A 59,945-nucleotide genomic window follows, 5' to 3' on the forward strand; every position below is an offset into this window, starting at 1 on the left:
TAGTTCATTGTACTTATACTTTAATGACTATTATTTAATAGCATTTTCATAGATCACAGAACTATGAAGTTGGAAGGGACCTTGAGGGTCATCTAGTCCAGTGTTTCCCAACCTTGTGCCTCCAGCTATTTTCGGACTACAATTCCCATCATTCCCGACCACTGGTCTTGCTAGCTAGGGATGATGGGAGTTGTAGTCCAAAAACAGCTGGAGGCACAAGGTTGGGAAACACTGATCTAATTCAACCCCCTGCAATGCAGGAATCTTTGGCCCAACATGGGGCTCAAACTCACAACCCTGAGATCAAGAGTCTCATGTTCTGCCGACTGAGCTGAAATGCAAATTTATAAGCCTGTTCTGTGGAATAGTGTTCACTGCAGGTGTTCAAAGATTTGTAACTCGGGTGCTAAAACATTGCCCCAAAGTTGTGCTGAGCTAAATGGGCTACTGTGAAAAGCTACTCATTCTTTCAGGACAGAGAAACATGTCTGTACTAATGCAGCACTGGCCAACTGGATACCCTCCAATTCCCATCCGCCCCAGCCAACACAAGCTGTCTAAGCCTAATGGGAGTTGTTACCCATAACACCTGGAGGAAGCAGTGTTGGCTACCTAGGAGGGCCTTAGGAAAGCATACTGTGAAAAGTTGTAGGGAGGAAACAATGAGCTGTATCCAGGTGTCCACCTGCCAGTCCCAGCAGTACAGGACTGTATGTCGCGTGAGATTTGAACATCTTTGTGAAAGGAAAAGCAGTTGATAACTTCGCTGTGGCTGGGGGATGCATTGCATACTGCATTGGCCAAGGCCTGCAGGCACTAGCTCCCCTGAAATGTTACTCACGAACACAATTAAATTCAGTAGAATATTTCGCCAAATGTAGCTTTGGGGAAGTGTGTGTTCAGTCTTTGGTCACTGGTTTGATTTGGAAATTTATATACTGATTAACCTTTTGAAACTGATTAAAGCAAGCTGTTAATTTAATATTAAATTGCCTAGCTATTTATGCAACAGACTTACTAGACTCTGATTTACAGTGGAAGGATTAGCTCAGAGAATCATCGGTTTTTAGCAGCAAGCGGTGGGATGTCCAAGTGACAACAGATCAATAGAGAGTTCCTTATATAATTGGGGTGATGGCTCCCAAAGTTTCTTTCGAGAACGTGTTGGCTTTACATGTTTAACAGGTGAATCCCCTCTGCAAGCAATCAGTTCAGAATGATCTGGTCTCCCTCACCCGTCCCCAAAGCCTGCTGGGTAAGGAGGGAGGGAAAAGAAAGAAGGGGGGGAGAAGAAGAAGGAGGAGGAGGAGGAGGAGGAGGAGGAGGAGGAGGAGGAGGAGACAGAAACAAGGCAGCAGTCCCACCCACTTAATTCTCTGCATGTGTCACCTCATGGATTACCCTTGAGTGACCAAAAAAGTTTCCTCATGGTTTGCGTTAAGGGAACTTGAAGAGGGCTAGTAGCCATTTGTAAGGTCAACCATTATTGGAATGTCTCTCCTGCATGTGGGTGATCATGTAATAGAATTCTTACTTTTGGCCAACAGAACAGACAAGGTCCAATACACACCAACCGTGAACAATGCAAAACCATTTGCCACCCCACGTGGGAAGTTATATATATGAAACCGCTTCAGTACAGATGTGCAGATTCCAGCCATGCCATAATATAGGTTATTTGAAGTGACCACAACTGCACAGAGAGAACTGCCTCACACAAACAGGTTGCACCCACATAACTGCATCATAAACAAGCAAATGTGGCTAGCTATGCCTATAAAGAGAGCCACTGCAATGCTTTATAATTGTTATGCTATTAAGCAGGAGATGTGGCTGAAACACAGAGAAATGCCTTCCACTTGCAAACTTCTGCTTAGTATATGCATTTCGGCAAGCAGTTTTCTTCTGACATAATGCATCTTTGTTGGGCAGGGGCTGGATTTTACTAATATATGCATTCCACGTGCACTTTTCAATCACATGTACACATTCTCGGTTGGAGAAATACAAGGCAAAAGATGCAAATTTGTAAGGAGCGCTGTGTTTTGACTCACGTATTGTTCAGGAAGTGTAAACTGGGTCTGTTCACTATCAAGCTCATCAGAATCCAGAAGCTCATCAGAATCCAGAGAATGGAAAAGGTAAAGGACCCCTGGACGGTTAAGTCCAGTCAAAGGCAACTATGGGGTGCAGTGCTCATCTCGCTTTCAGGCTGAGGGAGCTGGCGTTTGTCCATAGACAGCTTTCTGCGTCATGTGGCCAGCATGACTAAACCGCTTCTGGCGCAATGGAACACCGTGATGGAAGCCAGAGCGCATGGAAACACTGTTTAATTTCCTGCTACAGCGGTACCTATTTATCTACTTGCACTGGCATGCTTTTGAACTGCTAGGTTGACAGGAGCTGGGACAGAGCAACAGGAGCTCACTCAGTCACAGGGATTCGAACCGCCAACCTTCTGATCAGCAAGCCGAAGAGGCTCAGTGGTTTAGACAGCACCACCTGCATTATTAACACTGGATGCATTCACTGAAGGAATGGAGAAAGAATTCATCTGCATCAACTTCAAATGCAAACTGAACTCATTTCTCCCCCATCTCTTGCATGCACCCATCAACAATGAGTGTTCTCTGGGTTTTAATAAGTGTGCAACTGAGCAGAACAAGCACACAAAGAATATCAAAGCTAAAATTAACTGCCTTTTAGGAAATCAAAAAGGCTTTAAAATATAGGTGACTATCAGGAACAAACCTTAGTTAAATTTAATGTAGGCCCCTTTCAAGGCGTTCATTGTATTATACTTCCCAAACAAGAGGGTGAAGCTTACCATAGACAACTGCACTTAAGTGGCTACATCACAAGCAAGAACCCACATGGTTGGTTGGATGCATCACTCAAGATATTCCAGTGTGTTTACTTTACAGATCAATACTGCAAAAGCTCAGTATTGCTCAGTAGAAAGCTGCCTTCGTGCCAGCAATGTCGCAACAACCCCTTGTGATGCTAGAGCCAGCTTCGCTATGAGTTTTTTCAAATGGAAATTCGTTCCTTCCATTCGTTCCCTCAAATTGTTTTCAGATGTTTTAAAGAAGAAACCTGTGAGAATCGCCAGCCTTCCAAAAGCCACATCCCAGTTGTTTATCAAATCTAGGCACATCACAAAGCAGATTTTGTGACCTTTTGAAATGATGTTAACCACAGTATAAAACAGCAGGTCTACAGCCAAGTTCTTTAGGCATCTGTTGATTTTTCAGAGTTAACCAAAGAACACATTTAACCTTTTTTCACCCCTGCTTATTCCAGGCAAGACCCGCCACGTGCAAAATTAAAAGGCTTTTTACTGTGTCAACATTGTTTTACACACAATTTTATCATCTATTTGAATGTCTAGTTTGCCTTCTTTGTGCATACAGGGGCACCCTCACCTCCCTAGCACTGCGTTAGAAACTATCGTAACTACATCCTCAGAGAATAACTTCCTCCTTCTCTGCTACCCTCATTGGGGCCCAGGCTTTTTACCTGCTGAAAGGACAGAAAACAAAACTCCCATGCAATGGAGCACTCCTTCTCTCCTTTCTTCCAGTGGGGAGGAACATCTTCAAATAGTGTAGCAAGACTTAACAAAAATCTATCTTAGCAAAAGGTTCTTGGGTACGCTAAGGAGATGGGGAGGGCCCTTTCAAGCACGTTGTCATCTTTTGCTATAGCTGTTTGCCTCACTGGCCAGCAGCTCCACACCTCTGTGATCTAATTCTCTAGTTACAGAATAGGCAATGGCTCCATTTGTCCAGCTTGGTTGCTTGGCCCCAGGCCTCAAGGGAGTCCGTTTCGCCTTCTTGGCTAATCTTGCGCAACACAGTAGCATCGAGCTGAATATCATGGAAAACCCACACAGCAGAAACGAGGCCATGTAGTTGCCAGTTGTGTCCACAAGCCAACCTGTGGGGAAAGACACAACATTGCTTATTATTATTATTTCAATTTATGTACCTTGCATCTCAAACGCCTTGGCTCCCAAACAAATTGGCTTCCGAATGCAGCAAACCCAGAAGTGAGTGTTCCAGTTTGCAAACGTTCTTTGGAACCCGAATCCATTCTTTGGTATCCGAACGTTTTGGAAGTTGAACGGACTTCTGAAACAGATTCCATTAGACTTCCAAGGTACGACCGCACCACCCTTTATCAAAAGATTCCAGGGGAGTGTACATTCTTAAGAATGCATTACGGAGCACCAAACCCTTATGGCTGCAAAGGTCATCCTTCAAAATGTGTTGATGACGCCTGGTGAAATCTCGAAAGCCAGAGGACATGCTGAGCAATATGACAGGCAGGGCTTCCACTCTCAACATTGCTAGGTGCAATGCAACTAGAAGAAGCAGAAGGTATTATCATCCTTATCAGCCTCTGTATCCCATGGTCGTCTGCATGGATGTGGGTTACCCTGCTTTGTCCTCACAACTATCCCATGAGGGGTCAGGCCGAGAGCAACTGAGTCCCAGTCCCCCAATGCACTTCGCAGCTGAGTAAGAGTTTAAACCCAGACCTGCCAGACTGTTTGATCTGCATAGCTCACATAAGGCGAATGGTTCCAATTTCTTTGGCAGATAATTTGAGTTGCCTGATGCAGACATTTGGTGGCAGTGGCAAATGCTACTTCTAAATAGCAGCACAAGAGTATCCATAGGTGGCCTTTGCATTACACACACAAAAATCACACAAACAAAACAAACAAACAAAACAAAAAAATCACACAAACAAGGTGTGATTTTGCACTGAAAGTTCACAGCGAGAGAATGAAGAAAAATACTCAGAAGACAATGAAGAATTCTGTTCAGATCTGTCACATACCGTGTTTCTCCGAAAATAAGACACTGTCTTATATTTATTTTTCCTTTTTTTAAAAAAACCACTATGGCTTATTTTCAGGGGATGTCTTATTTTTTTTATTAAGTATGGTACAGCAATCTACATGGTTGGTGCTGGGGGAGAAAGACCCACAGTGCTGAGTAAAATGTGCATGCAATTACAGCTTGCATCAACCATGCTTAAATACTACTTTTGCACCAAGAAAAGTACCCTGGTGGTGAAAGCAATTGCATGCAATTGCAGCCGAGGTGTGAACAGTGTCTGCCGAAGTGGGTTGGAGAGTTGAAAGACAGAAGCTGGGAAATCGAAACCAAGATTTGCAACTTGGAGAACAATAGGAGACACAAGAAACTTCAAGCAGCTTACTGTAGAAAGTGGGCAAGGAAAGAACAGAGAGCTACTGTTTTGCAAATGGACTTCACAGCAGCTTAGAAAGGGGAAAGGCAAGAAAAGAGAGGTAGTGTTTTGCAAATGGGCTTCACAGGTAATCATGAAGATTAAAAGCTAAACTGTTAATATGGTAATGCATTTGATTTATTACTTGCTGCTGCTGGGTCCCGCTGGCTCAAGGCTCCCTGCAGCTCAGGTTTGTGCACGGCGGCAGCAGCAGCAGCCAGTTCCTGGCAAGGCTCCTCTTCCTTGGCACCCTCCAGAACTGTGCCTATCAGTATGGCTTATTTTGGGGGTGTGGCTTATATTTCTCAAATGCTTGAAAATCCTGCTACGTCTTATTTTATGGCTACGTCTTAAAACAGGAGAAATACAGTATTACTGGCTTTATAGCAACAATGCAGTATGGTGTCTGCTGTTTTGTTCGTTTCCTCTTAACTGGATCTCTCCTAGAGTCCTCTTTCTTGCATTTGCCTTGCATACAGAAGGAATGTATTGCCCTCTAGTGTTCAGTTTAGTGCAAGAGGAATCCAAGCAGCGATTGGAAAGAAAAGGAAGGAGCCGGTAAAGCCATGTACTTGAGATTCATACATAACCAGGGAAGCCGATTCACATACAAAACTGACCTGCAACAGGTGGGCTGATCAGGTAGGGTATGGCGTGAAGGAAGTACACCACCCCGAGGGCGGATGACAAGGAAGCCGTGCCCACCACGTCCGCGGTCACCACTGGGAGAAGCGTGATGTAGGCTCCGTCGAAATACCCGAAGGTGAAGGAGAAAGGCACAAGGAGCGGAAAGCTCTGGAGCACCGGAAGGAAAAGGCAGCACAGGCCATCCATCCCCACCGCAAAGAAGTAGCAAACGTAACGATACTTCTTCAAACACCTGCAAGGCAGTAGACAAGAGAGTCAGTTGCAATGAAGTCATATTTATTTCATCTGATATCCGTGATCTTCACTGTAGCTGAGGTCTATCTATCTATCTATCTATCTATCTATCTATCTATCTATCTATCTATCTATCATCTATCTATCTACGTATCATCTATCTATCTTCAACTCCATGGGCTGATCCTCATGTTTTCTGCCTGGATGTGCTCTGTTGCATTTGTTGGATTTTTGTCTCCTTTGGTTGTGGACACTAGCCTGTAATAAAAAGGTAAAGGACAGTTAAGTCAGGCGACTATGGGGTTGCAGCGCTCGTCTCACTTTCAGGCCGAGGGAGCCGGCATTTGTCCACAGACAGTTTTCCAGATCATGTGGCCAGCATGACTAAACCGCTACTGGCACACAGAGGACCGTGACAAGTGCCAGAGTGCACGGAAACGCCGTTTATCTTCCTGCCGCAGCAGTACCTATTTATCTACTTCAGTGTTTCTCAACCAGTGTGCCTCCAGATGTTTTGGGACTACAACTCCCATCATCCCTAGCTAGCAAGACCAGTGGTCAGGAATGATGGGAGTTGTAGTCCCAAAACATCTGGAGGCACACTGGTTGAGAAACACTGATCTACTTGCACTGGCGTGCTTTCGAACTGTTAGGTTGGCAGGAGCTGGGACAGAGCCACGGGAGCTCACCTCGTCGTGGGGATTCGAACCGCCAACCTTCTGATCAGCAAGCCCAAGAGGCTCAGTGGTTTAGACCACAGTGCCACCCGCGTCCCAACTAGCCTGTAACACGCAGCCCGAGATGTACTGGATAAAATGGAAACCACAATAAAAAATTTTAATGCTGAAGGGGGGGAGGGAGGAAATATGCACTCTTCTCAACATGGAAAATAATCCGTGGGGCATGCAATGGGGCTTGTTATCCCACATCACCCAGCTTTTTATGTTATCGCTCTGGGCCATTACCGTCTATCTGTCAGCCATCCAAAAGTGATGTTGCCGATGATGTCAACAACCCCAAGGATGGACATGAGGAAGGCTGCCTGCTGATGACTCATCCCGACCCTTAAGGCATAAGGCACCAGGTAAACGAAGAGGGGGCTGCAGCCGTAAGCCATGAACAAGATGGACACCGCGAACACCACAAAGTCCGGCCTCAGCAGAAAGTGGTACTCCTGCCACGAGCATTGGCACAGGTATTTGTGGGACCAGACTTTGATCAGAGGGGAGCAGACCGACCACTGCGTCAAGTCCTGCTTCTGTGCTTCCGGCCCAAACTCCTGCTCTGGGAAGTCAGGCGCGCTCTTACGGTCCTCTTTGCCTGCAACCGGTCTCATCAAGGCACCGCAGACGCAGAGGTTTAAAACGAAACCTCCCAGGATGAGCAAGGCTCCCCGCCAGGAAAACTGTTCAATTAGGAGCTGGACCACCGGGGCGAGTATAAAGGTGCCAATTCCGCTGCCCGACATGGCCATCCCATAAGCCAGGGCTTTCCTCTTGTTGAAATAGTTGCCCACCATGGCTATGGCTGGTGAATAAGAAAGTGCAAATCCCAGGCCTGGAAGAAGAAAACCACAAACACAAGCAAAATATGATTTGTTAGCAATGCAGATCCCATCATTATTTCTTTTCTCTGTTAACCATGCAAGAGGCCAATGAGATCAGCATAAAGAAAATAGCCCTCCTTCATAGTTTGCTCTCAGATTTTTGCTATGTTCAAGAGGCACACTGTATCTCATATCTTGCGGCAGTGAGTTCCATAGATGGTTCTCATAGTCATTGTCATTCAGGCAGCTGCCAAGGCATAATGGAAATCTACTAGTTCAAAGTGCTGGCTATTTATGGGCAATAACTGAGCTGAAGGCCGATACTGAAGCACTCGCACAATATGTGCTGTAACAGGGACCTTTTCTTCTTAGCAAACAAGCTATTGGCAGCATTTGAGTACAGCATTTCTACAAAATTGTTATTAAACTGCAGGGGTCTGTGCACTAAGCTCCCATCATCGTGGCTATAATGCGAGTTTCAACAAGTCAGCAATTTCTGTGTAAACATTTCCGTTCCTCATTTTTGAAGAAAATGAACTAGCAGAACATTGCAGGTTATTACGCACGCGCGCACACACACACACACACACACACACACACACACACTGGCTGAATTCGCTGGGGATCCCAGGCAATGTAATCAGCCGAAGATGCTGGTTCCACATTTAAATTTAGTGAATTAACCATAGAAGGTTAACTAGTGTGCTTACTTCACACTGTCACAATGTGTGGCCTATAACTGGAGGATCATGTAATCACTTGTAATCACATGTAATCATGTGATGACCTTTCAGAATCCAGAGTTTGAGGGGCGGAATTTTCAGCTGCAGACTTGAGAATCTTAGTGAGAAGTAGTGGGAAATTTGACCAGAACTTCAAAAGATGTCATTGGTGAACCTCACATTGTAACACCAACATTTGAACAGTCATAGGCACACAATTATGGCATTCCACCAAAACAACAAATCTGAATTACTGAATTTCAAAATTAAGATGCCATTGTGATTTCCAACATTTGAATTTGCAATCTGAGAATCCAAGTCAGAATTATTATTTTTTTCAAAAATATCCTTGGCTTTGTTCTGATTGTTTCCTTCATATTCCTGATTTTGTTGACCAGGTTCCCTCCTTTTCCCCTCTCCACATCTCACCATAGTTATGGTTCTCACTGGATGGCTTTGTCCAAGTCACTGTCTCCTTACCTCAGTTCCCAATCTGTAAAATGGAATTATGGTGTCCTAATTCAAATACGTAGTTGGGAAACTGACAGCTGGTCATATGTAAAAGCATAAGATATTCTGATCCATTATCAGATACGTCCACTAACAGAGGAGGGGAGGGAGTTCCCACACACATCCCACACCCCATCTCTCCTCCTCTCTGCAGCCTTCAGTGTTCCTCAACAAATATGCTCTGAGGGGTCCCTCAACCCCCCAGGACAGATTTTTCAGGGACTACCAGGGGCTGCAGGTGGAGAGAGAATCAGCCAACATCACCTCCTCTTGTCCTCCCTTAGTGGGTGCCTCCGGTGAAGCAACAGCACTAGGACGACCAGCTGGATTTGGGGCAGCGGCTGCAGCTCCAAACACACACAACACACACACAAGCTAGTCAAGTTATAGGTAGGTAGCACCAATTCCTTCCAGTAGCACCTTAGAGACCAACTAAGTTTGTCATTGGTTAGTCAAGTTAGTCTCCTGAACAACACGCATGGAGCTCTGCTGCAAGGTTGCAGTCCTCTAGATGCCTATCTAGGGTTAAGTCTCAATGAATTCAGAAGCAGAGCTTATTTCCCAGAAAAATCCACAGAATTGGGCTCTCAGAGGAGGTTCCTGAAGCATGGAGAATAATAGTGTTGATGCTACAATAATAACAGCAATAACAGCAACAGCAACAACAATATGATACCTCTAACGACTAAAGAACAAGTATGATACCTGTAAGAATTCCTAAGGAAAGGTAAAGATGTTCTAGGCTTGTGGCAAAGGAGCTCAGGATAAGTCCAGCAGATGCAAGAAGTCCTCCCAGAATGATGCCCACTTGGCAGGAGAGGTGGTTGCTGATTAAACTCCCCAGCGGAGCTTAAAACAAAAATGAAGGCAGTCAAAGGGGTGCATCTCCATTTGAACACATGTACTTTCACATGGGCTGGCATGCACATTGGGGATAGATTTCTGTGTACTATAAAGGGATACACACATATCTGTGATGCTCCCGAATCACACAGAGAGAAAGGCTGCCCTGGGTTCTGCACCCTACCCTCCGTAAAGCTTTCAACCATGGCTGTTGCCCCTCAAAAAAAATATCAAGAACGGTGGGGAGGGGATAAAAGAAAATATTGGCATCCGCTCTAGAGCCCAGGTGATTTGTGCATTTAAATTAATAACACACTCCCTAAGTTATGTTGAAATGTTATCCTCCGACAAGGGAAAAAATAGGTTCTATGCCCCACAATGACTCTGTGCATCTCATAAATGAAATATGGGTAGAGATTATCTCATAAGGGAATTCTCAGTGAGTGGCGCTTTGTGGATGGGGAAGCAATTGGCATATGGGTCAAAGGAGCCCACATCATCCCCTTCCCAGGTGACACTTGACAATAGATGATGAGCAGATTGGTCTGTTTCTACTCTGCCTCAGTTTTACACGTACTCATTCATAAATCTGTTCTGTCTTTTTTCCATGCTGGTCTGTGAATTTTTTTAAACGTACAAAAGTTCACACTGGCTGGCGTTCAACTAAATTTTACTCAGAGTAGGCCCACTGAAATGAATGGGCTTAACACATTTCAGTAGGTCTGCTCTTAAGTCAAATACCACCATTTTTTAAAGGTCTTTCAGGGAAAGAAGTGCCAATTCCTTTCTGCTTGCACAAATATGGCTTCGGAGGCCAGGAAATGAATCATACCCTGCCCTGTGAGTTTTGCATTTCAGCTTGTGTAATTACAGTCATGCCTCGTTTTACGTTCGCTTCACGTTGCGGCTTTTCAGGTTATGAACGCGGCAAACCCGGAAGTGTGCTTTGCGCACGCGCAGTAGCGACGCTCTACTTACAGACTTTTTGGGATGCGAACGGCACCCTGAAACGGATCACGTTCATAAGTAGACGTACCACTGTAGTACCAAACAAAGTGAAGGGAGTGCATCCTAAAAGTTTCTCCAATAAGTACCTGCCTTAAACTTTGATTCCCTGATTACTAAAATGTGTATCATGTACAGTGGTGCCTCGCTTAACGAACGCCCTGTAAGAGGAAATTTTCGCTTAAAGAAAGGATTTTTCTTGCGGAGGTTGCCTCGCTAGACGAATTCATTTTATGAAAAATTCGTCTAGCGAACTGCGGTTTCCCATAGGAATGCATTGAAATTCAATTAATGCGTTCCTATGGGCAAAAAAAAAATCAATTTTTTTTAATGCATTCCTATGGGATTCGCTAGACGAATTTTTCGTTATAAGAATAGACCCGTGGAACGAATTAAATTCGTCTAGCGAGACAGGAGGCACCACTGTATTTTAAACCATAACAGGAAAGCAGATCCCTTTCTCTAACAAAGCTGTAGGGTGCACTATAAATTAAATGAAACAATTGGAAACCAGAGAGATTGTGTGGATTTGCTTGTTCTGGTCATCAGGCCGGTCTAAACCAGAGACACTGCTCATTTGGTTCTGTTTTTTTATGACTATGTATCACACCATTACTAAAAGGAGACATGCAACACAATCCTATGCATATTTGCCTAGAAGGAAGTCCTACTGAATTGAATGAGACTTTTAGGGATATGACTGCAGCCTAAAAGTACTTCACTCATACACACAATTGATCCAAATACTCACCACAAAACATTGTAGCACAGTCTACTATGGAATGGATCCAAGCTGTCCGGGCATAATCTTGAGCAAAGTAAGTCTGGAACTCCACAAAAAAAATTGAGATGCACCTGGAAAAAATTAATTCAACATGTTAAGCTACTGCAGTTAAAGAATAAAGGGAAACTAACTTAGGATGGATGGTGGATTCCAAGTGAAAGGCAGAGGGTTACATTCAACGTGGTTCCTTGTGCTTTTTGAGCTAGGGATGTCAAAGCAAGGGAAAGGGGCATGGAAACTGCCATAATTCACATGTTCACCCGAGGGCAGGAATGGAAATAATAGAAACGAATATGAGCACTATTAGCTATCTATCGTGAAGCTGAGGCTCCAATACTTTGGGCACCTCATGAGAAGAGAAGACTCCCTGGAAAAGACCCTGATGTTGGGAAAGATTGAGGGCACTAGGAGAAGGGGACAACAGAGGATGAGATGGTTGGACAGTGTTCTTGAAGCTACGAACATGAGTTTGACCAAACTGCGGGAGGCAGTAGAAGACAGGAGTGCCTGGTGTGTTCTGGTCCATGGGGTCATGAAGAGTCGGACACGACTAAACGACTAAACAACAACAACAGCTATCTATCTAATATATCATCTATCTATCTGTCTATTTATTTATCTATCTATCTATCTATCTATCTATCTATCTATCATCTATCATCTATGTATCATCTATCTAGTGTTAAGTAACATTCATGGACCTTTAGCCAACAGAATACTCCCCACTGCTCAACCATAAAAACCCAAATTGTGGCACAGAGGTTTTTTTAAATATGTGTGTGTGTGTGTGTGTGTGTGTGTGTGTGTGTGTTATTAAATTTTCTGTTTTACAATTTCAGATCAACATTTTACATACTTAAGATATCAATGACTCCCTTCTTCTCTTTCCATGGTTCATTTTACATATCTTATATCCCTGCATATTTTACAAAAACTATACCAGTCGGTTTTCCATTATTACATCCACCAAAACTTATTTACACTGTTGAATTTATCTTAATGCTGCCAGCGTTTTCAGATGTACACAATTAGTTTCCATATATTCAATAAACCTTTTCCAATCTTCTTTAAACGTATGTTCTTCTTGTTCTCTTATTCTATATGTTAAGCCTGCAAGCTGTGCATACAACTTAAGTTGCCAATCTTCTTTGGTTGGGACCTCGCTCGTTTTCAATTTCTGGGCTAACAAAGCATGGGCCGCAGTTGTTGCATACATAAACCACCTTTTCTTACACCTGGGAATTTCAGTCTGAATTATCCCCAACAGAAAGGACTCTGGGTTTTTTTTGGGGGGGGGGAAGTAATTTTAAATATTTTTTCCAGTTCATTATAAATCATTTCCCAATACTCAGTCTTTTACCATTTTCCATGCCCAGGCACAGAGGGATTTTCAAGGGGGTAGGGGAGGTGAGAGTTGGGGGCCCTGTGTGCTGCCAACAACAGTTTCTCTGGTTTGGAAATATGCCCCCAGGTCCCAAAAGGTTGGAAACTCCTGATAATCAAGCAGCCCTACCATTAGCAAAGCAAGGAAACCTGAAAATTTTACAGATTTCTTTTTTTTTTCGGTGGAGGGGAGGGGAGAGAGATTAGTATTAAAGAATGGCAAATTGTCCATTTCTCCTCACCAGTGTGTGGACTCCATTTAGTTTTTACTTTGAGGGCACCAAGGGGCCTTGGAATGTCTTTGGGCTCAAGGCCCAGTTTGTTATTTCAGGGAGACTTATTTTTAACAGAGTAAGAAGAGCCCTGCTGGATCAGGTCCATGGCCCATCTAGCCCAGCATCCTGTTCTCACAGAGGCCAGCCAGGTGCCTCTGGGAAGCCCACCAGCAGACCTTGAACCCAACAACACTCTCCTCACTTGTGTTTCCCAGCAACTGGCACTCAGAGGCCTACTGTGTCAGAGTGTGGAGGCAGAATATGGTCCTCGTGGCTAATGGCCATTGACCATTTAGCCCTGGATTTTACCTTGTTGTGAGGGTTACTGGGCCCCTTCTTTCAAATAAGCCCTCTGATGGCAAAGAGAAATGAGAAAGGTTGCTTCTGTAAGAAACAGGAGGGTGACGGTCTTTTGTGTAGTCTCATACTAAAGTTCCTATCCCAGGGATGCGCAGAGCCTGTACAAGCAGGTGCATTGTTCCAAACAACACAGATCTACTGAGTGGTGTTCTTATGAAGGAATATAAAATAGAGATTGAAGCTTATCATGTTTATGTCCTGGTTACAGGTAGGTAGCCGTGTTGGTCTGGATCGAAGTAAAATAAAAAAAATTCCTTCAGTAGCACCTTAAAGACCAACTAAGTTTTTATTTTGGTATGAGCTTTCGTGTGCATGCACACTTGTATCTGAAGAAGTGTGCATGCACACGAAAGCTCATACCAAAATAAAAACTTAGTTGGTCTTTAAGGTGCTACTGAAGGAATTTTTTTTATGTTTATGTCCTGTTATTATGATCTGTACATCAGTTTTCACTGTTCTGTGCAAGACACACACACACACACAAGAGGCGTGGATTGAAAAGGCTTTTCTCCATTTTAGATAAGACATTCCCCTTGCTTCACACAGATAAACAAGCTTCCTCCTGGGAGAAGTGCAAACATGACAGAAAACTGCCCTTCCGAGGGGCCCGTGTGTGCACAACTGATGATTAATGGCAGTGTTTGTTTCAAGCTCATCATGGTACAGCATTAACTGAAACACGTTCACCTCTGAAAAACAACTCAGAGCTGTCTTTCCGTGCCAGCTGATTTGGCTGGAACACCGAGGCCCATTTTCATGTGCTCCCCCAGTCATGTCATCTGTCGCACTTGGTATAGCTGCAGGATATTCCTCCTGGTCCATGCTCTGAGGCTTCAGTCTCTTTCCTCTAGACAAGTTAGCAGACACAGCCTGCAATATCAAATATTTGGCTGGACATTTCTGCCCTCCTTGGGTTGATGGGAACAAAATTCCATGTACAATTCCATAAGTTTTATCATCAGGAAGAAAATGGAACTGAAGCCACATTTGCGAACTAACAGAGACAGGCTTGCCTAAATCTCCTTCACACCTTGGGGCCCAATGCATTTTAATTTGTGCAATGCACTCTTGAACAGTCCTTGCACGATTTGTGGAAAGCGGCTCTGAATCAATGTTGTAGTTTGCATGATATGCGTTATGTGAATGAAGAGCAACAAAGAGAGCAACAACACCTGGAGGAATAATTTTGTCTCCAAAACACATGTATATTATGTAAATGCTGAATGCTGGCCTATTTCTTCTTCTTCTATTTTCTATTTTGAAGGAAGGCAGTATCAGATATTTTCTGGATATCTAAGATGCTTGAAGAGTACGGTATATATAGAGAAGGGGCCTTCTTGGGTCACTCACCCGTCTCATTGAGGGTAGTCTTGGAAAGGGATTGCACAACCAATGTCTGAGACATGGGTCATGTCAGGCAAGTCCTCAAAAAACAGGGCAGAACCAGGAAACCTGCTGTCTCTCTCTGTCTCTCATGTTGTCCACCGAGACAAAACAGCACACAGCCCATCAGGTATGTGCTGCAGTCCCTTTGGATAGGGGTCTTTTTTATTAAACAAAGATAATTATTAAACAAACTTAATAATTACTTTTTGAACAAGTGTAAATCATACACAACCTTGATGGCAGAAAGTGAGGAGGAATTAAAGAACCTTTTAATAAGGGTGAAAGAGGAGAGCGCAAGATATGGTCTGAAGCTCAACATAAAAAAAAAACTAAGATCATGGCCACTGGAAATAGAAGGGGAAGAAATGAAGGCAGTGAGAGATTTTACTTTCTTGGGTTCCATGACCACTGCAGACAGTGACAGCAGTTACAAAATTAAAAGACGCCTGCTTCTTTGGAGAAAAGCATTGACAAACCTAGACAGCATCTTAAAAAGCAGAGACATCACCTTGCCTACAAAGGTCCGTATAGTTAAAGCTATGGTTTTCCCAGTAGTGATGTATGGAAGTGAGAGCTGGACCATAAAGAAGGCTGATCGCCGAAGAATTGATGCTTTTGAATTCTGGTGCTGGAGGAGACTCTTGAGAGTCCCATGGGCTGCAAGAAGATCAAACCTATCCATTCTGAAGGAAATCAGCCCTGAGTGCTCACTGGAAGGACGGATCCTGAAGCTGAGGCTCCAATACTTTGGCCACCTCATGAGAAGAGAAGACTCCCAGGAAAAGATCCTGATGCTGGGAAAGATTGAGGGCACAAGGAGAAGGGGACGGCAGAGGACGAGATGGTTGGACAGTGTTCTCGAAGCTACGAACATGAGTTTGACCAAACTGCGGGAGGCATTGGAAGACAGGAGTGTCTGGTGTGCTCTGGTCCATGGGGTCACGAAGAGTCGGACACGACCAAATGACTAAACAACAACAAATCATATACAAAGTGTCTTAGTCATGGGAAATACTTCCTAAACTGATGTGTCACCTTCTGCACAAGGTGGCTCACATCAAAATTCTAACTTTTAAAAAAGTCACCAACTGTCAGGTGTGGAGAGTCCTCCCCTCCCTTCGGAAACTTCACAGATAAGAATTAATGAGCAGTTGATAGATTTATAGTCCTTTTATTAAAGCATCATGTTGCTAGCACAAATACACAGCCCTCCGCAAGGCCTCAGTCCAGTATACCTGAAGAAGCGTCTCCACCCCCATCGTTCTGCCCGGACACTGAGGTCCAGCCCTAAGGGCCTTCTGGCGGTTCCCTCGTTGTGAGAAGCCAAGTTACAAGGAACCAGGCAGAGGGCCTTCTCGGTAGTGGCACCCGCCCTGTGGAATGCCCTCCCACACAAATGTCAAAGAGAAAAACAACTACCAGACTTTTAGAAGACATCTGAAGGCAGCCCTGTTTAGGGAAGCTTTTAATGTTTAATAGACTATTGTATTTTAATATTCTGTTGGAATATTAAATATTATTATTATTATTATTATTATTATTATTATTATTATTATTAGGGCAGTTGGCTAGTCTAATTCTCCTTCCAACTTCTGCAGCATTTTGGGTGTCAACAGAAAGTTCCTCCCTCCCTCTAACTCCTTTGCTCTCTGAAACGTTCCGACCTCCGAGTCCCCCCCCCCCCGAGTGGGGGGGTCCCCTACGCTCTCAAGAGACATCTTGACTAGCTGCCCCCTCCCTTCCAGTTCTGTCATCATAATCTCATAACTGGGTAACTCCCCCCCCCTAAGATGCTCAGCTTCTGCCTCTGAACATGCTGTGGAGAAGGGGGGCGACTCTTCCCCCTCCAGCTCTCCATCAGAGAGGAGCTGGTCTGCCATAGAATGCATTCTCCAGTCCTCTCGCCTTCAGACCACTCCCTGACGCCAACAATCAATCAACATTAACAACGGTTGGGGGAAACCATCTCAGAATACGGGTGCCAGTAATTTTGCATGCATTCAAGCGATGTGCAACCACCAGCACATGGGTCCTTTTGGACAGGGGCGGAACGGGCTCACGTGTGCTCCGCTGACAGGCACGGGGGCCAAGAACACCCTTGGGTGTCGCCTGTACCGGCCAGGATAACCTTTGAAAAGTCAAGGGGGAGCTGGTTTGTCAGGATTTCCTTGGGTAGAGATTCTGACAAGGAGGCAGTGCTATCAAGAGGTTGTCCTCACCTTGGTTCTTTCATTTGCCATCCTCTTGCATAATTTTCAGAAAGGTTTTGAACTTAGGCCAGTCCTATCACTAAGCAGAGAAAGCCTCAGACAGCAAGATTAGGATGTGATGAAAGAGCAGCGAGTTGTATAAGCAGCTTAATCTGTTATTGTATAGAAAAGAAACTTGTGGCCTCGGGTGCTAAGATTAATTTTAGTTATTTAAAGTACTGTTATGGCCACCCCAACCTCTGCTGAGCAGTGCAAGATACAAGGGGTCTTGGCACCCAACCATGGCTTATGTTTCCTTTGGGCACAGTGGAGGCTGTAGGGTCTTTATGAAATATGGTTTATTATTTACACCGAGAGGGACTTGCTTGCTAGACCGGCACAGCACTGGATTTAAAGGCAGCCAAAACACCATCCCTGAGTCTCCTCCACACAGCTTGTCCGTCCCTTGGCCCACATGGCCTCTGGCCCCACCCTTCTTCTTCCCAAAAACCCTTGCTAAAAATGCAAGCCAAGCCTCGTGTAAAAAAAGAGGACATTTTCTCCTGTGGTGACATCACGCCCACTGTTACCCTGGCAACCTCATTTGCTCAGCATCAAGAATCTGATTGGTCATCAGCACCTTTGTATTCCTCAATGAGTCCCCACCCCAGGCTATGCCCAGGTCTGGAAAAGGAGCTTATTCCGCAGTTTTACTAAATCCAATGCCGAAACAGTACTTTTAGGTTGCCTTGTAAAGGTCAAACACCAACACCACCACAAAGGCAGATTACAAAAGAAAATCAATGCAGTACAATTGCAATTAAAACCTCACATATTGTCAGGGGGTTGTTGCGGCTACTCTTGAGTAACGACGCTCCAGTCCGATCTGTCTTTTAAGGATTTTATTGTGCATAATATTTACAGTGCAGAGATAGCAGAAAACATGACCTCCTAGTCACTCGCAGAATCCGGCAATGGCGCTCTTCTGCTTTGGGGCCAGCATAATAGCTTGGGGACCCCGAAACGCCACCCCCTAAACCTGTGTTTGGGCGCACGCCTCAATTCAGGCGCCGGAAGCGGCTGCGCTCCCTCTTCCACCTGTTGGCTAGTGTAGCGCAGGGGCTCTGATACATCGCTGACTGAGCCCTCCTTCCTCCACTAAATGGCTGGGGCTCGGATGCCTCACTGGGCCCTCCCTCCATTCCGCTCCATTCCTCATTCTCCCCGCCTGACCCGCTGCTACCGCTGTCGCTGGGCGAAGTGCTGGTCAGGATGACAAGGGGAGGCTCCCTGTAGGGAGTCCCCCTGACACATATATTAATAAAAGCAAGAAATGCACACATAAATTATCCAAACAAAACTGCTACAGGAAAATATAATCTCAGAAGGAAACAAAGGCTGGATGTGTGTGGTGATGGGGTTGGAGGAAGCCCAGAAGGAAATGTCTTCTAGAAATGTGAGGCCACTATAACCTCCCTCTTGTGCTCTCCACCCTCATTCCTCTCAGTCCATTGCAGATCTTAACATATAGGCAGGCTGCAAAGATGGTCCTCGAACTAAATCAGATCCAAAGTGTTTAAGGCCTTAAAGCTGTGGTGCCTAACCTCTGCTCCCAATGACTTGATCTGCTCCCCTCAGCAAATTCTTCTGTCCCGCTCAAAGCAGATTCCAAAGAGCCCACCAATTTTGAAGGTGGCAGGAAAATTTTAAAAAAAACTTGGCACAGTGTTGAGGTGGGCAGAGAAGCTTCTGCTCCCTTATTTTGAATTGGTCTTAGCAATGCACTGGCAATCAGCATAAGTGCCTTGTGAACCAATTGCCAGGCTCCTAACAGGACACAACCAGCTGCATTCTGTACCAATCTGGTTGTCATCTGGTTGGCCATACTGAGAAGAGAACTTTGAGCACTGGCCTGATCTAGCGGGGATCTTAACAGCCCACATTTCACTAACACTTGGATAACTGAGGCAAGGTCAGACTTCCCCAGACTGGTGCACAGTTGGAATACTAGTCTAAATTGGTAAAAAAAAAAAAACCCACTCCTGGCTGCTATCACTACTTGAGCTTGCCCAGTTGGCATGGAGAACTCCAGAATTCCACCCTTTGTCCTCCAGGGGAAGTACATGTCCAAACAGCACTGGTTGCAAGCCTCCATCCACTCACTTTATCCGGATGGAACCCATCTTGTCTGGATTCAGTATCCGCTTGATGGCCCTCATCCACTCTATGGGTTGACTAACTCAAAGCCACCAAGTTCAGTAGGTGTACTCAAGAGTATGACACAGCCAGCTACAACCCTACATGTCTTCGCGGCCCTGCAGTGGAAGGTACCATCATGCATCAGGTGAGACTGGTGAGGATGCAGAGGGATGTCACTTCCATAGTTCAATGCACTTCCCTTAGGTGATCCACCTGGGTCTTTCTCAATGTCTGTGACACACTTTTAATGCTGCCTTAGCAAAGCAATCCTGCTGTTATTAAACTTAGAAACAGCAGGATTGCTTTGCTAAGGCAGCATTAAAAGTGTGTCGCAGACATTGAGAAAGACCCAGGTGGATCACTGCTTTCAAGCAGGGGATAACAACAACAAAAGCTGGGTGAAGAATCACACCCAAGAACGCCCTTACCTTGTTACCGCTCTCGTGCAGATAGTAACAAGGAAGCAGCCGATCACAATCATCCACCCCCAGCCACCATCGGGAGGGGAGGCACTTAAACCTTTCCTTGGTGCAGCCATGGCTGGGATAGGGAGTCTTCCTTTCTGTCCAGAGTCACTCTGCAAGACCTGCCAGTTGACAGGCAAGGTATGCATGGAATGTTACCTGGCACATGGGTTATTTGACATCTGAAACAAGGAAACAAAAAAGAAACAATAGAGAACAGATCAAAGCAAACCACACATGGCTCTGTCAAAGGCCACTATCAAATAGTTCAATGGAGAGGCAAGCTTTATTGTTTAAAGTTAAGCTTTTTATTTTTAACTCCCAACAACCGCAGGAGTAAATTCTATGCATTGTTGGCAGCAGCTGACTATGGGCCATATTCGCCACTTTAATCCAGAGTCACTCCATTGATCTCACTTCATGTTCTGCCTCGCCCATAACAGATGGAATCTCTGTATCTGGCAGAAAATCTATCATCAGAATATTTTTTTTAAATCATAGCATGTTAAAATTCAAAATGCATTTGAATGGACTGAATCCTTAACTGCAATGCCCTGTTGTTTTGCTTCGATACCTGGGAGCTGGTGAGGCTTAGAGTCCAGTCCACAAACCAATATTTACTCAGATGTTCCATTAACATCACTAATTCCTAAGTAACCATGCACAGGATCACAGCCTTAGATGTATGATAGTACATTTGCATTCATGTAATAATGGCAAGAAGGAGAAGGAGGAGGAGGAGGAGGAGGAGGAGGAGGAGGAGGAGGAGGAGGAGGAGGAGGAGGAGGAAGAAATCCTCACAGGCTAATATTCCAGAAGTGCAGAATGGTGGCTCTTGAAAGGTTTGCATGCAGCTTTCATGGCTGAGACAACAGCATTTCCCACCAGTGGGGGGGGGGGCGGGGAGCAGTTAACGTCTTTCTAAAGTTGGGAAGGGTAGAATGTCAAAGGCATAACTAACAAAAGTGCCTTTGAAGATCATCTCCCTTATAACTTTGCTTGAATGAGGAATTGGATCAGCAGGCTGGAATTTAAAGCCCAAAGATGGGCACCACTAAATCCCAAAGACAGCCAGCCAGTTTCAAATGCAGTCTCTGCTTCCTTTTCCTAGATGCCTTCCCTATTTGTTAATTTAAAAAGCTTTTATACTACAGTACTTTTTAGGTTAAGTTGCTCCTCAGAGGAGTTTTACAACTATGTTCAAATATAAATCCATGAAATCCAAAGGAGAAGCCAGTAAAAGAAATAAGATACAGTCTTGGATCTCAAATGCCTTGACTCCTGAGCGATCAAAACCCAGAAGTGAGTGTTCTGGTTTTTGAACGATTTTTTGAAGCCGAACGCCCAGTGCGGCTTCCGATTGGCTGCAGGATGCTCCTGCAGCCAATCAGAAGCCACACCTTGATTTTCAAACGGTTCTGGGAGTCGAACAGACTCCTGGAATGCATTGTTCGAGAACTGAGGTACAACTGTATCCAGTTCAGTTCCAGTGATATGCCAGCCAGCATACCAACAGAATAACACAGGTATCTCTAAAGAATGCCATGTTGTTCATAGGTTTATTCAAATGGGTTTATCATGGGTCTATTGTTGTTGGGATTAATTGTGCTGTAAATCTCCAGTAGGTGAAAAGTGGTAGGCCAATTTACTAAGCAAAAGTAAATAAAACACCTTACACCTTCATCTGAAAACCCAACCAACTTCTTGTGTGGACCTGGTCAGTTGCCAAAGTGCTCTCAGGGCCCAATTTTAGAGTCTTATTGGACAGGGGTAGGAAGCTGTGTTGAAAGGGTTCCCAGTTCTCAGAATTCTCAGTTCCCAAAATTATCTGGGGAAAACCTTAACCCTCCTCATATTTATAAACCGTTATTAGTTCATAGTATGGATATGCCCCCTCGTTCATCTGAGAACAAGGAAAATGACTTCCAGGTCAGAGAGCCTAAATTATCTGGAGAAACCCTGGAGCTAAGACACTACCACACTTTCTACCAGCTTACTCAATCAAAAGCACTTCATTTGGACCATCAACATTAACATTCTGTTGCTCTGTTGAAAAGGATGTTTCTTCCCCTGCTGCATGAAGAATTCTTTTTTAAAAGTAATAATAATAAAACAAATAAGCAAAGCTGTCTGGTATGTGATTTAGTTTTCCTTGGAGGGAGACCTAAAATAGCCCAGCTGCAGCCTAATCCTTTAGTGGTTGAACATACAATATTCCTGCTGACAAGAATCACAGGCAGTCCCTTGAAACCTTATCCGATGCCATTTCTAGGAGGGAACTGAGTCCATTTCAAGATAAACAACGATAAGCAGCTTGGAAGAAGCTTTTAGTTCCATTTCAGCTTTATTAGCACTGATCTTGAGGCCAACTCTAATGTTATGGCCCCACATCATAACTACCAATGAAGTCCAGGAATTCGCATTTGTAATAGTTTGCACAATGGTCTCTACCTTGACAGAACTATGGTGTGGTGCCCGCCAGGCCAGGACTTTGGGGCAGAGGGCCAAGGTCCCATTCAGTGGAATGAGCTGTTCACAACAGGCAGCAGTTCTGCACATTTCCCTATACCTGTATATCTGTGCTGGGTAGAAGAGGATTCATGTCTTTCATCCAGTTGTCAAGGGTCTCCGTTCTTTATTCTTAAAACTGTGATCATGAGAGCTGCCTCATATCCTCTGCTGCGCATCAAGCGCCCTGCTTGAACATACACACCAAGCGGGATATGGCTTTCAGATCAATAGGAGATCTGGCAGGAACGTGCTTCCTAAGAATCTCAGCACTTTGCATATTAACTTTTATGCATGACTTATTTTAAACATTTACATTCCATTTCCCCCAAACGTTTCTATAAAAGCTGCTGCTTTATAGCTGTGTGCATGACTTCCATGCACCCACACCAAAAGTGGAAGAGAGGTTCGGAAGAAGGGTGGTGAGATGAAAAGGAAGGCAGGACTCCTGCACCTTTAACAGCTGTAGAAAAGCAGGATTGCAGCAGCTATAGCAGCCCTGCTCCCCCTTCCCCCTTCCCCCTGACCACTCTATTCAAACTTTAAGTGCCAAGCGAAAAATCAGTCTGCTTCCAGAAAGAGGTTTATTATGTATCAGTGCTCCACATGCATCTAAGTTTACCATATTTCCAGTGACCTTATGACATAAAGGTAAAGGTAAAGGTACCCCTGACCATTAGGTCCAGTCGTGACCGACTCTGGGGTTGCGCGCTCATCTCGCATTATTGGCCGAGGGAGCCGGCGTATAGGTTCCAGGTCAGGTGGCCAGCATGACAAAGCCGCTTCTGGCAAACCAGAGCAGCACATGGAAACGCCGTTTACCTTCCCGCTGCAGCGGTTCCTATTTATCTACTTGCATTTTGACGTGCTTTCGAACTGCTAGGTTGGCAGGAGCTGGGACCAAGCAACGGGAGCTCACCCCGTCACAGGGATTCGAACCGCCAACCTTCTGATCAGCAAGCCCTGGGCTCAGTGGTTTAACCCACAGCGCCACTTGGGTCCCTTTGACATAGTGAGCATTAAAATGTCGGTGTCTAGCTTTCCCCAATCTAATCTAGATTTACCCTACCTAAAGGAAATCCAATGAGGTTTGTTTTTTTTAAAGCACTTGTTGTCATAACAACCCATTGTCATGTTTCTGGAAGTACCCTAAAAGCCATCACAATCCCCCCCAGTGGTGTGTTGCCTTTAACTCACGCCTGAAAGAAATGCAACAGGTACACTTTCCCCCCATGCCACACTACTTGCTTGTCAGACAGAAAGATCCCCTCCTCCTCCCTTCCAAGTGCTGTTTTGGGGGTTCTCCCAGCTCTCCAATGAGGATTTGGGAGAGATGCAGGGGAGGGAGCCCCATTGCACGAGTGGAAGCCATTGCACTGCTTTCTGCTAGTGTGCCAGCTAAATTTAAACCAGTCCTAAGGGTTGTCTTCAACAAAGTCTTACTCAAAGTAGACCCACTGAAGTTTATTGACTTACTTCGGTTCATCAATTTTAGTGGGTCTACGCCAGGCATAGGCAAACTCGGCAAGCTCGATGACTAAGCTTTTTAGTGACGAAACATCGGATTACCGGAACAACGTCTGAGCACTGAACCACTGGTATATCACAAGCGGACTCTCTATTACTGCATTTGCAATTGTTCAAGATAAAATTGTTCAAGATAAAATCTGTTTTGGAAAGAGAAGAAATAAGCACTGAACCACTGATATATTACTAGTGAACTCTTTATTTGTTTGCTATTGTTTAGGATAAAACCGATTTGGGAAAGAAACTGCCTTAGCCCTTTTTATGGGCGTTTATTGTTTGTTTGCAGATAGTTGCCTTGGTGATATTATCGTGCGTCAATTGCAGTATGCAGTAGTCATTGTTCATTGTTTTATTGTTATTTGTTATTTATTGTTATTCTCCTGCAGTGGGCAGCTGAATGAATGAAGAAGCCATGTGTACTAGGCTGCAGTCCGTGCATGCAGGGAGACAGTGAGGTCGCTTTAAGAGCTGCATGGAAAAGGACATCTCAGTGGGTGTGAAGTGTCATGCAAGGTGAGAAGCTATACCTGCTGAAATGCACTCTTCTGCACAGCTTTCAGTAGGGCATCCGTAGTTCCCAGAATCCTTTGGGGGGGTCATATGCTTTAAGTGTTTGGTATAGATGCGGCTTTCTACTGCTGGACCTTTTCAGACCAGGAAGCAGAGGCAGCTGTGAAGCCTGCAGTCAGAGCAGTGAAGGAATGTTCAACGGGAATTAAGAAAACACACCGGCCATGGCCGCTGTGCTATGTTAAGTTAGGCTCAATCCTGCACCCCGCGAAATGATAAAGAAATTCTAAACCCTGGGAATGAGGCGGAAAATTGAAGACTTTTTTTTTTGGCAGGGGAAGAAAACATTTTGGAAAGTGGAGGACAGGTTTTGGCACAGAACTAATAGAAATATCCTGTTGAGGCTTTGTTTTTTTAGGGCCATTTGGAGATACCATTGTATTCATCTTAGCACAATGAAACACACCTTCCTAATCTGTAGATCAAATGTTGGGGAAACTAATCTCTGCATTACCTCAAGGCAAAAACATCACCAGCATCACCATTACCTGAGCATGAGACTTTGAAGAGGAAGCATAGCAGCAAGTGAATAAAATACAAGGTGTTTTTCCTAGCTGGTATCTCTGTGTTTCTGTTGTTTCCTGGGGGCGGGGGGAGATTTCCCAGAAGTGAATGAGTGATAGGGAAACTTGATGAAAATTGGACAGCTGTTATTGTTGGGCAAAATACGCACCAACTGAGTGGCAACAGCGGCAGGGTCGACGAAATAACAAAGTCGTCTTCAGTATCTTTGCTTGCTTTTATTTACAATTATATACACCACACTCCTCTACTCCTTTCCTCTCATTTCACAATACATCACCACAACCACACCCATGAACCATTTGCTTAAATACAGAATTCAAAATAGTCAATTACCCAATCACATTACAGTAAGCAAACTCTACCTTCAATTATTCAAATTAGCAAAAGCTCACAGGTGTGCCATCATTCAGAACAAGGTTACAAACACACATCTCTGTGTAGCACCATTGACCACATCAGTCTTAAAGGAAAAACCTAACAACCCCCTGCTGGTCAATGATGCGTAGCAGTAACATTCAGCATTTTCTGTGTATGTTTAAGATGCGTAGCTGTTGGTAAAGCTTTTGTGAAAATATCTGCTATTTGCTCTAGTCCAGCTACGTATTCAAAAGTAATAATTTTTTCATTAATCATTTGTTTTTCAAACTCCAAACGTAACCGTAACGTTCTGGTACGTTGGGTATTGCCTTCTGATGTCAAAATGGCTATTCCACTTTGGGAATCTATGTGCACGGGTATTGGTAATTTCACTTTTATTTTTAGGTCTGCAAACAACTGCAAAAACCATTCAATGTCTCTAATGGCTTCAGAACATGCACAAAGTTCACTTTCTGTGGTTGACAAACAAATTATGCGCTGCCTGCGTGTTCTCCATTCAAATGGACATTCATTGTATCTGTAAACAAAACCGGACACACCTTTATATTTGAAATGTTCAGATGCATGAGATGCGTCACAAAAAATATCGAACCCTGTATCACTATGCGCCTTAAAATGTAATCTGTAATGCAGTGTGTGTTTAAGATAAAGCACCACTCTTTTTAACGCTTGAAAACACTGCTTGGTTGGATTCTCCACAAATGTGGAAAGAAAATTAAAACTGAAAGATATGTCTGGTCTGGACACACGCTGAATAAAGTTCAGCTTCCCTAATATTGACCGGTAAAGTGTTTTGTCATGAAAAGGTGTATCCTCTTTAGTAAAAGTAAATCCACATGTTAATGGGGTTTCTTTTCCTTTTGCGTTCTCCAAATTTAGTACTTCTATTAAATCTTTAATTTTTGCAGTTTGGTGTACAGCAAAAGAACCATCTGCTTCCCTGTCTATTTGCATGGACAGGTAATTCTTAACTTTCCCCAAATCTTTTACATCAAAACGTTTACCAAGTTGAGAAAGAAACAACTGGTATTCCTTTAAATGTTTACATGAAAATAATAAATCATCAACATAAACGGCCAATTTGACAACAGAATTATCACATTGTTTGGTAAAAATGCAATTATCAGCTTTCCCCTGCACAAATCCAAATTCAATCAAGGTTTGTTTTAAAGTTTCATGCCAATTCCTGCCACTTTGATGTAGGCCATACAGAGATTTGTTTAATTTACAAACTACTCCAGGTGCAGCATCTACACCATCCGGAACTTTCATGTATATGTTTTCATGCAAATCAGCATTAAGATAAGCTGTGGAAATATCACAATGGTACAATTCACACCCATTTTTAACAGCGTCTAGCATCATCAACTTTATACTTTCAAACTTCACACTCGGAGAAAACACATTCTCGTAATCAATGTCTTCCAATTGTTGATAACCCCTTGCTACTAACCTAGCTTTATATCTCATTACTTCATTTTTATCATTAAGTTTTACTTTGAACACCCATCTTGAGTCTATGACTCGCATATCAGGTGTTTGCTTCACAAAAGTCCAGGTGTTATTTTGATTTAGAGATGCAAGCTCAGCGTCTATTGCTTTTTTTCATTGTTGAGCTTGTGACTTTGGCATGGTTTGTATCTCTTTAAAACTTTTTGGTTCAAAATTAACTTGGTTACAGTATACATTGTTTGCAACTTCTTCTATTTCCTCATCAGTAGCAATATTTCTACGTTTAAACACCTGCTCCTGTCGTTTTTGCCTTTGTAGCTGTTGTTCATTGATGTAACGCTGCGGCTGTCTAGTTATCCTACTGGAGCGTCTAAGCTCTGGTAAACTTTCACTGTCAGCTTTTAAATTTCCTTCCAAAACTTCAGAAATACGGCTAGTAGAGGGTTTTGGACTTAAAGTATGGTCTGAGTTGTCCATTGCCTCTTGTTCCCCTTTAAACTCACATTCTCCAATCTCTGACTGATTACTGTCAGGATCGGTATCAACTGGCTGCTCGTTAGCATCAGCTGTACTCTTTGGGGATATTTCTTTAAGACCATCACTATCTTGAAACTCAGCTACACCATCCCAGTGTACTGATGGTATAATGCTACGGGTAAGGTGAAACTTTTTTGTGTCTGGTAAATAAATGCGATAATTCCCTTGTTGATATCCCATAAATTTACCTGGGACACCTCTTTCCTGCAGCTTCCCTTTAGCTGGGTAATGCATCATAACATCACTGCCCCAAACACACAAATACTTTAGATTGGGACGCTTTCCAAAAAGCATTTCATAAGGTGTTACTGTTAATGCAGAATGATAGGATCGATTCTTTGTATGCGTGTAACAGCTCAAACATTCAGCCCAGAAGCTATCAGGAAGTTGAGCGTCATGGAGCATTGTTTTTATCCCAGATTGTAGGTTTTTGTTAACAACCTCAGCAATCCCATTCTGCCAGGGACTCCTGGGTGAGGACACTTGGTGTACTGTCCCCTGCGCATTTAGGAACTCTTCAAAATCCTGCGACATAAATTCACCTCCAAGATCAGAGTACAGATTTTGTATATTTTTACCAAAATGAGTCTTAACCCAGTTGCAAAACTTTTTATACATTTCTAGTGCTTGAGACTTCTTAGAGATTGCATATGTCCAAACATATCTGGTTTTCTGGTCCACAAGTGTTAGCCAGAATCGGGACCCTCCAAGTGATTCTGGCAATGGTCCTACTAGATCACAGTGAACCCTTTCAAAAGGCTCTGCTACTTCTCTCATAGTGCTTTTGCCCTTTCGTGCCACCTTAATTTTATGTTTACAGCATGACAGGCAGTTCATGTAAAATTTACACGGTTTAATCTCTAGACCATGCACTATATCCCGTGTTTTCAAAACATCTGCAAAGTTTTTATGGCAAAGCTTGCGGTGAGCTTCATGTAAGCAGTTTTTATGTGGCTGGCAATTTGCCAACCCCTGCCTGCTCCTATTGGCTACACCACAACAGCTATTGCTTCCTCCTAAAGAGGAGTGAAACTTGAGCCTGTAAAGCCCATGAGTCTGTTTTGCATAGAGAACCTGCTTATTGGCCCGATAAAACCGGCACATTTTTTCAGTAAATTTAGCTCTAACACCTTGACGTGCAAACTGATAAACCGATAATAAATTCCCACACAGTTCAGGGCAATAAACAACATCTGATATAGTAATATTCAAACTATGCAGTTTTATAGTACCCTTTCCAAGTGAGGGCAAAACTATTCCATTCGCTAAATGCACATTTCCAGTCTCTGGTGTGTAAGTTATGAAGAGACTGCGATTGCTGCACAAGTGCTGTGATGCGCCACTATCGATGATGAAAAAGTCCCAGTTACCTCTTTTAACCTCACAAGCCTGTGGTTCTGCAAAGAATGCTTGTGGCTCGGGTCGACTACCTCGCTGCAGTCGCTGCGAAGGCTTCCACGCCTGAGTGGCTGTGCGTCCCTTTTGCGACCTAGAGGAAGTCTTTTTACTCTTTGCTCTGCATTCCGAAGCAAAATGTCCCAAAAGGCCACAGGCAAAGCATTTCTTGTTGGCTCTTAAAGCTACAACATCCCAATTGTCATTTGAATGCACATTCTGCTCTTTGGGAACCTGCATGATTGAGGCATCTCGCCTGTCCAGCTCTGCCATCAGTTTTGCAGTCACGCCTTCAATACTCAGCTGGTCAGGAGGGACCAAAGCGAGCTGGCTTGCGACTGCATCATACTCTTTGTTTAATGAGCAGAGGATTATAAAACAAAATTGATTAACAGGAACCACAATGTCTCTTCTCAAAAGCTCCAACCTGATTTCTTGTAAATGTCTCAGGTGAGCTGCCAAGTCACCGCCAGGTTGCAGCTTTGCCTGATAAAGCTGGCGGTAAAACGCCAAGGCTGACGCGGACTCTTTTCTCAAATGGACCGCAGCCAAACTCTCCCACATTTCTTTAGCCGACGTTTTATCTCTGATATACACAACTTGCTGGTCGGACACTGCCATGTTTATAAAAGCTTTGGCTTTGTTATCCCCCCGTATCCATTCAGGGGTAAGTGGCTGAGGAGGGGTGTCTGTGGCGTAGTTAAACAGGTCCTTACATTCGAGTAATCCTCTCATTCTAAAGGACCAAAGACTATAATTACCATCAGTTAGTTGAGGAAAGGTAAGCACCATCTTTTCGCCGTCATCCATCCTGGATATACTTCCAGCTCCTTTTCGACTGGCAGATAGCTCAGCTTCACAGCCCTCTTAGCAAGCAGTTCAAACACCCATGCACAGTTTCTGGGCCCATAACCGGATGTTGGGCAAAATACGCACCAACTGAGTGGCAACAGCGGCAGGGTCGACGAAATAACAAAGTCGTCTTCAGTATCTTTGCTTGCTTTTATTTACAATTATATACACCACACTCCTCTACTCCTTTCCTCTCATTTCACAATACATCACCACAACCACACCCATGAACCATTTGCTTAAATACAGAATTCAAAATAGTCAATTACCCAATCACATTACAGTAAGCAAACTCTACCTTCAATTATTCAAATTAGCAAAAGCTCACAGGTGTGCCATCATTCAGAACAAGGTTACAAACACACATCTCTGTGTAGCACCATTGACCACATCAGTCTTAAAGGAAAAACCTAACAGTTATATGCTCAGCAGCTCCATGAAGGACAGGAATGGTGAAGCTAAATGGAAATGCGATACATCAGAGTGAGGATACTTAATCTGCCTCAACTCTAGAGCTCATGAGTGGTCGCCATCTAAAAACACCTATTATGAGAAGCTGTACATGTAACAGAAGCTAAAAGCGGAATAAGTACAGGCTCTCGTTCACGTCAACATGAAGTCAGAAACAGCATCTACTTGGGTGGATAACTGCAAAACAGTGTGGGATTAAGCATTAAGGGCTAGACATGATACAATGACAGCACTTCAGCCACACTGGGAGCTGAAGGGGCACAGGATGCAGACCGAACAATTAGAAGGAAAGGAAGCAACCAAGAAAACCAATGGAATTTCTGACATTTTCTTTTAGGCAGTAGACCCCACACAACATCACACGGTTGTGCGTTGGTGTTGTTTTTAAATCATCCCTCAGTTTCAAACATGGAACTTGGAAGGCTGATGATCAAGAAACACAAACCCAATGGGCACACCCCATGCTTTGGACTCGGGCTACATTTCCCATCAAGATTTCTTTCCCAGACCATTACGCCTGTTCCCTTGTTAAACACAGGGTTGCCAGGTGAAACCGCCCTGCCTCTTTGAAATCTGCAAATCGTGATGTAGCTGTAATCTTTCTCACTTTGTTTTCCCGCAATCCTACCACCCACCTTTTCCCCAACCACACCTTGTTCCTCCAGTTATTTAATTAATTCCTCTGTAATATGTATACAACCCAGAAATCCTGGACTGCACACAAACCCTCACAGAAAGTGTAAACTGGGTACAGGATCTTGAGGAAAAACACTTACTGAAACCAACCAACCAACAATTTCCATTAGTCGGCATCAGAATTAAGTTCCAACCCTTTGTGGATTCCAGGGGAAGAATTTCTAGGCCAGAGAGACGGGCCTGGAGACAGGCTGGAGTTTCAGCTCTCCTAATTTTAAAAAGAAACTTGAGCCGTGACCTATTTAATGAGCACTTCCGGTTCCTCAACTATATCTCTTGGCATTTTCCATCCCTAATTAGTTATCTCTCATTTTCACATGGATATAAGTGAGGTGCTCCTTGCTATCAGGGTGGAAATCAAACAAGGTTAGGATCAATTGTTTCCTAGTCTCTTGAGCATGAAAACATACCCAACCAGACCCAATGGCTTTTTTTTTCAATCGAGCATGTATTCTGATAATGGACAAAACCCATTACTAGTACTATAATATTAATCTTTCTCAATAGCCATTACTTCTACTTATTGCTTGGTGCGCTATGCTTCTGAAAATTATAATGCCTATCAGTGTATATCATCAAGCCTCACTGTATTGATTCCACCCTCTCTCAACTACCACCACTGTTGACCATCAGGGGATTTATGGAAGTAATAAAAGAATATATCCCAAAGTAGGGGATGTTCATAGCTCGACCACAAGAATCAAGTGAGATTTCTTTAGACGCATGGGCTTTTTAAAAGGGGGGCTTTAACGTGGCAGTTATTGATGAACATGTTGCAACAATGAGGCTCGATACTGCAGTGCAGCCAGCAATGCAAAAACAAATCACAAATCTGACAGAATCCCCATTAACCAAGTTATTAGAAACTCCTTGCTTTCAGAGCTCATTGAGTTTGCCCTGTGTTTGTGGGAAATGGGTGCATTTCAGGATACCTTGGAGTTTCCACAAAATTTCACCTAAAGTAAAATCAGAGGAAAGGCCTTGATCAACTAAACTGATCTGTAGGGACTATGAGAGAAGTTGTTGCTGTTGCTAATGTTTTATAAGCGGCAAATAAGAAAATGAGGGTGGGGTGTGGATACACTCACACAAGAGAGCACACTTGTCTCATTTATTTTCACTTCCAAAAATCAAGATCTGTTGTATGCCACCATAGCCCTAATATGGCACTGTATCGGCAGCACCAAATACTCTCCAATTCCCCAAATGGACTTGAAAATTTATTCAATGCTCCTGAATAAACCAAGTTGCCTAGAAGTCATAGGTCGATTGAGCAACTCTGAAGCAGCAATCCCCACCCCACCCCCGTGTGAAATCTGAGGTGGTACAGTCCTAACAAGGGACACAGTAGCTCAAGGGTGAGAGCAGATTCCTGAGAGACGTTTGTTGACCTCATGTAAAGGTTTGAATACATTTGTGTCACCCTGGCTGAACCGCCTCCAAATCTCCTTTGCCAGGCTCGCTTCGACCCTCGACCTGAAGTTGAGGCAGTCACAGAGGATAAAGAGCATATTGCTTCTGTTTCAGTGCTGTGGCTGCTACAACTGCTCCTGCTGCTATCACTGCCAATGTTATTTCATATCTATCAGCAGCCAACTGTGTATCAAGAAAACACACGGCCTGTGAGTTTATCCTCTAAACCAGGTGGGACAAGGATTTTAAAAGAGACCAAAAGCTTTATTAGCCAGCAGAGAGGTTCAGAAATGAATGAATGCATGGAATTGTATTGCGACCCAAATACAGAAATGTATAAACAGTAGAGACTGAAAAATATGGGGTGTGAACTGATGGGAAGCGACCCATTGTGACCACCCCAAACCTTTTGCACATAGAGAAACATTATAGCATCGTGAGCACAAATAATCATGAATGCTCAACAGAAAGAATATCTAGCTGGGCCCATAGCTAATTTAAGCTGCAACACAATATTTTTTTAGATTTCTAAATAATGTAAACAGATTGGAATGGCAACATTAGTTTTTTAAGGAATAAAGACAATATGTGGGGCTGCCTCTGAAAACGGTTCAGAAACTTCAACTGGTGCAGAATTTGGTAGCCGGGTTTCTCATCGGGGAAAGATGGTTTGAATATATTACATTGACGTCGGCCCAACTGCACAGGCTGCAAATTACTTTCCGGGCCCAATTCAAAGTGCTGGTTTTGACCTATAAAGCCTTAAATGGCCCAGGACCACAAGGTCTACCTCCCTCCATATGAGCCAACCTGAATGCTGTGATCATCATCTGAGGCCCTTCTTTGTGTGCCCCTTCTACAAGAGGTCTGGAGGCTGGCAACACAAGAAGGGCCTTTTTTGTGGAGGCTGCCCATTTGTGGAATGTTCTCCCCAGGGAGGCTGACCTGGCACCTTCATTATATACCATATATTTAGGCACCCGGCAGAAACGTTTTCTCTTCAACCAGGCCTTGGGCTGATTAACATTCCAAGGCCTTTTAAATGTGTTAGTGGAGTAAATGATTTTGCTTCCGTTTTTGTTTTCTTATGTATTTTGCGTTCTTATTTTGTATTTTTGAGTTGTGAACCACCCTGCGATTTACTATAATAAATAACAGTAATAACACCCCGTGTGTATTTGAATCTGTAATGCTTTGCTTACCTTGTGGATTTGGGAGCTGCCGGGATATGTAGTTGTCAGCAGATCAGAGCAAAGAGATGGAAGGACATATCTGTAAGTAAATAAACATAAGGTGGTTCTTTTAAAAAAGAGGGATTTATATAAGGATCATTGTACGTCGCAACATGAGAAGCTGGGCATGTCCACACTTTTACATCCGTATCTTACACCAAGGAGTTCAAGAGGAATGGCGGAGGAGTTGAAGCTAAGATAGGAGATAATCCTGTCCCTGACGACATGTGACATCAGGGGACTGGCAGGTGGGTGGCCCCACACTCTTATCAAAAATGGTCCATGGAGGGTAGGATAATTCTGGATCTGGCTCGCAAGGTGAAACATTTTCCCCCTATCCCTATTTTATAGTATGGTTACTCCAAGACACATCTCACCCCCAATTTTTGTTAATTGGTAGCCTATTGTGTTACGGCAAAGTCTAGATTTGACAAGTATTCTAAAGATAAAGGCATATTCGAGACTAGTGCTACCAGGAGGTAGCATGAGGTAGTTCAACTCAGGTGGAAGATCTTGGAATTGTCCTAGAGACATGACTTCTGCTCTCATCTTGAGTCTAGAATAGAATCGTTGGGCTAAAAGCAACACCACAAGAAAAGTATCAACTGGATAAAACGAAATGAAATGAAACAATGAAAGAGAAGAAAAAGAAGTGGAGGTCAAAGGAAAGCACTTTTCCTTACCTATATGGACGTTAGGTAACTTTGAACTGCTCACACAACTAATGCTCTGGTCTTTCAAAGAGAGAGGATCACATTCCATAAGTTTAAAGGTAACTGGTGTGGCCAGGCAAGTCAGCAAATTCTCTGTGCTCAATGAGCAATTTGGAGTTGCTGAATAACTCGCATTCCCAAATGTCTATTTTTCTGTATTACACACTTTTCTCAAAAGCTATATTTTGAACTCCCACAGTAGAACAAAAGAAGAAGAAACCATGTTGTTATCTGAGTAACCAGCCAGCAGTAACTTCATGAACAGGGAACGAATGGGGTTTTTTTGGGGGGGGGGGTCCCTACAGATTTGCACAGTTGCGTTCCTGACTGCAATTGATATGGACAAAGGTTTTTCAGGAGCTGCCATTTTCTTCCATTTGGTTGTTGACTCTTTCCCCTGCCCTTCTACCCAAGAGTGTTACATTTAGAAAAAGAACCCCACTCCATTTTGCCATGTGTTTTTAAAATAATGTATTTTTAAAATAATCAAAACAAAAACAACCCAATAACACACACACACACACACACACACACACACACACACCCGATAGCGTTGGCTGTCAATCATCCAAAGGCCTGGTTAAAGAGGAACATTTTTGCCCTCTTAGGAGAAGTAGTGATTTTTAAAGAACAACAACTGCTTACCCCTTCTGAATAGAAATTCTGCATTTAATTAATGAAATGACTGGTTATACTATACCACAAGATCCTAAGGTCGTTCTGTTATGCTATCTTCAGGATTTGATCAATGGTATTTTCCAGAAGTACTTGTAAATCCACCCCCACCAAGCCTGAGAGTATATGTTTGTGTGTACACAATTGGTGTATTATTATTATTGTAATTTGGATTGATTTGATTTGATTTGTCGTTAATTGGAAGATTGTTATTGAAAATGAATAAATTCTTTAACAACAACAAAAAGAGAGTATGTGTGTGTTAATTAAAGCAGAGCTGATTTGGGATTCTAGCAAGAATCTGAGGCAAACTAGTCATGGAAGAGAAACCTGAGTGAGAAGCCTACAGAGTGGACATTTCCCATTGTCATCCCATCCCTACAGGATCCCCAGGGACATGCTCTATGGGGAGCTGGCTTCAGGCCCTAGGCCTGTTGGCAGACCACCTCTGCGTTACAAAGACATCTGCTGGCAACATGAACCCCGTTGTATGTTTGTGCCTGGAGACAAACAGCCAGGTTGTGCATCCACAGCAGTGACCAGAGGAGGAATGATAGCTGTGAGGAGGAGTGCAGAAAGAGGGAACGCCATGGTGCACTTGTAGCAGCAAAACTGGATGCCTTCATCTGCCCCAGCTGCAATCCAACATGTCTCCTCCGCATCAGTCTCTACAGTCAGAGCAGGCACTGTCCAACAGCTTGACCTCATCCTCAATGGCACACTCCTCCACTGTCTCCTAAGACAGACAGATGCAAACAAAAACTTCATGTGCCTGATGAAGTGAGCTGTAGTCCATGGAAGCTTATGCTTTAAGAAATGTGTTAGTCCTTATGGTAACTGTCAGGGGTCTCTTTACCTTTAAGTCCAGTCGCGAACAACTCTGGGGTTGCGGCACTCATCTCGCTTTACAGGCTGAGGGAGCCAGCGTTTGTCTGCTCCCACAAACAGTTTTTCCAGGTCATGTGGCCAGCATGACCAAGCCGCTTCTGGCGAAACCAGAACAGCGCACGAAAATGCCGTGTACCTTCCCACCGGAGCGGTACCTATTTATCTACTTGCACTGTGTGCTTTCAAACTGCTAGGTAGGCAGGAGCTGGGATCGAAACGCAGGAGCTCACCCCATTGCGGGGATTCGAACTGCCGACCTTCCAAGCGGCAAGTCCAAGCGGCACAGGTGTCGCAAAACTCCTTTTTTTTGCAGCAAGAGACTAGCACAGCTACGAAAGGTGCAGTTGTCCCAATGATAGCCAAATGGCATGGGAAAAATGGAATATCAAAGTCTTACTAAATTAACATGCTATAGAAGTGGAAGACTGACAAATTAACATAAGAAAGATAGGCTTATCCAAAGATGATATTTGCAATGGTTTGCATATACTGTTTTAGAATAATCAACTATCTACTTAGTTTCCCCCTCTTATAAACATGTCTCTCTCCTGCTCCATCATTTCAAAGGTCCTTATGTATACCAGATCGTTAGGTATTATTATTTGTATGAAGATCTGCATGGGTATGTTTCATATAGGTGTCATCATTTTAATTTTTTGTAGCAATATATGAATGTAATATTGGACTCTTAAGTATAATACACGTGTTTTTTAAAATAAATAAAGGAGGTAGTGAAGTTGTCGCTACTCTTGAGTAATTCAAACAGGGGTAGGGAACTGAGTCTGGCCAGTGGGCCAAATCCCAATGTCCACATACACCCAGGGGGCAAGTTTGACAGGTGGGCGAGACCTCCCACCTGTCAATCACCCGACATCATCATGACACTGGGAGGCAACATCGTCTTTGAAGTTAATTTCCAAGTGGTTTGCGTGGAAAATGGAAACGGAAAGGCTTCTGCTCTCCTTCCAACAGCTGTGCCAGAGGAGAGGAGAGGAGAGGAGAGGAGAGGAGAGGAGAGGAGAGGAGAGGAGAGGAGAGGAGAGGAGAGCATGAGCTAGATGCTTGCTGCTGATTGGAACATTCTGTTCTACATTCTTAATGTATGCAGTGCCTGCCTGAGTAGACAATTTAGGGTGATGACTTTTTTACAACCTCATTTCCCTGTATCATAATTTGATGAGCTTTCATTAAAGATTAGATAAAATCTTACTTTCAAAGAGATTTGATTTTAAAAAAAACCTCACGCACAAAATGATTTTAAAAAATTTATTTATCAGTTTTTTTGACCATTTTTGAAGTCACTGTAAGCAGATATAAAATGGAACCCAAGCTTTAGAGTCACATATATTCAACATTATATAGGGTCATCAAACACACAAGGAAGCTTTTTTGAGCTGCAGTAACAGTATAGACGCCGCTAGAGGACGATGTTTTGCTACCTCTCCTGTAGGTTCTTTTCCCAGCATGCCCGGCAGGGTCTGCTGGCTGAGTTTTGAGGTCCCAAAAGGGGGCTTTTACCTTGTGCAGGTGTGACATTTGTATACCCTATGTTGCTAAGAACACTCCCCATTGTGGAATGTGGTGTTGTGTCCAAATTTGATACGAAATATATATAGAATTGTTAATACAATTTTATGAAATGGTAAAACGGCATACAAAAAATTAAAAACGGTTTGTGCGTAACCTTTTTAAATATTTCAATGGAATATACTTCATTTTAGTCATTAATAGGCACAAGTTCATCCATTTGTGCTACAGGAAACAATTTTTGAGGGGGAAAAATGAAAAAGTCATCACCCTAGTAAACATGGATGTAAGAATGCTCTTGTCCCCATGAAAGGTTATATGGGGCCAGGGACAGGAGAAGAGGCCACGTAAGACCAAGGCTTACCCTTGCATCTCTGCCATGTGTGTAACCAACACACCCTTGTGCAAACCACCCAAAGAAAATGGAACACATCTGTGCCAGCTTTTCATTAATACTTGCTTTGTTTTTTGCTTCATTTGGAAAGGATTAATCAATGATGGGATCACTGCCCCTGCAATGACAGATCGGTTGTTTAAAGCAAAGAAAAAGTGTAAGATAATAAAAGGGATCGGGGACTATGTGAATAAAAGAAAGATCAGGCGGGCTACCTCTAGTTAAGCTCTTCTCAGGGTCCTCCCTTGGAAACAATGCATTTAAGAGACCCAACGGCTGCAGATAGGTGACAACAGATAGGATTAACTGGAACTGTTGCTGTACCCATTTCATGTCTGAGCTGCATTTTCTTGTGTGGCGGTTTGGTTCAGACATGAAGGTGCCATTGCTTATGGAGCCAAAGCAGCCCCACCCACACCCAAGACAAAAGTAGCAGCAGGCTTGGGGAGGCCACAATGTTTGCAGAAGTTCAGGTTTGTTCTGGGGCAGCGGCAAGCATTATAGGATGACAAGCATTAATCAGTTCCATTCCAATTTGGTTCAGACCTGGCCACGAGAATGAGATGTCATTGATAACCCTTTGTAGAAGGGACGGGGGAGTGTGACCTCGCTCTTGCTTCATGATCTCTCATTGGCTTTCGATATCATTGGCTATGATATCATCCTGGACAGGCTCCAGGAAATGGGAATTGGGGGCATAGTTTTACAGCAACCATGTGCTTCATGTAACCATTTAATCTGTCTTAGTCATGCAGGCGTGCAATGGGCTGTTTTTACACAGGCTCCTCAAGTAGTGTGTGCTGAGGTTGCAAGTTTGTTGTTGTTTTTTGAGATTGTTACACTGCTACACTTGTGCAACTACTATAATTACTCTATATGTATATTAATGTTTTCTGTTTAACAAATTGTGGGGTCAGTTAGATCACACATACCATTTGTGGACATTGATGTATGTTACATAGTGGGATATTGTTGACCACCATGACTTATCCATCACTACATTGTTTTACTGCAAAATGAACGTTATCAATAAAAGCATGGGTTTTTGTTTGTAAATGAGGTCATCCTCAGTACCCTCCACTAAGTATTTTATCTTTATAGCTTTCTTGGGTACCCAAAACCAAACCAATAAGCGTCAATGTTTCTATCAACAAAGGGTTAAATACAAGATCACTTTGTTCACATTAATCCTTGTATGTTTTATTTATTTTTAAGTATGATGAGAAAAATAAACAATAATCTAATGGTTTCCCGAGCAATTATTGTTACTGAAAAGTTAAGCCAGTGAACCAGAGGATAAAAATAATAACCAAGTGATCTACTTGATTTTCCATAGCAATAATGTATCAGTCAGCTTGAAAGTCATTATCCTAAAGGTCTGTCCCCTTTCAACTAAACCACCAAAGAGATAACTTTCTCGTGGGAAACACTTTTCCTTGGATATATATTATTTCCTTTCTTTCCTTTTGGCAGAAAATATGAGGTTAAAGTTTAATTTTTAAAAATGGAAACAAGAAAAAGATCGGGGTGGTGGTGGTGTCTGTATCATAACTTCCTTTTAAAATCAAATCCATTCATTATGGGGTTCCCCCCCCCCGAATACATCACAAACAAAAGAAATGCTATTTCCTTAAAGATTACTGCCCACATCATTAACTTCTCACAAAAATGCTAAATAATCAAGCTTAGTGAGAATGATTACAATCTTCTACTGTAACATGAACTAAGATACAAAATATGAAAGCTAAGAAACGATTTGAGTCCAATTCACTCCCAGCAGAAACCAGGCAGGCACTCGGTGAAGACCTTCCCCCCCCCCACACACACATAATTTTTAAGTAAGCTTAAGATTTTATAGCTAATTTTAAATGATCTATATCCTTTATATCTCTTTTGTGACCACTTAGAAATGATGGTGTTAAGCAATATATGACAAATGGCAGAAATCAATCAAATCAATAAAATGGTCAATAAAGTATTGAGCTTCATGCTTTGATCCGATCCTTCCTCCAAGGAACTCAAGGAACGGATGCACCAAATGCAAAGGAAACCTCTTTTCCCACCCACCTGCCTTCCAGTATTATGGCCTGGTTTGTATGGCGCAGTGAGCCAATTTATGTGTGAATGTGCATGCTCCCAGAGAGGAGATCACAGTACTTTGCTCCTCCCCTGCTCTTCTTGGCTGCTGAATTAAGCTAAGCCAAGATTTGGTCTAGTGTGTCATCCATACCAGGACTCACAATTAAATTTCTCCTCCTATCAGCTAAGGTCAAGAACAAACCTTGGCCAAAGCTTATGGTTAGCAAGGAGATAGCCTAATCATGTGTCACAATGCAGATACTGAGTTGATGGCTTAGGTATGGATGGTGCTAATTGCTTCCAACCTAACCTGTGGTTTTGAATCTGCAAAAAAGGGGGGTCTGTACAAGACGGAACCTGCTGTACTGGCGACAGAAACCAATCTTTTCGTAAGATAATGGCCCTAGCCAGTCAAGCTAAGTATTTGCATGACTGAACAGGCAGCCATGTTATCATGGAGACAACCGAGGGATGGCGTTATACAGGAGGGGGCAAACATTTCCCCTATCCCCTCACCTGGCTGGAGGTGACATCATATTGTAAGGAGGAGAACAGCAAAGGCTGGCTGGCATGTTGAATGTTGACTGGAAGCTGGAAAGACAGAGAGGCTTCTTGCTCTCTGGTGAATCCAAAGCTATGGCACTGGGGAACCTTCACCCCACTCCTAGAACCCTAACAGGGAAGCAAAATAAAAAAATTCCTTCCAGTTGCACCTTAGAGACCAACTAAGTTTGTCATTGGTATGAGCTTTCGTGTGCATGCACACTTCTTCAGATCTGTTGGAGCATTGATGTAATAAGCCATTCCATCCTATGCTCAGGTTGTATATATGGGTAAATATATGTGTATATGTGTGTAAATACAAGCATGTATCCTAAAGACACTACAATCTCCATTGACCTGCATTCCGAGGAAACCAAACCCTGGATGAGCTCCTGGAACCCCTGGAATCTCTCGCCGCTCAAAGATTGGGGCATGCACAGTAATATGCATAGATGAAAATGCAGCCAAGAGGGAAAAGCAAACACTGACTGCCAAGAGGATTTTCTGGGCTCAGGACACTATATGTGGCCTGGGCCCTCTACCCCACCTGCAGCCTTTACTGCTGTGTATGTCATAGTGATACTAAAACAAATGTCTCTGGCTTGATTAAGATGGTGCACAGCTAGCGTCTGACTTCATGTGAAGTGAAATAAATAAAAAGTGAAAAGGATGCCCCTGCTGGTCTCCACATTTTAGGCCCCAGAAGCTGCAACCTTATACATGCTTACCTGGGAATAGGGAGGGTAGATCAAGCATCAAATTGGCCCACAGTCCACTTTTCTCTAGTTTTGCTTGCAGTGTCTTTCTGTGAATTTCTCGAATACTGGGCTTTTTCCCCAAGTTTTTGAATTCGACAGCCTTTGTTCCCATAGGACAGGCATAGGCAAACCCAGCCCTCCAGATGTTTTGGGACTACAGCTCCCATCATCCCTGACCACTGGTCCTGTTAGCTAGGGATCATGGGAGCTGTAGTCCCAAAACATCTGGAGGGCCGAGTTTGCCTATGCCTGCCATAGGATTTGGTCAGCTACCATCTTTGATCTTAACTGTGTGTATTCAATTTAACTTCTTTTCTTCACTGTTGAGATGATTATGTTAGCCATTAACCACTGTTAACGTATATTGGCTTATTGTTAATCTTTCTCTCATGTTTTTTGCCTTGTGGCACAAGCAGAAAGCACAGTCATTGCCTTTTGTCTTAATGTGAGTACATGTTATTTATTAATGTAGCAAAAAATGAGCTTCACTTGTATTTTGTGAGTGTTAAAATGTGAGCTGGGTGCGTATATTTTTCGAATAACATTGTTACAAATTTAGAACAATGTAATAAACAGTTAAATTTTCCAGCATCCTGTTTATGCTTATTAATTTTCATTATTAATCCATGCAAAAATACCCAATACTATACTGTGGGTTGTTGTTGTTGTTGTTGTTTTCTGGACAGAGCATGTGGTTTGGAGGAGGGGAAAACCATAAACATACAGTGCCCTGAAATCTGTCCAAAAATCCAAAGCAAGAATCAATGAAATGAGCACTCATTTGCTTGACAATGTAAATTGTCTAGCTGGCAAGAAAAAAAATCACCAAGAAGAGTATCTCCAGGCAGGGGATGAAGGTACACCCCCTCAAACTCACTTCCAACAGATAGTAATCACCCTGAAGCAAGATGCGTAATTCAATTAGCAAGGTAAAGGGAGGTGGGTGGTGCTGCGGTCTAAACCTTTGAGCCTCTTGGGCAGGCATTCCCAAACTTTGGCCCTCCAGATGTTTTGGACTACAATTCCCATCATCCCTGACCACTGGTTCTGTTAGCTAGGGATCATGGGAGTTGTATGCCAAAACATCTGGAGGGCCGCAGTTTGGGGGTGCCTGCTCTTGGGCTTGCCAATCAGAAGGTCGGTGGTTCAAATCTCTGTGACGGAGTGAGCTCCCATTGCTCTCTCCCAGCTCCTACCAACATAGCAGTTCGAAAGCACGCCAGTGCAAGTAGACATATAGGTACCACTGCGGCGGGAAGGTAAATGGTGTTTCCGTGCGCTCTGGTTTTTGCCACAGTATTCCACTGCGCCAATGGCGGTTCTGACATGCTGGCCACAGGACCCGGAAAGCTGTCTGTGGACAAACGCTAGCTCCCTTGGCCTGAAAGCGATATGAGCGCCGCAACCCCATAGTCACCTTTGACTGGCCTTAACCGTCCAGGGGTCCTTTACCTTTACTTTACTTCAATTAGCAATTACCAGCTCAATGAGGTTTCAGCCAACTCTGAAAGTGTCATAAAAAAATTGTGTAAACAATAACATTATTTATGAATAGCTAAAGAGAACTGAAGCAAACTGGTACAACTAATGAGTCTTGCTGGGAGTCCCACTGAACTCAATGGAGCTTACTTCCGGGTAGACAAAAGCAACCCAAAATGCTTATTTTCCAGTCCCTCCGGATATTTGCATCACGCGCCATAGGATTACAAAATGTTATCTAAGGTCACAACATCTCCTTCTCCAGGAAGCAATCCCTTGCTGGGATGTGCAGCAACAGCGCTGTTGTACAACTTTGTTGCTTTGCCAATTTTACATCTCAGTCACAGGTCACTTTGCAAAACCCAGACCAAAGTCAAGTCATTTTATTGCCCCTCCCTCCCAAATGCTGTTTTGATTGCAGGATCACTACTACCAGTACTGCTACATTTTTGGGGGAGAGGATATGCCTTTGCTGTGTAGTGACACAAACAGTATATTTTTCCAACTGTTACAAAAATTCTAAGGCATCGAATATAAATAAATGTCCGTAAGTGCACAAGGTAAATACACAAACATAAGTATATAAACCACAAGTCTGAAATAGCACAGAGAGCAACCCTGAAGGTACATTGACCCTTGGTGACACCCCCAATATTTCCTATAAAGAAGGAAATATACTGGAGGAACCTTTTCCTATCGTTCTTTTCACTTACAAATCCTGTCTTAAGGGCATATTTTGCGTATGAATAGGGTATGCCTGTGACCTGCATTCAAGAACTATGTTACTAAGGCATTGACCATCTCATAAGGATGGTAATGCAATCAGTGACCATTATCAGGTATCTTGTCAGACAGGGGACAGGCCACACTCTCCAATTTCTGTTATAGACCACCTCTTTCTGTGGCACGTGTATTGTGCCTTTTGGCTAAGGAGTTGGGCAATTTCAAAATGTCTTTGAAGGTTCTAGCACACCTTTGTGTGGACCCTTGCAGGGGGTGGTGGGACTCCGTTGCAACAGAAAAAATAAAGATCTTCCTTGCTTTCACTGAACCCTGCCCTCACTCAGTTTTCTCCGATCGACGTAGGGAGAAAATGAATCCCTTGATGGGGAGCTGGGCTGTAAAAGCGAACCCCAGTTCCCCCCCCCATAACACTATTATTGTTCTGAATTCCCCGTATCTAGGAAGCCATGTTATACTTCAAGACTTTCTTCAATTTTAAATTTTTTTAGCAGACTTTAGCAGACTAAAACAGAATATGTTTTAGTAGACTGGCTCATGTCGAGTTGGCCAACATGAAACCATTCCTTTCTCCAAAAATGTATTAATAGTAGTAGCACTAGTAGCAGAAGGAGTTATTTTTATACTATCTTCAATGCACAAAGCACTTTATACATAGATGGTCCATGGGGTCATGAAGAGTCGGACACAACTAAACAACAAAAGGTAGGAGGAAATGACAGCCCCCCCCCAACTTACCGTAGTCAAGTTCACAACCTAAATTTCAGTAGAAGGGGAAACAGATGGAAAGGAAGCCAGAGAACCAGGAACTGGGGTGTAAAGGGTTAAGAAAGGGGGGAGTGGGTGGGAGGACCCATGAACCCAAGAAAAAGCATAGGCAAGTGGATGGCAAGTTCTACATGCAGCCCTATATAGAACACGTTTGCTGCTTACATGACATGGAAACCAAGGTGGAAGCCCGAACTCAACAATTTCTATGCTTTTTGATTCAGCGTGACTTCCTCCATGCAAAGCACTTTAACTCTTTTCTTAAAGCAAACTTTTCTGAATCCAGAATCAAACATAGTAAGCACACTTGATGCACGTAGTGGTGGTGGTGGGGCATTTGAGCTAAAACAGAGAGAAAGAGAGAGGGAGTTGAGGAAACAAATAATGCTGCTCCCTAATCTGTTTTCAGAAACGAAGCAATACAGGAGGTTTGAAAACTCAGCAGTAAGGCAAAGACTGAGGCAAAATAGCTTAAGGCTTAGGCTGTTGACTTTGTTCTATTATTTATTTAATAACAAAAGAAAATAACTCTTTGGATCTTTTCCATTGTCTCATGACTGCAGCAATGCACAAGCAATTTTTTTTATTAAAAAAAAAGTATGAAGCCTGCTTTTTCCTTAATTTTCCCACACACTCCCTGTGCAGAGCCAAAGTTGCAAAATATGCAGCTAAAACAAGGAGTTTCCCAGGACATGTCCATACCATACATTTAAAGCGCATCCAAATCACCTTTAAAGTCCAGGACTTCCCCTCCCCCCCAAAAAAAATGGGAACCCTAGTTTGTAAAGAATGTTATGAGGGGAAACTACAATTCCCAATCACTTTTTAAAACAGATTTGCCACATTTATCACATGTACAAATGAAAAAGGGCTTTTGCACTTGTTGCTTCATGAAGAACCCAAGCAAGCAAATGTAATAGTTACCGTTAAGTGCATACTTTACTATAGCAAAAATAACAGAGTCACGTAGCTAACACATTCATGAAAGTCCACCATTTTTACGGCAAAAGCTTTCGTGAACTACACTCCACTTCATTAGGTGCATGAGACATTATCCTGAGTTGAAAGTGTGCATGTATTTCATTCCTAACCGTGGCCATTCACACACCAAAAAAGTTGTGTTGATAGCACAGATATCTTCACACTGGTGAGTCAGTTAACCCATGTTGTGTGATTTGTTGTTGATTTTTAAAAAAGATCCACTGTGGCAATGCAATCCACAAATGACAGCACTGAACCTCTTGATGAATTGTAATTCTGGAGTTTAACACTGAAGTCTCCATTTGAGGTTCCTTTGCTCCAGGACAGTCACCTTAAGATCAGTTACAAACCATGGCTTAGTACAGGGGTAGGCAACCTAAGGCCCGGGGGCTGGATCCAGCCCAATCGCCTTCTCAATCTGGCCTGCGGACGGTCCAGGAATCGGCGAGTTTTTACATGATGAATAGAATGTGTCCTTTTATTTAAAATGCATTTCTGGGTTATTTGTGGGGCCTGCCTGGTGTTTTTACATGAGTAGAATGTGTGCAGTTAAAATGCATCTCTGGGTTATTTGTGGGGCATAGGAATTCGTTCATTCCCCCCATCCCACCCCCAAAAAATAGTCCAGCCCACCACATGGTCTGAGGGACGGTGAACTGGCCCACAGGTGAAAAAGGTTGCTGACCCCTGGCTTAGTATGAGCAAGCAGGCTACTATAGAGGAGATTATAGACACTTTGCTCAACCTTGGTTATATTGCACTGCGTTGAGCCAAGTCATGGATTGGCATAACCTGGACTTGTGATACACTCTCCAGACAAACCACAAGCTATAAACCAGGTTTGCCCTACCATGGTTTACAGCTTGTGATTTGTCCAGGAGAATCAACCATAACCCTGGTTTCCAGTGGTTGCGGATGCTTATTGAGACTGGGAGGGTGGAAGGCAGGGAGACCGGCAGGAAGCAGAGCCACAGCAAAAGACAGGAACAGTCAGGTAACTCCAGGTTTGCTCCCATGCTCCTTCCCCACAAAGTTCTACAAGACCGAGGAGGAAGAAGCTGGCAAGCAATGCCACTCCTTGGGCTGGTTGTATGTAACAAGACAGCAGGCAGGCAGGGGAGGGGAGGCTGAGGTTGGTGGGGCAATGCATGCTTCCGACTTCTGATGACACACTAAACCAAACCATGGCTTAGTTCAGAGGGAGGAGAAATTGGCCACCGTGTTCACTAGGAATCTGCACATAAAAATATTTCTGGATGGAGAAATGCTGTGCAGCGGGACTTTGAAATAAACTGTAGCAATGAAAACGGATTTTACGAAGGCTGGTGCTACCTGTAATCAAGGCATAACTTTTAGAGCACGCCTTAATCCTGCCGCGTTTCATTAAGTTTTCTTGTTGTCCTAGTAATTTGCCAGCATTAAAGGAAACGTTCCTTCATCAGCTCTGCAGGGAACAGGCATGGAAAGCTGTGAGCAGAAGGTGGCCACTCCAGTCTGCTTGTTAATACAATCAAATCACTGTACTCAAAAGCCTCCATGCAAAACTCACTCAAACCAGTTCCTCCTGAGCAATGCCTTCATCACTAGACCGCTTTTTTGTTTGTTTGTTTGTTTGTTTGTTTTTTAAGGTAGTAAGCATCAATGAGAGAAATGAGAGCTAGTCTAGAGGGGTCCATAAATAAATCCTGACAGAGGACCAAACTAATGGCACCAGAAAATAAGCATGTTTCTCCAAGGCTGAAAGCCTTAAGAAGTTTCTGCAGACTTCCATCTAGGCCCAAGGTAAAGGTAAAGGGACCTCTGACCATTAGGTCCAGTCACGGATGACTCTGCGGTTGCGACGCTCATCTCGCTTTACTGGCTGAGGGAGCTGGCATACAGCTTCCAGGTCATGTGGCCAGCATGACTAAGCTGCTTCTGCTGAATCATCTTCACCCTGTAGGCACCTGCAGTGGTTTAGTGGGGGCCTACTGGAAATTGGCCCAAATACTTATCGGTGCATTTGCACAAGTTCATCCTGTCCAATGTCCCATATCCAGTGGTGGCACTCTCCCCAATACACAACGAAAAGAGTGGGAGGATGGGAATGAGAACAAGTATAGGAAGATTGCTGCCCCCCCCCCGCCCAAGACCCATAACATAGATGACAAATTCAATCACATCCATACCACCCACCACTGTGGGTGCAGCCAGTGGGGTTCAGGGGACGCAGCTGCCCACCCAATCAAATAAAGAAATAAAAATACTTAACTGACAAATTACGCCACAGATAACTCAGTTCTGGCCCCCAAGCATAAAGCCTACCCCCCCCCCCCGGAATAAATTCTGGATAGGCCCCTGACTCCACCCATAATTTATCTGCAGATTTCCTGAAAAAGCTTATGACAATTCACACAATTAATGCAATAAAATCCATAAAGATGTCAATCCTGAACCTTTAAAATCAAGCATGCATCCAAGAAAACTACAGTGGCTAATTCCCTTTCCAGAGATGAGTTTTTCTACTGCAGGGCAGCTTTTATACAGTATGACCCTTCTCCACAAAAGCACTGACACTAGCAATATGTGACAAGAGAATACAGGTTAGAAAGAGAGCTGCGTTACTTGATCAAGTAACGCAGCTCTCTTTCTAACCTGTATTCTCTTGTCATTGGTGGTTGAACCTGGGTCCTTATCCATGCAGAGCATGTGCTCTAACACTGAATCATGGCCCCCATCTCAAGATGAACCTCCCCAGACACAAAGGTGGCCCAACCAGAAGAGGAGAAAATATTGGTGTATATGCATCTTTTAATGTAATGAACCTTCTACCCTCCAGCCTTTGCCATTCATATGCCTTCCAGATGTTTTGGACTACAACTTCCATCAGTCTCAACAAGCTGCACTGCCTGGGGCTGCTGGGAGTTGTATATCAATACATCCAGGGAGCGCCAGGTGGGCAAAAGTTGTTCTGCACAACTTTGCAGAGACGCAAAAGCCTTTGCATCTGATTACCTACAGCCTAGTCTGGCATGGTGAGGGGATGCTTGCTTCAGATCTGGGTGGAAGAGCATCTGGATAAGCCCTTCTCAGCGCATTTCCTCACTGCACTGCATCCCTTCCTCTCCTGCTGCTTCCTGCTTTTGAAGTTTGCTCTGGCAAAATGAATGATTTGAAGGGGAGGGAGAGGGGCGGCCAGTGGGGGGGGGGGGCATTAGCAAGGCACAAATTCTTGCTTGTAAACAAGCAATGCTTCCAATCGCCATACTTACTAGTTTTAGCTTGTTTCAGTCTGTGGGGTGCACTGAGATCAATGGGGCTTACACCCAAAAGAGCAGGCAAAGGATATTAAGGCATACAGTGGTACCTCGACTTACGAACAACTCGACAACCACATTTTTCGACTTACGAATGGGGGTAATGGCCGCACGCTAACGAATGTCTCAACATCCGGGGGGGAACCGTGGCGGTTTTAGATAGGGATTTTTCGACTTACGAATTTTTAGATAGGGTTGCTTTGACTTACGAATTTTTCCGTTTCCAATGCATTCCTATGGGAAATCGCGTTTCCAATGGCGTTTTTCGACTTACGAATTTTTCAACTTACGAAGGTGCCTTCGGAACGGATTAAATTCGTAAGTCGAGGCACCACTGTACTAGGCAGCTGGGAAAAGGTACATCCTTTTAAAACTATGTGGCTGAGTAGAACAGCTGATTGCCTACATTGACTAGGGACATGAATTGCACCTTAGAGACCAGGGCAGTAGAGTAGGAGAGGCTAGAGATGTTGCACTGTTGCCTTTGTCAGCTCTCTTTTCTCACCTGCTTTAGCAAGCAAAATACCTAGTTTTGGCCCCCCAGGAGGAGGCAGGGAGCAAAGGAGGTGCAGCAGCTGTCTCAGATACAAGCACAAGTTCTCCAGTGAGACCTGGCAGCCCACTGAACTGATAAATATTTTGACAGATCCTCCCTATAATCGTTTGCTCGAAATTCACATGGACCGAATGTTCTTTCCACAAATTGAAAGAATGGGAAATGTGCAGTTTTCCCTTTAAAAACACACACACACAAACCTGAATGTGTGTTTTATAGGGGCAAGGCAAGTGTGTTAATAACTAAGTCCTCAGCACACTTACGTACCTGGGGAGCCTCACTGAACGCAGTGGGACTTACTTCTGAGTAAGCCATTATACGATTGTACTGCACAATAGGCAATGTAGTTTTAGCACTCTGCCTATGGGTCTAAAAGCACACCACCACATTCTTGTGTTCTCTATTAATTAATCAAAACAGACAGCCACTCCCAGTTCCATCTTCCATGTCACTAAAGCACATTAGACTCCTCAGTTTATTGAGCAACTGGGAAGCCAGAATCAGGGACTCCCTGTTCCCACATACTTCCTGTTCCCAGATTAATCAGCAGCAGGTGCAATTATGTGATCCTATATATGTGGAGCACACCCTGTATTGTACTTAAGAACCAGGTAGAAGTTTTGTTCTCATAAAAGCTTATCAGATGCACTGAGCATCATGCAACACCCAAAACACCTGCTCTTCTATTCTTCTTATAAATTATTTGGAATAATCAACCTCTCTAGATCTATTTTCCCAATTATATCGGGGATGCAAAACTCTACTGCCGTGTTTCCCAAACTTGGGTCTCCAGCTGCTTTTGGGCCACAATCCCAATCATCTTGCTAGCTCGGGATGATGGGAGTTGTAGTCCAAAAACAGTTTGAGGACCACGTTTGGGAAACACTGCTGTGCCGACAAGCTCTTGGAGGTGATGTTGGGAAGTAACCCTCCAGATGTTGCTGGACTACAACTCCCATCAGTACTCATTAGCATGGCCTACAGCTAGGGAAGATGGGAGTTGTTGTTCCACACCTTCTGGAAGGCACTATGATGGCTTCTGCTGGTTTGTGAGATGAGAAAAGGCATATTTGGGCTAAAATTTGGGGAGCTGAGGGATTTGTGGGTATAGCTTAACCAAGCCAAGCTGCCTTTTCCTTGAGCTTCATTCAGCCCATGCTGCGAGTCACAATTCACTTTCTCGCCACGTTCTCTCTTCCTAAGAACACCTTTGCTCCACAACTGTCTCTAGAAGCCTGGTTAGCCATTATTGTTTAATTGTGGGAGAGTGGAAGAGAGTCTCTATCTTGCCTTGAGTAAAAGCTGAAGAGCCAGCAAGCATCATATGCTCCTCCACCCACTGACTCATTCTGGTAAAAACTGGGCAAAACACAAGCATTTATCTCTTTAATCCTTTCCTCCCCAGTTCATCCATTGTGCCTCCATTGCGAGACACAGGCAAAGAGGCTAAAGAAGAATCTACCCCACCAATACGAACGGGAGAAAGGAATTCTGTTCTTATCCATTCCTTACTTGCCTAGATCAAGGGGTGGGTGGGTGGGTGGGTGGGTGGGTGTGCTCTGGCTCTCCAGAAGTTGTGGAACTATAACTCCCAGCAGCCCCAGCAAGCACAACCAACGGATAGGGATGTTTGTAGTTCGGCAACATCTGGAGGGCCAAAGGTTCCCCGCACTTGGCTTACCGTAGGTCTTGGCTCACACATAGAAGCATCAGCAGCTGAGAGTGCAGATAGTAAGGGCAGGCTCCTTGGGCCTGGAGGTCATGTGAAAGATGGTCAGGTGCAAGCAAACAACTAAAACCAGACTCCTGCATCTTTGGTAGTTGCGTAGAAAGGGGGATTTCAGCAGGGATAGCTTGCATGACCAGCGACATGTGCTGAAATTTCCTCTTCTACACAAACGTTAAAAGTACAGGAGCCTGGTACACTATTTGTCTCTGACCAAGGGTCCAACAACAATAGGAGGGTCACGTCTCCCACCCCCTACTCCGGCCTAATCTCCACTTCCAACCAGCCATATTTTCTCCTTCAACCTACTTCCCTTACACTTATTTATTGTAAGCATTTTTCACTGTTCTTCAAGCAAAAAAAAAAAAAGCCAGGAAGAGCAACTTACATACCGTACATAAGGTAACAGCAAGGAGAACAAGACAGTCCTTGCCTGCAGGCTTCCCATCTAAAGTACACAACACAAAAGGGAAAAAAAACACAATAAGAGATAGGAAGGGAGAAAGCAAAACTCAGAATGCTGCCTGTCTATCACCTGCTTCACGGAAGAGGGATGCTAGGACATGGTGAAACTTGAAACGGATCAGAATAAATGCTCAGCAAAGACCTGGCATAATCTAACCTTGGGCAACCTTTGTGCAATGAAGTTGGCAGGAATGCTCAATAAGCTAGTCACCTGGAGAAGTCCCCAGGCACCAGTTCTTAAAAGTTAGGCAGCAGGAATGCCAAGTTGAATAAAATACTTGGGGCGGTGTCAGGTAGACCCTGTCCCACATAATCGGCGCACACCTTTTTGAATGGCAATGCCCATCAACTTTGGGAGCCCTGGCCCCCTCAAATATTTTATTGGGGGGTGCAAAGGGATCTCAGCCCCCAGGAGTTAGCTCCTATGTTAGGCAGTAAGCTCTTATATGAACGGCCAGCTGGATAATTCGAGCAAACGCTTCCCATTCTTAAACAAACGATGCTAAAGTTATACATCACCACTATTGCTCCCCGTCCTGCCATTCCACCCCTCATGAACACAAAACAGTTGTGTGCCTTTCCATCCTGGGAAACCCAGCCAGATTGGCAGGGTATGTATGTATGTATGCTGTTGTTGTTGTTGTTTAGTCGTTTAGTCATGTCCGACTCTTTGTGACCCCATGGACCATAGCACGCCAGGCACTCCTGTCTTCCACTGCCTCCCGCAGTTTGGTCAAACTCATGTTCGTAGCTTCGAGAACACTGTCCAACCATCTCGTCCTCTGTCGTCCCCTTCTCCTAGTGCCCTCCATCTTTCCCAACATCAGGGTCTTTTCCAGGGAGTCTTCTCTTCTCATGAGGTGGCCAAAGTATTGGAGCCTCAGCTTCAGGATCTGTCCTTCCAGTGAGCACTCAGGGCTGATTTCCTTCAGAATGGAGAGGTTTGATCTTCTTGCAGTCCATGGGACTCTCAAGAGTCTCCTCCAGCACCATAATTCAAAAGCATCAATTCTTCGGCGATCAGCCTTCTTTATGGTCCAGCTCTCACTTCCATACATCACTACTGGGAAAACCATAGCTTTAACTATAAGGACCTTTGTCAGCAAGGTGATGTCTCTGCTTTTTAAGATGCTGTCTAGGTTTGTCATTGCTTTTCTCCCAAGAAGCAGGCATCTTTTAATTTCGTGTATGTATGTATGTATGTATAAATAAATAAATAAATAAATAAATAAATAAACAACAATTACAATGTTGCCTGCCAAAAGGTTGCATCGACTGAATTTCCGCCTGGGGTGTGCAGCTGTGCTTTAAAGTCACAGCAGTGCTATGGCATGGGTAAGCTGCTTAGAGCATGGTGCTGGTCATAACACCAAGGCTGCAGGTTCAATCCTCATAAGGGGGGGCAGCTGCAGAGTCCAGGGGGTTGGACTAGATGATCCTCACGGTCCCTCTTCCGAACTCTACAGTTCTAGGATTCTATGGCAAGCAATCCTTTAGGCAATACTGTATACATATACATATACACGCGCGCACGCCATACACCCACGCTCACCTGCGGTCGTCCTGTAGCCGCGTGAGCGCGCGCGCTCTCCCTCCGCCGCCGTGGCTCCTCGGGGCGGCCGGGCTGCGTGGAGAAAGGAGCACCTCCGCTCGGGGGTCACCTAGAGCTTGAGAGGCGGCTCCTCCTCGGAGCCTGCAGCTCCGGCTGCTGCCCCCGGCTCGTCTGTGTGGCGGAATCAAGGGCGGCAGGGATGTTAGCCCTCCGCCCAGGCCTGGCCCCCTCGCGCCCTCCCGGGAATCGGATTACACGGCCGGCCGGCCTCCCTCCCCGGGATTTATTTGGGGCCCTCGGCACCGCGGAGATTTAGCAGGAGAGCAGCCGGGGGCGGGAGCAAGCGGCTGCTTAATCCAAGCCGGAGGGGAGCTGGGCTGAGCTGGAGGCAGAGGGGGGAGGAGGCTTCCCGCAGAGCCCCGGCCAAGCATGTTTACTCGGGAGTAAGTGGCGCGGCGGAGGACAGGGAGATTCCCAGGCAGAGAGACAGCGCTAAGCCGGCCGCCGCCGCGCCCACAGCGAAGCGCGTTTCGTCTCGCCGCGTTTTCCCGCCCTAGAAAAGGTTTTGCCGCTGCTATTTGGCCACCTTGGTGCCCAAGATAAAAAGCCCTCGCTTGCTGCTCTGTTGTATCTGCTCAGCGGCAGAAGGCGGGGTGGATGCATTGCCAGGGCTCCGTCCTGGGAAGGAAAGGTCAGGCTAAAAGCCAGAGTGCCTCTGAGCATTGGCAAAGAGCTGCGTCACCGCAATCAGTTGCGCCGGAGCTGCGACTCAGCCTTTCAAAGTTGTCCCGCGGAGAACATAGCTGCCAAGTTTTCCCTTTTCTCGCGAGGAAGCCTATTCAGCATAAGGGAAAATCCCTTAAAAAAAGGGATAACTTGGCAGCTATGGCGGAGAAGCTTCTCGGGGCTCTTTGCCCTTCCTCGTGGGAAGAGCAGCAAGCGAGAGCACAATGTTAAGAATGGACTTTTCACAAACATTGCTCCGAAATTCTCACTGGTCCTGTTCAGAATTTACTTGTGGTGGTGATAGTCTGCCTTTCTTTCCAAGGAGCTCAAGGTACTATCAGCCTACCCTACACTTTTCTCTCTCTAACCCCCACCCACCCCGTCGGCTTTTGTCCTCAAAGTAAATCTGTGGTGCAGGCTAGCCTGAAATTAATCCTGGGAACTGCAGTTTACCCCTCTCGGGAGCTACAATTCTCAGAATCCTTAAAAAAACTGCAATTCCCAGGATTCGTTTTAGGGTGGTGGGAAGCAAGGGCTTTACATGCTTTACATGTATGGTGCTTGTGCAGCCCCTGTGAGTTTCATGGCCAGGGAACTTTGAACCTGGGTCTCTCGAGTCCCAATCTGACACTCAACTAACCATTGCCCCACCCTAACTTAAAAGATGCCTCTCCTGCCAATGCCATACAGCAGGCAGGAGAATGTGCTTGGCCTGTAGTAAGTTGCGTTCACAAGGACAGGGAAATGCTGCAAGCTGCCAATCCGCCTGGCCTGCTGCCCTGTCCAAGCCTCCAAGTAACAGACCATCCCACTGCTTTAATGGTGTTTATGTTTTATTGTTGTACGCTACCCTGATGTTTTATGATACAGCCGTATGCATATATACAGTGTATACAAATCAAAAAATGTCATATAATTTAACAGTATTGTAAAGCCAACATATTCAAGGTAGGGGACCTTTTTCATACTCAGGCCTTATTCTCATCTGCACATGCCAGTGGTGGGTGGGCCAGAGGTAAAAGTGTGTGAAACAATGGGTGTGGTTTTTTCTTTTCTTTTGCCTGTGTGTAATATACTTGGTTCTATCCACACTCACGAACCTTCTCTATTCAGACAACCAATAGCCATTATGAGAGTTCAAGAACACACTCCAGACAAACAAAATAGTCACTTAAGCAGGTCTGGCAAGGGGGTGTGTGGCCTGGGGAGAGGGTCACATTCAACCTCCAGGGCCTGTGTTTCCCACCCTTTTTGTACACCTTCCATCTAGTTCTACTGGACTACTGGCCTGGGGTGTTTAGAACAATGCCTGTCAAAAAGGGCATGGCTTCCAGCTAATCTTGTTGGAAAGGAAGCATTGCAATTGTCAAATGCCTTCTGGCAACTGTGGCATCTTGGAATTTGCATTTAGTAGCTAGTTTCTTGGGGGTTGGTACTAGGGGACATGAGGAATCTTGCCTCTTCATGTGAACAGATGAGAACCCTTTCTGCACTTGGGAATATAAGACCTACAAATGAGCATAAACTGCCCATGCTGGATTTCTGTGTAGACTGTCTAAATCAGTTTGCCAGACAGCAAACAACCAGGTGCCCTGGGGAGTTTACATCCCAGCTGCGAATCTGAGGGACTATTCTCTCCAGCATTGTGGGTTTGGCAATATACTATGTACTGCTGTAAATGGAGGTTTCCTCTAGCTGTCATAATAGTCATTGATTCCATTCCATCTACATTTCTTCAAAAGCTACATATAAAAAAAAAACTGGTTGGGTAAACAGTATACCAGAATAATAATTTTTTATAAATAATTTTTACATGTAAGGAATGAGAGAGGGAGTGCAAGAATCTACATTCATAAAACTTTACCCCATTCTTTAGCCAAAAAGGCTCTCCAGAGTGGCTTATTGTTCATTTTAAATATATATAATTAAATATAAATGTTTTTATATAACAACCAGAGTCCTTGCTTTCAGACATGACAGAAAAGGAACAAGGGATGGGGAGGGAAGAGGGCAACTGGCAAACTCTGTACCAAATCCTTGGTGTTACAAAGTTCTTGTCCTGATCCACCGGCCCAAAGCAGGGCTTGTGGGAGTGGTTTGGTGCTGAAACACTGAAGAAAGATGTCAAAAAACACCAGTTATCAGTTCCAGTGCTTTATTTTAAGAAGGAAACGTAGGCACAGCCTGCAGAGCTCCACTGTCTTTGCATATGCAGGACAGACACTGCAACAGTGAGAGGCTGTCATGACTAGTCTGCACCCAAGCAATGAAAATAATGAAGAGAGTTGGGGCAATAACACAACCCTGTTTAACACCTGATCCCACTGTGAATGGTTCATTTTGAGAGCCATTGTTATCTGCGATTGTTGCTGTCATATTATGTCCCCACTGTGGAAGGACGTGTGGATCCAGAATTGGCTTCCACAGTCACTTACGGACCCATTGTTAAAATTGTGTTTATGGAAGACAATCTTACACGGCTACGAGTGATCGCCAAAGAAGAAGAAGAAGAAGCACCCAAGCAAACGTTTTATACATTCTTTATACCCAAAGCAGCATGCGTCATTTTGGCCAGAACTTCCCATCACTTCACCTGAGCGGATGAGAGCATAGGTGTCAAACACCCAAGTCTTACAGACAGTTCCCCTTTCTGGGCTCAGAGCCCAGCACCCCAAGCCCACCAATAAGGATAACATCAAAGCAAGGCAATCAGCTTATATCACAGCAAGTGAATATAAACATATATGAGCTCATTGTTACATCTACCAATTAATTGTGGGGTTATCTTGACTATGAAGGTGGTGTTTGCGGAGCTTCCGGAACAGTTCTTGTAACGGGATTGCTGTTTTTTTGCCTTGACAGTACCTGGAAAACAGCCTGGTGAAGGCAGCCTTCTTGGAAGTAGCTGCAATTGAGCCACATACCTTGTTGACCTTAAAGGATGAGGACTTGGCGCTCTGAGTCCTTGCCAGAATCCGACACCATTTTGTCACTTCTGCTGTGCCAGCACCCACAAAGCTGCTCTTCCTTACAGAACAGTTGGTCCCAAAATCTTCAGGGGTGTGTGTGTGCCTGGCCCAGCCAGCTGAGAGTAACATTGAGTGGAGTTGTTGTTTTCCCCACTACCTCCTGCTGCTGCTTCTCTTCTGCCACGAATGTCCTCTCTCTGGGCACTTTCAAAGAATTACCTCTCCGTTCTGTATCATGTAGTCCACCACACATGGGAAGGGCCATGGCTCAGCGGTACAACATCTGTTCTGCATGTGTAAGGTCCCTCCTTTTGTCCCTAGCATCTGTCCTGTTGGGTCAAGCTAAAGGCCTATATCTAGTACAGCACCTGGTTCTCACAGCGGCTAGCCAGCTGGTCTATGGGAAGCCTGCAAGCAGGACCCAAGTACAACGACACCCTCCTCGCTTGTGATTCCCAGCAGCTGATAGAGGAGGCAAACACTGGCATTATGGCCATAATGATGGCATCTAAGTTGGTACCGGTAGCTATCACTACACCAGGTAGTGTAGTGAAATCCTGGAGATTTGCTCCTAAGTCAGTGTCGACTACTGAGCTTGCTAGACCAATAGCCTGGCTCTGGATAAGGCAGCTTCATATGTACCACCCCATTCTCTGCTTCTGTACAGATAATCCTCCAGGCAACATATTTGAGAGTGCAGAGAGACCCATTTCCTGACAGCTATCTGATACGCTCCAAGGTGAACTGAATCTGTTTGCCGAGTGTGGGTGGTGCCCTATATTTGACCTTGCATCTGAAAGAGCTGCATACGGAGACCAGGGTGGGGAGGTGACATAGAAGCCCATGAAGTATGCTAATAGAAGATCTTCTCTTGCATGATGTTTTCTGTGTTTAGTAAAGGCATCCGTCCAGTGCCAATGGAGCCACCACACCTTTTCCTCCAAGCCACGAGAGGTTCAGGGACGGTTTTTGCTGGAGCATCACTGCCACCTCTGACAACCCCATAAATACAGCTCGTTGCTGGCCAGGACCCTTCCCTGCCCAGCCTGAAAGCCTTTGAAGAAATGGATGCTTGTGAGTCTGCAGCCCCACTACTGCATGGGATGTGTGCCACCCTTTCAGCTGCAGCGCTCATTCCCATTGTGGGTGTTATTTTTGGGGGGGCGGACTTTGGCTAGATATACTCAGACTAATCTGATCAGACTAATCTGATCTCATTTTTTGACAGGATTACAAGCCTGGTAGATGAAGGGAACGCTGTGGATGTAGCCTATCTTGATTTCAGCAAGGCCTTTGACAAGGTGCCCCATGATATTCCTGTAAAGAAGCTGGTAAAATGTGGGCTAGACAATGCTACCATTCAGTAGATTTGTAACTGGCTTACTGATCGAACCCAAAGGGTGCTCATCAATGGCTCCTCCTCATCCTGGAGAGTAGTGACTAGTGGGGTGCCACAGGGTTCTGTCTTGGGCCCAGTCTTGTTCAACATCTTTATCAATGACTTGGATGATGGGCTTGAGGGCATCCTGAGCAAGTTTGCAGATGACACCAAATTGGGAGGGGTGGCTAACACCCCAGAGGACAGGATCACACTTCAGAATGACCTTAACAGATTAGACAACCGGGCCAAAGCAAACAAGATGAATTTTAACAAGGAGAAATGTAAAGTACTACACTTGGGCAAAAAAAATGAAAGGCACAAATACAGGATGGGAGACACCTGGCTTGAGAGCAGTACATGTGAAAAGGATCTAGGAGTCTTGGTAGACCACAAACTTGACATGAGTCAGCAGTGTGATGCAGCAGCTAAAAAAGCCAATGCAATTCTGGGCTGCATCAATAGGAGTATAGCATCTAGATCAAGGGAAGTAATAGTACCACTGTATTCTGCTCTGGTCAGACCTCATCTGGAGTACTGTGTCCAGTTCTGGGCACCACAGTTCAAGAAGGATACTGACAAGCTGGAACGTGTCCAGAAGAGGGCAACCAAAATGGTCAAAGGCCTGGAAACGATGCCTTATGAGGAACGGCTTAGGGAGCTGGGTATGTTTAGCCTGGAGAAGAGAAGGTTAAGGGGTGATATGATAACCATGTTCAAATATATAAAAGGATGTCATATAGAGGAGGGAGAAAGGTTGTTTTCTGCTGCTCCAGAGAAGCGGACAAGGAGCAACGGATTCAAACTACAAGAAAGAAAATTCCACCTAAACATTAGGAAGAACTTTCTGACAGTAAGAGCTGTTCGGCAGTGGAATTTGCTGCCAAGGAGTGTGGTGGAGTCTCCTTCTTTGGAGGTCTTTAAGCAGAGGCTTGACAGCCATCTGTCAGGAATGCTTTGATGGTGTTTCCTGCTTGGCAGGGGGTTGGACTGGATGGCCCTTGTGGTCTCTTCCAACTCTATGATTCTATTCTATGATTCTACTCCATAAGCTTCCCACAGCAAGTCTTGCTCTTCACCCACACTATCACCAGCTGCTGCTGCTGCTACTGCTACTACTACTTTTCCTTATCACAGCTATCGGCTGCTTGCATGCCAGGCAGAGAGCTAATGAGTAAGCACAGAAGGACACTAACTGATCCTTTGCCTGCTGCTGCACCATTGCCTGGGCAGAAATGAGTGAGGTGCAGGAGACCAAGCAGGTTGCAAAGGGGAGCAGGAGGGGCAGGTTCAGGGAGCTCTTCTAAGTGGGCCCTTGACTGATGCCCCATCATGCTGACCCACCATGCAGTCCTTTGCTAATAAATAAAATAATAATAATAATAATAAATAAATAAATAAATTAATAACAACAACCACCACCAAAATAAGTGACATCTGATTCTCCTATGTTAACCAGGGGAGATGAGGGCTGGCTGGCTGGCTGGTTGGTTGGCCATTCATTATACTGTAAACACTTTAACACAACGGCAGGTGTGAAGTACGGTAAATTACTTTGGGGGAAGTAACTTGTTAGTTCAGATTAACTTGTGCCAAAGCAAACACCCACACAGATATGTTAGCACAGATTTGTGTTGCCTGTCATGTGCTCATCAAAGGGAGTTATCAGGAAATATTTCAAAGAACACAAGGAAGATAAGTAGGAGGTTGTTTACTTAAATGTTTGCTCTCCATTGCAGGATGCTTTCAGTTTTTTAAAAAATGGCACTATATAACCTTGCTTTAAACATGGTTATTCAAGGAAGTCCGCAGCTGAGAAAATGGGTTTTCTGATGGTCCTGGTCCCGCCCCCTCTTGTTTTTTGGTCTTGTGGAATGCTTTTGTTCCTTGCTGGAATTTTAAGCTCCTTGGGTTGTGTTTTATTACGATTGTGATTTAAGGAATTTTGTGGAGTTTTTTTATATCATAATATGTTTTGATGGTGTAAACCAGGCACCCCCAAACTGCGGCCCTCCAGATGTTTTGGCCTACAATTCCCATGATCCCTAGCTAACAGGACCAGTGGTCAGGGATGATGGGGACTGTAGTCCAAAACATCTGGAGGGCCAAAGTTTGGGGATGCCTGGTGTAAACCATCTTGAGTTCTCCCCTCTGCCCTATTTATCTTACGTTTGTTTTTGTTTATAAAAATATTATTTCTACATGTTAATATTTATTATCATCATTATCATTGACAAGAGATTTCTACCATGCTCCTTCAACCCTAAAAGGGTTTCTGGAACAGCTGACCATGAAATCTAACTGCGGAGTTCAAGTCAGAGAAAGTTTTGCAAATCAAAAGAAAACTGGTTCTCCCTCCTTTGTA

General features: G+C 44.2%; 1 protein-coding gene across 7 annotated transcripts; it reads right to left on the minus strand.

The window, feature by feature from the left end:
• Window positions 1–3,320: 3,320 nt before the first annotated feature.
• Window positions 3,321–52,682, minus strand: SLC16A12 (solute carrier family 16 member 12). Of its 7 annotated transcripts, XM_035138014.3 has the most exons (9): window positions 52,508–52,682; window positions 50,883–50,938; window positions 33,337–33,406; window positions 19,775–19,992; window positions 11,522–11,625; window positions 9,628–9,771; window positions 7,110–7,701; window positions 5,883–6,142; window positions 3,321–3,939 (listed from the first exon to the last, which is right to left on the minus strand). In XM_035138014.3, the coding sequence occupies exons 4-9, from the start codon at window positions 19,957–19,959 to the stop codon at window positions 3,692–3,694; spliced, it is 1,533 nt and encodes a 510-aa protein (XP_034993905.3). In that variant the 5' UTR covers window positions 19,960–19,992; window positions 33,337–33,406; window positions 50,883–50,938; window positions 52,508–52,682; the 3' UTR covers window positions 3,321–3,691. The 7 variants fall into 7 exon arrangements, with proteins under 7 accessions (XP_034993905.3, XP_034993910.3, XP_088526447.1 ...); XM_035138019.3 differs by lacking the exon at window positions 19,775–19,992 and having other exon boundaries at window positions 52,508–52,680; XM_088670321.1 differs by lacking the exon at window positions 50,883–50,938 and having other exon boundaries at window positions 52,508–52,648.
• Between the last annotated feature and the right edge of the window lie 7,263 nt (window positions 52,683–59,945).

This window comes from Zootoca vivipara, chromosome 5 (assembly GCF_965207765.1).
Source record: "Zootoca vivipara chromosome 5, rZooViv2.hap1.1, whole genome shotgun sequence".
Taxonomy (NCBI): domain Eukaryota; kingdom Metazoa; phylum Chordata; class Lepidosauria; order Squamata; family Lacertidae; genus Zootoca; species Zootoca vivipara.

Coding starts and splice junctions, on each gene's coding strand:
- SLC16A12 (XM_035138014.3), bottom strand. CDS start 19,959: ATGCATACCTTGCCTGTCAACTGGCAGGTCTTGCAGAGTGACTCTGGA. Junction 11,626..19,774: donor TGCACGAGAGCGGTAACAAG/GTAAGGGCGTTC, acceptor AATTTTTTCCAG/GTGCATCTCAATTTTTTTTG. Junction 6,143..7,109: donor GGATGGCTGACAGATAGACG/GTAATGGCCCAG, acceptor ACTGCCTTGCAG/GTGTTTGAAGAAGTATCGTT.